Source organism: Azolla caroliniana, unplaced genomic scaffold (genome assembly GCF_043228905.1).
Source record: "Azolla caroliniana isolate FFs.n. ecotype wild unplaced genomic scaffold, voAzoCaro1.0.p SCAF_2, whole genome shotgun sequence".
In the NCBI taxonomy this organism is placed as follows: domain Eukaryota; kingdom Viridiplantae; phylum Streptophyta; class Polypodiopsida; order Salviniales; family Salviniaceae; genus Azolla; species Azolla caroliniana.
The window spans coordinates 23,125,321-23,196,525 of record NW_028230437.1 but is presented as its reverse complement, the minus strand read 5'-3'; the positions used below and the strand labels follow the sequence as shown (position 1 = coordinate 23,196,525).

The 71,205-nt window shown below is 42.5% G+C and overlaps 6 protein-coding genes and 2 long non-coding RNA genes across 13 annotated transcripts; 2 read left to right on the top strand and 6 right to left on the bottom strand.

Annotated features, from left to right (window-relative positions):
- Positions 1-31,118: 31,118 nt before the first annotated feature.
- On the bottom strand, positions 31,119-33,839 carry LOC147867672 (putative pentatricopeptide repeat-containing protein At3g05240). 2 transcript variants are annotated; one of them, XM_087315451.1, is made up of 2 exons: positions 31,856-33,839; positions 31,119-31,714 (listed from the first exon to the last, which is right to left on the bottom strand). In XM_087315451.1, the coding sequence occupies exons 1-2, from the start codon at positions 33,760-33,762 to the stop codon at positions 31,153-31,155; spliced, it is 2,469 nt and encodes an 822-aa protein (XP_087171577.1). In that variant the 5' UTR covers positions 33,763-33,839; the 3' UTR covers positions 31,119-31,152. The 2 variants fall into 2 exon arrangements, with proteins under 2 accessions (XP_087171577.1, XP_087171576.1); XM_087315450.1 differs by having other exon boundaries at positions 31,119-31,985; positions 32,079-33,839.
- A 6,769-nt stretch (positions 33,840-40,608) lies between these two features.
- On the bottom strand, positions 40,609-42,187 carry LOC147867671 (uncharacterized). Of its 3 annotated transcripts, XM_087339619.1 has the most exons (3): positions 41,677-42,187; positions 41,464-41,513; positions 40,609-41,092 (listed from the first exon to the last, which is right to left on the bottom strand). In XM_087339619.1, the coding sequence occupies exons 1-2, from the start codon at positions 42,061-42,063 to the stop codon at positions 41,484-41,486; spliced, it is 417 nt and encodes a 138-aa protein (XP_087195745.1). In that variant the 5' UTR covers positions 42,064-42,187; the 3' UTR covers positions 40,609-41,092; positions 41,464-41,483. The 3 variants fall into 3 exon arrangements, with proteins under 3 accessions (XP_087195745.1, XP_087195744.1, XP_087195746.1); XM_087339618.1 differs by having other exon boundaries at positions 40,609-41,513; XM_087339620.1 differs by lacking the exon at positions 41,464-41,513.
- Positions 42,188-45,663: 3,476 nt separating this feature from the next.
- LOC147867669 (uncharacterized) lies at positions 45,664-49,520 on the top strand. Of its 2 annotated transcripts, none has more exons than XR_015529367.1 (2): positions 45,664-47,702; positions 48,128-49,520. It is a non-coding gene; the product is annotated as an uncharacterized LOC147867669 (long non-coding RNA). The 2 variants fall into 2 exon arrangements; XR_015529368.1 differs by having other exon boundaries at positions 48,125-49,520.
- On the bottom strand, positions 47,625-47,938 carry LOC147867670 (uncharacterized). Its single transcript, XR_015529369.1, has 2 exons — positions 47,812-47,938; positions 47,625-47,730 (listed from the first exon to the last, which is right to left on the bottom strand). It is a non-coding gene; the product is annotated as an uncharacterized LOC147867670 (long non-coding RNA).
- Positions 49,521-51,011: 1,491 nt separating the features above from the next.
- LOC147867668 (large ribosomal subunit protein uL22-like) lies at positions 51,012-55,372 on the bottom strand. Of its 2 annotated transcripts, none has more exons than XM_087315448.1 (8): positions 55,273-55,372; positions 54,396-54,435; positions 54,230-54,270; positions 53,104-53,334; positions 52,524-52,626; positions 52,370-52,437; positions 51,724-51,793; positions 51,012-51,405 (listed from the first exon to the last, which is right to left on the bottom strand). In XM_087315448.1, the coding sequence occupies exons 1-7, from the start codon at positions 55,273-55,275 to the stop codon at positions 51,725-51,727; spliced, it is 555 nt and encodes a 184-aa protein (XP_087171574.1). In that variant the 5' UTR covers positions 55,276-55,372; the 3' UTR covers positions 51,012-51,405; position 51,724. The 2 variants fall into 2 exon arrangements, with proteins under 2 accessions (XP_087171574.1, XP_087171573.1); XM_087315447.1 differs by having other exon boundaries at positions 51,012-51,415; positions 55,273-55,371.
- Positions 55,373-57,451: 2,079 nt separating this feature from the next.
- On the top strand, positions 57,452-59,584 carry LOC147867667 (pentatricopeptide repeat-containing protein At1g74600, chloroplastic-like). Its single transcript, XM_087315734.1, has one exon. It carries the CDS (start codon positions 57,452-57,454, stop codon positions 59,582-59,584), a length of 2,133 nt encoding a protein of 710 aa, XP_087171860.1.
- Positions 59,585-60,117: 533 nt separating this feature from the next.
- LOC147867666 (pentatricopeptide repeat-containing protein At5g27110-like) lies at positions 60,118-62,515 on the bottom strand. The gene has a single exon (XM_087315446.1). The coding sequence runs from the start codon at positions 62,493-62,495 to the stop codon at positions 60,135-60,137; it is 2,361 nt and encodes a 786-aa protein (XP_087171572.1). The 5' UTR covers positions 62,496-62,515; the 3' UTR covers positions 60,118-60,134.
- A 969-nt stretch (positions 62,516-63,484) lies between these two features.
- LOC147867665 (G-type lectin S-receptor-like serine/threonine-protein kinase SD2-5) lies at positions 63,485-67,167 on the bottom strand. Its single transcript, XM_087315445.1, has one exon. The coding sequence runs from the start codon at positions 67,061-67,063 to the stop codon at positions 64,331-64,333; it is 2,733 nt and encodes a 910-aa protein (XP_087171571.1). The 5' UTR covers positions 67,064-67,167; the 3' UTR covers positions 63,485-64,330.
- Positions 67,168-71,205: the final 4,038 nt, after the last annotated feature.

Here is a 71,205-nt window from a genome sequence, read left to right as displayed (position 1 = left end):
CCTTGGCGGGGGACTCCACCCATTCCATGAAGTTCCGCTTCGAAAGCCGGAGCGCGTCGTCCAGCCCGTATTTTTCTAGGAGTCGGCCTCCGAACTCCTCCCAGGTACGGCTCTCCGCCCGAACCTCGAGCATCTCCACATGGATGCTCGGCATCGCCACTCAAGGAAACCCGGCAAGACGCCTCTCTTCCGGAATGTCCCGCATCAGCATTTCTACCCCGTAGGACGCTAAATACTTCGTGGCATCCTTTCCACTGAACCGGCCGATCGTACCGACGACCGCCTCAATGGCTCTGTCGAGGGCGCCGGTGCCCTCGCGTGCACTCAATATCCGATCCACGGCCGAAGCCATGGCCTCCGCAAGATCCGACCCTTTCATCTTCTGCTGTTCTACTGCCTCCTTCACGTCGGGTTCACCAAAGATGTCGAGGTTTTCCACGCATCTGCGAGGAATGAGGCGGGACCTCAGGGGTCCTGTACCGAAGAGCAAGAGAGAAAGGAAAATAGACACACTACGTGCGAGCGTAGATTCACAGGGACACGGCCGTTCGACACAAAGACGCGAGTGGGACAGCGACACAGAGAGACACGAATGTATGTATGTATTAACAAAGACAACAACAAGAACACGGAAGCAACAAAAACACGAAGTCGGTTACAACTGAACAGGCCGGCGAACAGATGCCGATGCCTGTTCGTAAACGCGCAGAAAGACAGGAGCAGGTTGGAGGTGCTGCCGGAAGCACTCGAGCATTCCTCAGAGCAGCGCGAGCCTCCCGAAACCTGCACAAAAGGAAGCTATGGAGTTTGCGAACCAGAGAGAGAGAGAGAGAGAAGCCTTCGCACGCAAACCGACAGCACTTCGTCCTCGACTCTCCGCGATCCCCTCCCCCTTCTTGTCTACCTCCTTTTTATAGGCAAGGAAGGAGCCGTTTCCCCTTTACTTCCTACCCACTAAATCTACCTGCCTAGGATCTTCTATGGACAACATTCGAGAAGAGCCGGTTCCTACGCTCCTGTGCACTGATTCTGCTTGTGGACGGTTTTCCTCACGACACCGTGTCCTCAGCCTCTTCGTAGGCCTGCTCTCTTCCTCCCTCCCGGAATGGTTATCCGGGAGTCTGCTCCGCCCGGTTCTCGTCCAGGTCCGTTCGTCCTTCCCCGGATTGCCGAGTCCCGTTCTCCTGTCGCCATCGATCTCCCTTATAGGACTCACGCCGGCACTCGGGCCTACAGCCGGATCAGTGTAAGGAATCCTATAGGACCGACTTTCATTCTCATTCAAAATCTCGACCTTCGCCCAGTCGGTCTTTCTCCCCATGTAAAAGAGGGCGGCTCGTCCCGCACCCCCTTCCGTACTGGCACCTTCATGCCGAATCCGGCCCCGATCGAACGGCCCACGACCGGATCACGCTCCACCCGTATCGGAATGCGGATCTCCACGTGCCGTGTCCGTCCTCGGCCTCCTCGCAGGCCTTTTCCCATCCGTCTTCGCTGGCATCGTGCCAGGACTCCTCGGTACCACCATCCATCTCCTCGGTCTTACACGGGCTTACGGGCCAAATTGTCGAGTTCTCCGGAATCGGGTCCGTGGGCTTTCGTCCGCTCCTTCCCTATATCGTCTCGCCGGTGATTCTTGGCCATTCGCCGCTGCCTTCCTCCGCTTGGGACTCACGTGGGCACTCGGGCCCGACTGCCATCGTCTCGGGAGCAAGTGTGGGAAGACACAAAGAATCGCCCGTCCGTTTTACGCCCTTGTTCGTAGCCACCGACTCTTCGTGGTCGGCGGTCATTTTCTTACCGATCGCGCAAGCCCCGTCTAGGCTTGCTTCTCCAATGACCCGGATCTCGGGCTGACATGGCCGAAACCGCTGGTCCCAACGTTCCGATTCCGCGATCGGTATCTCGGCCTCGTCCTTGGCCGTTCTATCTCTGCAAGTCGAGAGGGCGTTTCGTTCCGCACCCCCTTCCGTGGTACCGTGGTACCGATCTTCCGCCGTCGCGTGGGACAAGTCCGTCTCCTCGGTCTCAGCTTCTGGCCTCGATCCTCCCTCTTCCTCGAGCATCGCTTTGAGCGTTGCGTATGCCTCCGCAATCCTGGCCCCAACGTCGACCCTTGCCAACTCTCTTTGCCGTTCGGCCTCTTCCCGCTGTGATGGCACGCCGTCGCGTACCTTCCTCTTAGCCTTCTCGGCTCGCTCGTTGTCTAGCCTTTGGCACACCCTTCCGACCTTCGACCAGGCCTCCGTAAGCCCATTCGCTCCATCATTGTCTTCGAGCTCAATCCTGATGGCTTCCCGTTCCGCTCGGTCGATCGACCTGACGAACAAAAAGACTTTCTTCGCCCCCACCAAACCTTGTTCCCGCTATGGGAGCCGAGCAAGTCGTCGCTCGAACTCCCGGAACGCCTTCGTCGCACCCCGGTGGGTCTTTGCCGATGCTACCCACTGGTCGAAGTCGTGCCGTCCCCGGCTCTTCCGCCGTCCTCCGTATGCTTTCAGGAGCGCCTCTTCGAAGGCCTCCCACGAACTATGAGCCTCACTGAGCTCCTTTACTTCCGCATGCATCCGGACAGCCACGACCCGGCAGAAGAACTTCAGCCTCAACGACTCGTCTACGCCACGCTCCTCCATTTCTGTGTTGTAGACTTCCAAGTAAGATGGGACTTTGTCCCCGTTGAAACGGCCGACTCTTTCGACCACTCGCTCAACCGCTTGTTGCGCTGCTTCTCGCCTCATCACCACTCGTGCCGACTCCAACACCACTTCGGCCACCATCTCCACAAGGTCGTCATCTTCCGACTCCATCCTCCCTTGCCGCCTTTCACGTCGGGTTCACCAAAGATGTCGCGTTGTTACGCGCGTGCGTGGAGAAAGGCGGGACCACGGGGGTCTTGGACTAGAGAGCGATGGAGCGTAGGAAGTCGTGCTTCACTGTTTCCGGGGCATCCCAAAAACACACCGGAAGCAACTGAAGGGGGAGAGAGAGATTAACACCGACTCACGCACACACACACACACACACACAGCCACACACTCGTACACATAGCTCAATTCGACTTGCGCCTTATGTACAGAAAACGCAGGAGAGGGTAAGCACCCGACGCCAACAGCGACGCGAATATACACAGACAAACGTAAACGTATATGTATGTATATATATGAAGAATACATTCCCGACTTCGAGCCGGACCAAGATAGCTTACAACAGTCGTCTGCTGTCAAGCCGCCGTCGGGGAGCTCTCAGGCTCGTCGCGCCGAGCGGGGTCTTGCACAAGAGATGAGCTGCAGCAAACCCTAAGTGAACACGAAGGAGAAGAAGAAGAAGAAGCTAACTCTGAACCTAATGGTATACCCTCTAATGCAAAATGGGCAACCCTTTCACAAAGGGCGTTCCCTTCCTTTTATAGAACAAGGAAAGGGATGTGTTACAATGTGGGACAAATCCCGACTTACATGGGATTGTCTGTCCTGACTTAACTACTCTTCGGCGCCATAAAGGCGCCCTCGATATTCACACTAAATGTACATGGGTACGTACACACGCTGCACCCCGCCGATGTAGCCAATGTTTCCCGGTTTCCGCTTGTGGACGAAAATCTTCACGACAGCGCTGCGTATGTCAAAGCGGAACTTCATGGAATGGGTGGAGACCCCCGAAAAGGGGAGAAACGCGTCGATGCTCCTTCGGGAGTTTGATGAACGCTTCGCACGACTTTCGGTGCTGGACCGGACCGTGCTGGACACGAGTCGTGTCCTATTGTTCGTTAAATTGGTGGACGCAAGGGACCGGGAGGAAGTGGGCTTCCTGCTGGAGACCGATGACGGTGTCGGGGTAGTTGTGGTTCGTGCGGCGAAGTCGCGAGGACTAAGGTTAAGGGGAGTTGAAGAAACTTAACTTTTAATAAGCCTTGTATGGTGATGATAGAGTGGTGAAGGATAGTAATAAGAAGAGTTACAAGTAATGTGTGTGTGTGTGTGAGAGAGAGAGAGATGAGCATAGATAAAAGATAGAGACAATGTATGCTTCAAGAAAGAAGATTGAGACAATGTATGATTCAAGAATGAAGATTGAGACAAAGTATGATTCAAGGAACAAGAGTATATGATATAAACATGATGTATATTAAAAATATAATATTTTACCAACTTTACAATCCTCGATCGCAAACTGAACACATTCTCTATTGACCCTTGATTTGAACCCACGAACTCAACTTCGAAACGAGAGGTTCTCCACCCAATGAGCTAGTCTTCTTTAGTTGATTATATTATTTTCTCACTCTCTCTTTTTTATTCTCTTCTTGTTTTCCTTGCCCCTCTTTATATAAGTGTTGGCATGCATATGATAATGTATGGGAGCATGGCATGCATGCAATGCATGAGTTACATGTAATGCATGATCGCCATTTGGCGCACATGTATTGCACGTGATGCATGGTAGCCATCATGCTCACTTGAGCTCCCATGTATGAAAGTAGATATGGGATAAGTATAATGATGAAAATGTATTTTAAAATAACTAACCTAGCTTAGTGGTGTATACTTTGTGTTTGGTATACAAGGTTGAGAGTTCAAGTCTCTCAATTTTACTTAATACAATATATAGCTTCATTCTTATATCATGATGCAGATTTGTTAACTTTTACAAATAAATAGCCTAGCCTAGTGGTATGTACATTGTATTTCGTATGTAAGGATGTGGGTTCAAGTCTCTCAAATATTATTAAATACAACATTTAAGCTCATTTTTATATCGTGAAGCACATTCTTCACGACAACGGCCTAACAACCGACTGGGCCGTGGTAAAGAGAGCATGCGGCCGCTTTGACAAACGGCGTGAGTGGGTCGATAAAGGCCTGACGGGGGCGGGTTCTATTGCGACAAGGAAGGTCGAGGTACCCCCACCGGCGCGAAGGGAAGAGACCCGAGATGGGCTCGAGATGGGCTCGACTTCGACTGGCATGGTCAAAGGCTCGTCCGGAGGAGTGGCTTTGGAGGAACTCACTCTGATGGTGAGGGACCTCCAGATCGCGCAAGAACGGAGCGACGGCGGGGAACAAGTCTGTGACCGAAGGCCTCCGGTGCTTGTGGTGCAACGCAGTCGGCCACGCCCGAAAGGACTGCGGGGACTTCGCTGAAGCGATAAGAGCTAACGTGGTGTACGTATGGAACAGTCGGGTGCACGCTAGCGAGACCCGGAGGGCCTTGGATCTGAATGTCGAACGAGAGGGTATGAAACGGATGATGGAAGAAGCGACGGCTCGCCACGCGGAGACCGTCCACTACTCGGCGATGGCTGGAATCTAGGTCGGAAGCGATGAAGACCGGAAGACGAAGGAAGCTGGATTCTAGCCGTTGGTGCTGGAAGGCCTCGCCGGCGTACGGTAGAGGAAAGAGGAAACGGACCACGCGGAAAGACGGGTCCGGGAGGTAACCGGGTGGAGTGACTCGGTCGAAGAGAAGACGGGCTTCGTGGAAGCCGCGTGCCAGAACTACGAGGTTCTGGTGGAAGACAAGCGAGCGGGAAAGACCGGGGGGGGCAGACCCTCGCAACGGTATGAGACACCCGGTTCAGGTTCAAAACTGACTAGAACGATATCGGGTCAGCCAACCGACTGCACCCCACCAAGGTTCGTAGTCAACTCCGAACCGAGTTTTACCAACCGAAACCGAAGCAGATAGCATCAACATCCGGCTCATCAGAGATGAGTCTACGGAGGTTCGACGGTTCGAACTTCAACTTCTGGAAGGAACAAATGCAGGACTATCTCATAGTCAAGGGCAGATAGACCCGATTGAGAATGAAAATCCTCTAGAAGCATACAAGGCAAACGAGTGGGTAAAGCTGGACAGAATCGTCTGCGCCACGATTCGGATGCACTTATCGGAGTCAGTGTACTTCACAATGCAATCCTACACGACAACGTTTGAACTTTGGAAAACACTTTCGGAAACTTATGAAAAGAAGGTTAACGCAACGAAGATGTATCTGATTCGGCGCCTCTACAATCTGCGGATGAAAGAATCTGATTCGGTTCAGGCGCACCTCAACGAGTACAAAAGCATAAGCTCCCAAATCTCGTCTCAGGGGATGGCAATTGAGGATGAACTCAGAGCAATGATACTCATGAGTAGTCTCCCCTCTTCATGGGAAACTTTCGTTACAACCATGTGCAATGCTTCAACAGCTGCCGTTAAGTACTCCGAAGTCACGAGCACAATCCTGACTGAAGTAGCTCAGAGAAAGTCCTTCGCCAAAGACTCGGCAGATGATGCTTACGTAGTACAAGGTTCGACCGACCGATCGAACAACCGGGGAAGAAGTTCTTCCCGACCGCCTAACAATCAACGAAGCTGGAGCAAGTCCCGAGACAACCGAATCTGCAACTACTGTTAGAAACCGGGACACATCAAAGCCGACTGTCGGGCACTCAAAGCAAAAACCGACAAAGCTCAGAGAGCGGATCAGAAGAGTAGCCGGCATGAGGATGTCAACTACGTCGGCTCTTCAGCCGAAATTTTGACGACCAATCTGAACAGATTGTCCATAGAGAACCCAGTCGAATCAGAAGTTCTGCTCATGACTGAGGAATCAAGCACATGGCTTCTGGACTCAGGCGCATCGTATCATGTGACACCTCACCGATCTCAGTTTCAGCAATACTCGGACCAACACCGACACTCCGACTCAGTTCGAGTCGGAAACTTGCAGCATTGTCCTATAATTGGAATCGGCACCGTAGAGCTCAATCTTCCGAGAGGCTCTGCACTCGTACTACACAATGTCCGACACGTTCCTGAGCTCTCAAGACCCTTGATCTCAGTCAGACAACTTGACGAAGCCGGCATCCGTGCCGGATTCTCATCGGGATGGTGGACACTCCACAAAGGGAACCTCCTGCTTGCTCGAGGACCAAAGGTACATTCCTTGTATCCTTTATATGTCACACTCAAAGAGGGTGACTTGTTTATGGTTGATATCCCCGTGTCATCGTTATGGCACGAACGACTTGGACACCTCAGAAAGGCCGGCATAACGCACCTATCCAGAGCCAGTTACATCCCCAAGCTCTCCTTCTCGGATCACTAATTCTGCGAGCATTGCTGGTACAGCAAACAGGTAGCCGCATCACACCTGACATTAGCACCAAGAGAATCGAGCCCACTCGATTTGGTCCACTCGGACGTCTGTGGCCCGATGCCATATCAGTCTCTCAGTGGTGCTTCGTACTTCGTCAGTTTTATTGACGACTCAACTCGGAAGGTGTGGGCTTACCCTATGAGAACCAAAGATCGGATGTTCTCGATCTTCTCCGAATGGCTTGCAATTGTCGAAAATCAGACCGGTCGGAAACTGAAATGTCTCCGAACTGACAATGGAGGAGAATTCAAGTCTGAAGAATTCGTCAAATTCTGCCGGGAACGCGGCATTGGACGTGAATATACGACACCCTATAGTCCGGAGCAGAACGGAATTGTTGAACGCATGAAGCGGACGATTCAAGAACGCATAGTCTCCATGCTCCAACACTCCGGACTGTCGGATGGCTTCTAGGCGAAGGCTCTACTTACGGTAGTATGCATAATAAATATGTTGCCAAGTAGACCTCTAGGACTTCAAATACCTCAAGAAATATGGACCAGCAGTAAGCCGAATTATGACAAACTGAGGAGCTTCGGCTGCGAGGCGTATGCTCTCATACCGAAAGACAACCGCCAGAAACTCGAACCAAGGTCACGGAAATGTGTTTTTCTTGAATATGGACCCGACGGTGAGATCAGATACCGACTCTGGGACCCCGAGAACAGACAAATCGTCTGAAGTTCAGACGTCGTGTTCAACGAGTCGGCTATGCATAAAACGGCCGAAAGGCCTATTGAAGTCCGAAGGGTAATATTTTCCGAAGTGCCAACCATTCATGACGGCCCAGCCCACAACACGAGATTGGTCTCACGGGTAACCAACAACTCTCGCACCGAATCCACCGATTCGGCAGAGCCGAATGGCTCAACTCCCGACCATCCGACATTAACACCCGGTGCGACTAGTTCAGTCATACCTTATAGATCCGAGAGACTGTCGCAACCTCTAGAGAGGTACTCTCCCGGAATTTTCTTTACCGACGCCGTCGAACCGACGTCTTACTAAGAAGCATCGGCATCTGCCGATTCAACCACATGGCATCTCGCGATGGAGTCAGAAATGCACTCCATTCGGGCAAACAAGACCTGGGACTTGGTTGAATTACCAAAGAATCGACGTGCTCTTCCGTGTAAGTGGGTCTATCGACTAAAAGAGACGTCCGACTCAAACACCCCAAAGTACAAGGCCAGATTAGTTGCGAAGGGATTTCGACAAGAATTTGGCGTCGACTTCAACGAAATCTTTTCACCAGTGGTGAAAATGACGACCCTTCGTTTCATGCTCGGCGTCGTGGCCGCCGACAACTTGGAGCTGATTCAGCTAGATGTAAAAACGACATTCCTCCACGGTGACCTATAGGAGGAAATCTATATGGAGCAGCCGAAAGGCTTTGTGGCATCCGGCTAGGAACATCTAGTCTGCCGACTCAGGAAGAGTTTATACGGCCTGAAACAAGCACCCCGACAGTGTTACAAGAAGTTTGACGACTTCATCCAGTCGGTCGGCTTCTCCAAAAGCGATGAGGGCCACTCTCTCTTCACCAAAACAGCTCAAGATGGGTCTCCCGTCTTCCTGATCATCTACGTGGACGACAGGCTACTCTCCGGTCTGCATGCCTGAGAGCTCACCAAACTCGTTCGACAACTGTGGTTGAAGTTTGCCATGAAGGACCTCGGTCTGGCAAGACACATACTCAGTATGAAGATTAGTCAGCATTGCGATACACGACAACTTTTCTTGTCTCAAACTGACTACATCGGACGTGTCCTGGAACGCTTCAACATGCACTCAGCCAAGTCTGCTTCAACCCCGCTCCCCATCAACCTTCGGCTATCTCAGCGAGACTGCCCGACATCAAGTCTGGAGGGGGAAGATATGAAGTCGGTCTCGTATGCACCGGCAGTCGGCTCCCTCATGTACGCAATGGACGCGACACGACCTGATATTTCTCACGTCGTAGGAGTCGTCAGTAGATTCATGCACAACCCCGGCCGATCACATTGGAACGCAATCAAGCATGTGTTTAGATATCTAGTGGCACAAAAGACCACGACATTCTTTTTGGCCCGAAATCAACCTTAGGCGTAGTCGGTTACACCGACTCGGACTTCGCCGGCTATGTGGACAGTCGGAAATCAACAACCGGATATTGTTTCAAATTCGGCAATGGAGCAATCTCGTGGAAGTCGAAAATTCAGGAGTGCACAGCCACATCAACGACCTAAGCGGAACATGTAGCTGCGTCCGATGCGGCAAAAGAAGCTTTATGGCTCGGTCGGTTGGCGCACACATTTCGACAGGTCGACTCCGACTCGGCTCTAGTTGTCTACAACGACAGTCAGGGTGTTGTTGCCTTGTCAAAAAATCCGGTTCACCACAATGCCTCTAAGCATATCGACGTTCGATATCACTTCGTTCGGGACTACGTCATCTCAGGGAAAATCAGTCTCAAGAAGATATCCACAACTGATAATGTCGCAGGATGAATGACCAAGTGTCTTTCGGCGGATCGTTTCCGGTCCCTTCGGCACCAGATGGGCGTAACGAAAAATCGGTCCGGTTAAAGTCGGACACACAGCACATGATGGTTTTGGACAACCGACATCGGTTTTTTAAGGATCGGCTTTAGCTCTTCCAACCCAACCGGTTCGGTCCTCTGTCTTTAGATCTTGCCGACTCGAACAAAACCGATCTATCCGATAAACCTTGTATATACCTGTAATTTCAGATAACCCATGTATACACCCATTACGGGGGATTGTCGAATAGGAGTGTATAATGGCCGTATTCACACTGTCCCTTTGGACAACCCAAGTTTGGGCTATTTTTGTAAATAGCATAAAGGGCAGTTGCCCTAGGATAGTCACTATATAAAGTGACTTTGTAACCTTTAGTGGTGTTGGTTGTCATTTGTAACCGTTGCTATTAAGAAATAAAACGTTTCTTTGTGCCTCTCTCTCTCTCTCTCTCTCTCTCTCTTTGTATCTTGTTCATTCTCATACACAGGTCCTTCAACATCATAGATGTTGTTTGTTCTTCTGCATTGACGACCTTGTCCCCAACAATCAAGGCCTTCAAACTCACTGTGGAGAGAGTGAGTCAACTCGATTTCAATTGGATCTTCGTGATTGAACTTTCTTCGAACATGCGCCTGAGTAGATCTTCTTCTTTTGTCTCTTGTTAGGCCGATTCTGGGCCGATTGGGGTCGAAATCGGAGTCGACTCTGGTTCATACCAGGATGTCATCTCGTTGAAAACGATGTCTCAACTGTTGGGATTTCGGTCCCTCCGGATGGGATGTCCGGAGATGAATGACTGCAAGCCCGGAGACTGTTACGGAACCGGGTGATGAAGAGTACCCGGCATGAAGCCGGATGAAGAGTACCCGGCTACGGATCCGGATGATGAAGACCCCGGTTACGGAGCCGGATGCTGAAGACCCCGGTTACGGAGCCGGATGCTGAAGACCCCGGCTTCGGAGCCGGATGACGTATGTACCCGGAGAGAGATCCGGATGCGGGGACATATTTGTGAATATGTTTGCCAAGGGCCCTTGAGGCTATATTTGTAAATAGCCCGAAAGTCATATGTGTATAAATATGACTTAGGGCAAACAGTTTGTTGTTGCTACTCATTTTTCTGTTTTTCCACTCAAGAGGAGTGAAGAGAGAGTAGCCGTGAGAGAGATAGAGCGTGAGAGAAGGAAGAGGTCGACGCCTCTGTGTAATTCCGCCGCCTATGGCGAGGACAGCGAGCTCAAGGTCGTCGCCTTGCAGCTCGCCATTGTATATTTCTCTGTGCATAGTTTTGGTTCGGAGTCTTGTACTCCCGTGGTTTTTCCCGTACAGGGTTTTCCACGTTAAATCGCGTGTCCACTTACTTACTTTTGTATTTCCCATTTTCTGCAACAACGATTCGTGTGTTTCCTTGGTTGTGGCCGAGAAGTGAAGTTTGGAAAGTGTCGATTATTTCCATCAATTTGGTATCAGAGCGAGCTGCTGCAGAAAATGGAAGGCGGCGGCAGCGGGCAGCCGGGGATGATGGTGCTGAATGCGCAGAATTACGCCGACTGGAAGATCAAGATGGAGGATCTTCTGATTGTTCGGGACCTGTACGAACCGATTGACAGGTCGGAAATACCGAAGGGGGTACTTGAGTCGGAATGGAGGCTTCTGAACCGGAAAGCCGTTGCAACCATTCGGCAATATGTCGACGTGAGCGTTCTACAACATGTGGCGAACGACACCAACGCATATGAGATGTGGCGGAAGCTGTCGGGCCTCTACGAGAGGAAGAATGCGTTGAACCGGACCTCCCTGATGAGGAAGATAGTGAACCTCAAGTACCGGGACGGCGAGAGTATGGTGGAACACGTAAGCACGTTCATGGGATTCGTGAACCAGCTTGCGGCGATCAAGTTCCCGCTGGAGGATGCAATGCAAGCCATCATTCTGATGTGTACATTGCCGGAAAGTTGGGAGAACTTGGAGGTGACTCTCAGCACCTCCTGCACCGAAGATAATTTGTCCCTACAAATGGTAAAGACAAGTATCTTGAACGAAGAAGCGCGTCAGAGAGATAAAGAACCGGCCTCCGATCCGAAGATGTTGTAAATACCGAATCGGATCGGGGAAGACAACGGAACCGGAGTCCGCAAAGACGGGAGAAGTCGGGGACCCGGTCGCAGTCAAGAGGAAGGCCCACATGCTTCCACTGTGGGAAGCCGGGGCACTTCCGAAAGAATTGTCGGCATTACCGAAAAGACAACGGAGCCGACGACACCGATTCGAAGAAGTCTTCGGATCGGAACGGTGCTTACCGGGGAGCCACGGACCGGAATGGTTCGGATCGGCGAGGGCAGGACCGGAAAGGAACGACGGCACTCGCGGCAAGTGAAGAAGAGATAATGCTCATCACCGAAGAAGGTGAACTAAACATTGCCGGCGATGAGACGACCTGGGTGGTCGATTCCGGAGCATCGTTCCACCTGACCCCGGAGAGAAGATACTTCTCATCCTACACAGTCGGTGAGCATGGCTGTGTTCGGATGGGAAATGAAGGTACGTGCCGGATTGCCGGTGTCGTAGTGTATTTTGTACACTACGTGAAAAACGTTCACGCAACGATCCGGAGCCGAAAGGCACGACACCGGCATAGGAGACGTGTGGTTGACAACCCCGACCGGATGCAAAATGCTGCTGAAGGATGTCCGACACGTTCCGGAGGTTCGATTGAACCTGATTTCGGCCGGGAGGCTAGACGATGAAGGCTACACAGGTAGCATCCGGAACGGCGTAATGAAGTTCAGCAAGGGGAGCCTGATAGTGGCTCGGGCCCGGAAAGTCAACACATTGTACCTTATGAATGCCCGGTTGTGTCCGAAAGAGTTGAACGTGGCAGCCGACACTGCCGGTGAGCTGTGGCACAAGAGACTGTGCCACATGAGTGAGAAGGGGATGAAGAGGCTTGCAGAAGACAACCTTATTCCAGTAAAGCATGTGCACCTGGAGAAGTGCACCGATTGCCTGGCCGGTAAGCAGAACCGAACCTCCTTCCACTCAAGGCCACCGACGAGACGTAGCGCACCATTGGAGTTGGTGCACACTGATGTGTGTCAGGTAGAAACGAAGTCACATGGCGGAGCCCAGTACTTCGTAACATTCATAGATGACCACAGCCGGAAGCTGTGGACGGCACCGTTGAAGACAAAGGACCAAGTATTGTCCGTCTTCAAAGAACTCCACGCGAGAGTGGAAAGAGAATCCGGCAAGAAGCTGAAAGCACTACGAGCGGATAACGGAGGAGAATACCGAGGGCAATTTGAGGAGTATTGCCGTTCGATGGGAATCCGGCTCGAGTTTACTGTGCCGAAGACGCCGGAACTGAACGGGCTGGCCAAGAGGATGAACCGGACCATAATGGAGAGGGTCCGGAGTATGCTGGCACATGCGAAATTACCCAAGGGATTTTGGGCTGAGGCAATGTCGACGGCGACATATGTGATAAATAGATCACCCTCAGTACCCCTGGATGGAGACACGCCACAGAGAGTGTGGACCGGTAAGGAAGTGTCCTACCGGCATCTGAAGGTATTCGGGTGTCTCGCATATGTGCATGTGGCAAAGGACCGGAGAGGAAAGCTAGATCCAAAGACCCGGCCATGCATATTCCTCGGTTACGGCGATGACGAGTTCGGCTACCGAGTATGGGACCCGGTCGACAAGAAGATATTCCGGAGTCGTGATATCATCTTCATGGAGAACAAGACACTCGCCGACTGGGAGTCGGAGAAGAAGATGAAGAGCTCCAAGTCGACCGGTGAGGATAAACTCTACGAGGAGCAGTCCCGACCGGCAAGGGACCGATTAACACTCGAAGATCCGGCCGAAGACGGTGAAGAAACAGAACCGGCCGAAGAAGATGAAAATGATACCGGAACCGGCCCCGATCCCGAAATGGATTCGGATGAAGAAGAATCGGAAGAACCGGTTACCGAAGCTCCGGAACGGAGATATCCTCTAAGAGAGAGAAGGGCCCCCCGGAGATTTCCGGAACCAGAGCACGTGCTGCTAACCGACGAGGGGGAGCCGGAGAGCTTTGAAGAAGCTAAACTTGACACCCATAGCCGCAGGTGGTTAAGTGCCATGCAGGAGGAGATGGATTCCCTGCATGAGAACCACACATATGAACTTGTGGAGTTGCCGAAAGGAAAACGGGCACTCCGTAACAAGTGGGTGTTCAAGCTGAAACCGGGAGATGCCGGAAACCCCCCGAGATACAAAGCCAGGATCGTGGTGAAGGGGTTTCAGCAGAAGAAGGGCGTCGACTTCGACGAGATATTTGCCCCGGTAGTGAAGATGACCTCCATCCGGACGGTGCTGAGCATAGCGGCAAGCATGGACCTCGAGGTAGAACAGATGGACGTGAAGACGGCATTCCTTCACGGGGACCTCGAAGAAGAGATCTACATGCAGCAACCGGAAGGATTCGAGAAGAAAGGGAAGGAGCATCTGGTATGCCGGTTGAAGAAGAGCCTTTACGGTCTGAAGCAGGCTCCCCGGCAGTGGTACCGGAAGTTCGACTCCTTCATGACCGACGAAGGGTACCACAAAACGCAGTCCGATCACTGCGTGTTTGTGAAGAAGTTCGAAGGAGGAGACTTTCTAATACTCCTCCTGTACGTGGACGACATGTTGATCGTCGGACGAGACCAGGTCAAGATACGGATGCTGAAGAAGGCTCTTCACCGAACCTTCTCAATGAAAGACCTGGGTCCGGCGAGGCAAATACTAGGGATGCACATCATCCGGGACCGGAAGAAGAAGCAGTTGTGGCTGTCACAGGAGAAGTACGTGACAAAAGTGCTTCACCGGTTCAACATGTCGAAGCAAAACCGGTCGGGTCAACACTCCCGACAAACTGCAAGCTGTCCAGCAAGCAAAGCCCCAAGACAAAGGCTGAGAAGGAGGACATGATGAAAGTACCATATGCCTCTGCCGTCGGGAGCTTGATGTACGCAATGGTGTGTACCCGACCGGACATAGGATATGCAGTCGGAGTGGTGAGCCGGTACATGAGCAATCCCGGCAAAGAGCATTGGAACGCGGCCAAGTGGATACTCCGATACCTGAAGGGCACAGCAAACGTGTGCCTCCGATTCGGCTCCGGTAAACCCGAACTCGACAGCTTCACCGATTCGGATATGTCGGCTGATGCAGATACCAGCCGGTCCACATCAGGGTATGTGATGACGTATGCAGGGGGAGCTGTTTCCTGGCAGTCGAGGCTGCAGAAGACGGTTGCGTTGTCAACCACGGAGGCGGAGTACATGGCGGCTGTTGAAGCCGGCAAGGAAATAATATGGATGAAGGACTTCATTGGAGAGCTCGGTATCCGGCAGGAGGAGTACCGACTCTACTGCGACAGTCAGAGTGCAATCCACCTTGCGAAGAACGCGGCCTATCACTCCCGGACGAAGCACATCCAGCGAAGATATCACTGGATCCGGGAAAGGATAAAAGACAAGGAGTTCGTGCTGACGAAGATCCACACGGACGAGAACGGGTCGGATATGCTGACCAAGGTGCTCACACCCGACAAGCTGGAAGCATGCCGGAAGAGGATCGGGTTGGAGAAACATCCCATGCCGAAGTGAAGGGGGAGTTTGTTGGGATTTCGGTCCCTCCGGATGGGATGTCCGGAGATGAATGACTGCAAGCCCGGAGACTGTTACGGAACCGGGTGATGAAGAGTACCCGGCATGAAGCCGGATGAAGAGTACCCGGCTACGGATCCGGATGATGAAGACCCCGGTTACGGAGCCGGATGCTGAAGACCCCGGTTACGGAGCCGGATGTTGAAGACCCCGGCTTCGGAGCCGGATGACGTATGTACCCGGAGAGAGATCCGGATGCGGGGACATATTTGTGAATATGTTTGCCAAGGGCCCTTGAGGCTATATTTGTAAATAGCCCGAAAGTCATATGTGTATAAATATGACTTAGGGCAAACAGTTTGTTGTTGCTACTCATTTTTCTGTTTTTCCACTCAAGAGGAGTGAAGAGAGAGTAGCCGTGAGAGAGATAGAGCGTGAGAGAAGGAAGAGGTCGACGCCTCTGTGTAATTCCGCCGCCTGTGGCGAGGACAGCGAGCTCAAGGTCGTCGCCTTGCAGCTCGCCATTGTATATTTCTCTGTGCATAGTTTTGGTTCGGAGTCTTGTACTCCCGTGGTTTTTCCCGTACAGGGTTTTCCACGTTAAATCGCGTGTCCACTTACTTACTTTTGTATTTCCCATTTTCTGCAACAACGATTCGTGTGTTTCCTTGGTTGTGGCCGAGAAGTGAAGTTTGGAAAGTGTCGATTATTTCCATCATCAACTTACTCAAGCTTTTCGGGTAGAAGGATTGTAAAATTTGTACCCCTTTTGTTCTAGTGAGTACCCTACGAGGATACATTTCTCCGACTTCGGATCAAGCTTTTGTCACTTTTCATCGGGAATATGTACATACGCAATTGAGCCAAATATCCAAACATGTGATAGATACGGCTTCTTTTCGAAAAACTTCTCATGAGGGGCAACGCCATGTACCCACGAGGTTATAGAAATGTTCATGAGGTAGACAGCTATGTTAGCCACTTCTGCCTAGTACGATTTCGGCAGGTTCTTCTCGTTCATCATGGTCCTTGCCGCCTCTACTATGTGACGGTTCTTTCGTTCGTCTACTCCATTTTGTTGAGGTGTGTGTCGGCACGAGAATTCTCGTCATATTCCTTCCTTTCGAAGATATGCCATAAACTCGTCTGAGAAATATTCATTGCCTCCATCCGATTGAAGGCAACGTACCTGCCGACCCGTGGCTTTTTCGACTTCATTTTTAAACTTTTGGAAGTGGCCGAAACTTTGCTCTTTTGTCTCATTGGGTAGATCCATGCGTGCCTGGAGAAGTCGTCGATGAACGTGACATAGTATCGGCAACCATCAAATGTTGCCATCTGGGCTAGTCCCCACACATCTTAATGTACTACATCTAGGATCCCTTCGCTCACATTCCTCTCTTTCGGGAATGGATGTCGGCATTGTTTTCCAAACTGGCACACTTCGCATATGCTCGTAATCTCTCTATCCATAAAGTTTGGAAGTCTGATTATGACTCCTTTCGATTGCATGTTCTGGAGCTTTTGGAAATTGATGTGGCCAATTCTCTTGTGCCATAGTTTCAAGTTGGTTTTGACTTTGATGCCTTTCGTGAACATAGTCGATTTCACCTCTTCCAAGTCGAGGAGGAACATTCGGCCTTCTCGACGACTGTGAACTATGATTTGATCGTCTTTTTCGATAAAGAACCCTTCATTATTGAATCGTACTTGCATACCTTGTTTGACAATCTGGCCGACCGAGACCAAGTTTTTCGTGATAGTTAGGACATGCAAGACGTTTTTGAGATAGGTTTGTTTATCATCGTTCCCAAATGGGATGTTTCTGATATGCCGAATTGAGTGAGTTGTGTGTGTTATCTCCGGTTTTGACATAGTCGGGCCAATCAGGCTTTCGTAGTTCTCGGAACCAATCTTCATGGGACGTCATATGATTGGATTCACCTGAGTCGACAAACCATACGTTGTCTGAAGAAGGTGTGCTAGTTGAAGCTTGCGCCGACATCGAATGTGTTTTGTGCCTCATCATAAACATTCCACCTCGATCATTGTAGTCAGAATTTGAAGCGTAGTTAGTGAATTGTCGGCTAGTTGAAGCTGAGTCTCGTATCTTTTTTCGGTACTCCTCTTCATAGTGACCGAGTTTTCCATAGTACCTGTATATGATTGGGTTGTTACGATTTCTCAGTCTGGAACGATAGCTCCCCCTTCTACCGAACTCTCTGGCATTACTCCTATCGTCTTGCCACTGGTGAGAGTTGCATTCTCAAGTCGACTGACCCTATCGCCCTCGGCCGAATCGACCTCTATTTCCTCAGCTGAATCCTCTTCTATCATCCGATTGAGAGTAGAGCATCTGACCATATGATGCATTGCTCCTTTGTCGGGCATGGTTTTCTTCCACCAACAATATCGATTGAAGGTCTAAAAAGAAAGGTGGGTTCTCCCTTGCGAGAATGGTCGACCTCATCGTGCCGAATCGTGGTGCTAAGCCATCGAAGCATATTTGCAACATTTCGTCATCATTGATGATGACATTGATCGATCCGAGGGCATCACATAGCTCCTTGATCTTCAAGGTCTAGTCGGTGATTGACATATCCTTTTGTTGCATGTTGTTTAGCTCTTGTTGAAGTTGGAGCTTTCGTGCAGTAGTGTTGGCCGCAAAAATCTTCTTGAGGTTTCCCCAAGCTTCTTTTGGCGTTTTCGAATCTCGAATATAGCCAAGCATGTGGTCATGAACGCATGATGCAAGGTAGTACAACACACGGCTTGTGGCCTGCTCCCACGCTAGGTAGTCAGCGTGTGTCGGGTTGGGTTGCATTTCGTGAGCTCCCTTGATGTAGCTCCAGTAACCTTGTCTGACAAGGTACTGATGCATCTTGTACCCCCAAGATGTGAAGTTTGTTCTATCGAGCTTCTCGGTGGGAAGAGCGCTTCCCATCTGAGTGTTCATTGTCAAACTTCTTCTACTCTTGATGTGAGTTATATAGTGATCAGTCAATTCTCTCTGAATACGAGCCTAAGCACAACACACGTATCTTGTTGTTGGGCTTGGATCAAGCTACCACACGCTCTAATACCATGACAAGCTACCTATGCAGCGGAAGTAAGCTTTGTATGTGAATGAGTATGTGTGTGCACGTGAAGCAACAGAGAGAAAGAGAGAGAGCTCTAAACAAGAAGTCTATATATTACATCCAACGGATACACAGTTACAAAAGGTTGGTTTAAATACCAACTATTTTAGGGCAAGTGCTCTTGAACTACTAATTACAAATCTACCCTAGTAAGTTGTCCACGAAACCGCGGTTTTACCGGTTTAATGGCTTAACGGTTTGAAAAAATAATAATAATAATAATAATGGTTTGGTTTAACGGTTTGGTGGTTCGGTTTAGGTTTCAACATCTCTAAACGGTTTGGTTTGAACACTCTCAAACCGAACCGAACCATTGCCAATTGTTAGGGCCATTGATTATGTGTAAGAAGTTTAGAGCTTGAATCTTTGCTAGTGCTTATTGAAGAATGATTCATTTATTGAAATTTCGAAGCAAAAAAGAAATAAAACAATTTAATATAAAAAATAGGCACCTCTTTCTATATAAAAAGAGACGAGGAACCCATTTTTGGAGGATACCATTCTAGTCACTCATTTTGTAGTTTGGGGGGGACCATTAGGGTTTTACTACACCTTCTTCTTTTCTTAGTTTTATTTCCTTCTTTTCCTCAACATAATGAAGGTTTGAAAGTTATTTTTCCCTCATTTTTGTGAGTATTAGGATCCTTAGTGCTTTTCTTCTTGTACTCAACCATACCTTCGAAGAGAGGGGTTCGGCTAACTCACTTATCAGTCATTTGAAGGGAGGACGAAGTGGCCCGAGAACACTACTTCAACTCGAGGGTTGTTGCCATTGAACGTAGAGGTCTCGGTGGCCTACTTACCTCACCTTCACCAAAAGCTCGGTATATTTGAATCACTAGACACACTTGATTCACAATCCATAGAATTGTAATCGTTTGCCATCAAAATTTTCTAGTAGATCTATCTTGGGCTCTTACTCCTAAAGTTTGCCATCGTCAAGATATAAAATTGTTACAAGTTATTGGACTTGTTGTGATAGCTCATGTTTTTGTATCTTCTTGGCGATCATCTATTGAAATTTTCTACCATAAATTTCTTTGTTCAATAATGTGTACATAGCTTGTTTGAATAGAAGCTCGGTATATTTGAATCATTAGACAAATTTGATTCATAATCCCTAGAATTGTGATCGTGTACCATCATGGGCTCTTACTCTTGAAGTTTGCCATCGTCAAGTTATTGGACTTGTTGTGATAGCTCATATTTCTACATCTTCTTGGCGATCATCTATTGAAATGCTCTACCATAAATTTCTTTTTTCAATAGTATGTACATATGTTCTTACTTGTTGAGAGATTCTATAATTACACGAAAATCTCAATAATGTTTTCAAAATGAAGAAGAACATTTTAGTTCAAATGGTAAAAGTCAATCCAATAAATAATTTAAAATTGGAAATGGAAAATAGAAAAAGGAATTTTATTATGGGTAACAATCGGCAAATGTTTGGTTTGAATCGAACCGAACCACAAAACCATGGCTCAACGGTTTAAATGGTTTGGTTTGGTTTGGTTCAAGTTCAAGTTCAAGTTTTTTGTAATGGTTTGGTTTCGGTTCGGTTCGGTTCGGGGGTGAACGGTTTGGTTTGGTTTCGGTTTTAACGGTTTAATGGCTTCTTATTTTTATTTTTTACTTTTTATTTATATATTTTAAACAATCTTTTCATTTTTAAGCCTAATTCTCACATTTTAGGAAAAATCTTTAAATTTTCGAAAAATTTAAATTTGAAATAATGAAAAAACAAAATTTAAATTTGAAATTTGACCTAAGTTGAAAACCAAAACTGCGCTTTTAACGGTTCAATAGTTTAATGGTTTAGATTTTTACCTAACGGTTCGGTTTTGACACTTTCAAACCAAATTGAACTGTTGCCGATTGTTAATTATGGGCAAGCCCTACAAAATTATGTGCAAGACTTGCATTGAACCTCCTTTAAATGACAGATGGATACTTGGTATAGTTGTTTGGCCTAATCAAGAACCTCCTCCAAGTTAGGGTTACATAAATTGGGCAAACAAACGTACACAACAAATAATATGAAATTCTACAATGCAAGCCGCCCTCAAAATGAGCAATACGTTGTCGTGGTGTTACGCTGTCGAGGTATTCCTCGCGGATGCGTGGAATGAGGCGGGACCTCGGGGGTCGTGTATCGAAGAGCTAGAGAGGAAGGAGAAGAGACCCTCTACGTGCGAGCGTAGATCCACGAGGACACGGCCCTTCGACGCAAAGACGCAAGTGGGACAGCGACACAAAAAGACACGAATGTATGTATGTATTAACAAAGACAAACAACAAAAACACGAAGTCGGTTACAACCGAACAGGCCGGCGAACAGATGCCGATGCCTGTTCGTAAACGCACAGAAGGAGAAGAGTAGGTTGGAGGTGTTGCCGGAAGCACTCGGGCATTCCTCAGAGCAGCGCGAGCCTCCCGAAAACCTACACAGAAAGCAGCCACGGAGTTTGCGAGTCAGAGAGAGAGAGAAACCTTCGCCCACAAACCGACAGCACTTCGTCCTCGTCTCTCCGCGATCCCTTCCTCCTCCTCGTCTCCCTCCTTTTATAGGCCAGGAAGGAGCCGTTTCCCCCTTTACTTCTTACCTACCGAATCTACCTGCCTAGGATCTCCTATGTACAACGTAAGGCGCACGTGCATGAAGAGCCGGTTCCTACGCTCCGGTGCACCGATTCCGCTTGTGGACGGTTTTCTTCACAACATCCGCCCCCACCTAACCGCGCATCCACCGGCATGCGCCAAATTGAGTTGAGACGGAGAAAACCGGTCCAGCCTTTATTCCCCGCCCGTCGGTTCTTCTTCGGTTTTGGATCGTTCGTCGTCCCGGTCCAGGTTATCCGGATCCGGCTCGTCGTCGTGACGCTTCTTGAACGCTTCGACCCGCTTCCCAGCTACCGGTATCGCCATTCTCGTGCCGTCGAGTTCTGCCAGATGGTACGTCCCATTGTCGTTGGCGCTTTGTACCACGTAAGGCCCGAACCACCTTCTTGCGAACTTCCGTGTCACTCGGTGTTGGTTGTCGAGGCTGCTGTCGTAGACTAGCACCCAGTCGCCTTCCTCGATCTTCTTTGGTCGGAGCCGGTGCGTTCGGTCGAACCAGTCTTTCTTCCTCGTCCTTGCCACCCGAAGCTTTTCCGTAGCCTGCTCTACGTCCTCCGGTCTTCGTTCGAGCTGTCGTATGCGCGCTGCCAACAGTTCCTCCCGGCTCATCTCGTCTCTCCAAGCCATGGTTGCCCATGAGGAGATCGTACGTTCCATCGGCATGATCGGCTTCTGCCCAAACATGAGCTCTGCCGGCATGAATCCGGTTACCGAACTGTGTGTAGTTCGGTCCACCCACAACGCGTAAGGCAGCAGCCGCGGCCAGTTCCCGACTTGACCTCTGCATGCCCGAACTAACGCCTTGACGATCGGTCCGTGTCCGCGCTCCACCTTTCCATTCGCCTCCGGATTGTACGCAGTGGTAAGCGAGAGCTTGACTCCTAGTCGGTCGAACAGCTCCTCGGCCTCTTCGGCGTCCAACTCCCCGCGATCAGCCACGATCTTCCCGACGCACCCGTACCGGCATATCACGTCCTCAATCAGGAACCGACATACGGCCGCGGTTGTTTTGTTCTGAAGGGCTCGGCCTTCCACCTGGTTCGTCAGATCTTCCCGAGCCAGGACCAGATACCGCATCTGTCCTACTCCCATCGGCATCGTCACTAGATCTACCATCCATTTGAAGTGGATGGTCGGAGGGTACGTAGGGTGAAGCTCGTCCCGATGTCGGACTACGGAGTGCATCTGGCAGCTCTCGCAAGTTATCACGAACCGATGCACGTCCCGGTACAATCCCGGCCACCAGTACTTCCCCTTTATCTTCTCGAACGTGGCCCACGTTCCAAGGTGACCAGCCCAAGGGCTGTCGTGGTAGGCCGTCAGCAGCTCCTCCTGTTCTTCCTTCATCGCCACCACCCGGAGCGGGACGTCGTTCCTCTTCTTCGGGTGCTTCCATAAGTATCCGTCCCGGAGAAAGAATCGGTATGCTTTCTTCCGGATCCGGTTGGCCTCGTCCCTCGTCCATGACGCATCCGGCGTCATTGTCCTCAAAAACCCACCGATCTGTAGCCACTCGCCGTCGTACTTGCTCTCGTCGAAGTCGTTAAGTGCCGGAGTGCTCGTCCCATCGGTCATCACGTACGCCGCCTCGAAGAAGTCCACGCCGACTTCTTCATCCTCCGAAACCATGCCGCCCTCGTCATCAAATCTCGCCCTCGAAAGCATGTCGGCCATGGCGTTGTCCTTTCCGAAAATGTGCCGTATTTCCGGATCCAGGGACTTGATGTACGCTATCCACCTAAGCATCGCCAGGTCCGGTGTCGCGCATCCGGAAACCATGCCAAGAATTGGCAGGCAATCCGTCTTGATAATCACTTCTGTCCCGATCAGGTAGTCTTTGTCGGCCTTTACTGCCGAAACGATACCCCAGAGTTCGCGTTTAACCTGGGCGTACCCTCGCTGTCGCTCACTGAGGACCTTTGCGCCGAATCGGATCGGGAACCGAATGTTGTCCTCGTTTTCTTGGTTGACGACCCATCCGATCCCGGTCGGACTCGTATCCACCGTTATGTATACCGGGGTGCCCTTCTCATAGACAGCCTTCCAGAGCGTCTGTGCTGCCGCAAGAGCTTCCTTCAGCTTCCGGACCGATTCCGTGTGCTCGTCTCGCCACTCGAATTTTCGCCCCTTCTTCAGCAACCCGTATAGCGGCTCCGCAACGTGGGCGTAATGCGAGATCCATATGTGGTAGAATGTGCATGCCCCCAGGAACCTCCGAACTTCCGTAACCGAGCTACAGTCGGTCTTCATCGCGGAGATGGCTTCTACCTTTGCCGGAGACGGCTTCCGGCCATATGGTCCACATAGGTGTCCAACCACCAGAATTTCTGATTGCCCGAAGGCCGATTTCTCCCCCGAGAAGGTGAGCCTCGCATCCTCTAGCCTTTGTAGCACCTTCTCGCAGTCGTCGATGTGTGTTGTCACGAATCGCCGGCATCCGTCCGGCCCGACTGTCTCGTTCTTCTCTTCCACCGGGCACCCTTGATCGGGATGTCGTCTAGAAACGGCATGGTGATGTCCGGGATGCAATCCCTCAGTACCTTGTTCATTGCATTCACCATGTGGGCCACCGAGTTGGTCCCTCCTTGTCGCAGGGTACACATTCGCACTAGGCCGAGGGGAGTCCGCATCGTCGTAATGTCTCTGCTCTCCACGGCTAGCTGGAACTGGTCGTACCCCGAGTACAGATCACCGACCGAGTAAATCGACCTTCCAGCGAAGGCCTCCGCGAACTCGTCTATGGTCGGTCTGATTCCTGCGTTCCGAATGGTCACTCTGTTGACCGGTTGCAGGTCCTGAATGAAGCGCAATGTTTCGTTTTTCTTTGGTACGGTAAACCATCGGTTCGAGTATGGCGCGCTCGACGGTTCGAGAATACCCATATCGACTTTCTGCCTCAGTAGCTCCATCAACTCCGGGATGTGAGCTCTTGTAACCGGAATCGGCTTGAGATTCCACGGCACATGCGGTACCGTGAATATCACCATCGGCTCCACGATCGTCGGGTCTACGCACCCAATCTCTTCCGGCGAGAACACCAAGGCTTTCCCGTGCCTTCCGAGCATTCTCCGAAACCGGTCTTCCTCCGCCAGTAGTAGGAACCCGCCCCCACCGATCTTGAGCTCCCGGAGCGTCCCGTCGGTGAAGGTGTGTCCTATGCAGGCCGGATCTCGTAAACTGGGGTCCGACGCAACCCCTCTGATTCAGGACTCGCTGCCCTCCAGTAAGGGTGCCGCGACTGGCCTTACCTTCCGGTCCACAGTCTTGTACTTCGTGCTAACCCGGACTGTCCGATCCGACCCGAGCCCCTGACTGAAGTCCGCGATGACTCCGTACATCTCTTCGGAACATACCGGTATCGTCCGGTCTTCGTTAAGGTCTTCTCCGGCTACCTTCCTCAGCATCCCCAAGGTGTCGTCGAAGGAGACCGCCTCCACGGCCCCGCTGATTTCCTCGTCCGGGCCGAGAACTCCGCACGCTCGAAGTCGCTCCTCCGCCCTTGCCCTTTCTCGGCCAGCGATGCCGGCTATCATACACCCTCTGTTGTTGGAGAAGCAGAATTTTCTACCTATCGCACAAGGTTTCTTCAGTTTCGGTTCTATCGTACAGTTGTGGGGTCTTTCTCGCGTGTCCGGGCTGTCTCGGCCCCACGCCTTGGCAGCCCTCTCTAAATATCCTCCCGGTTCTCGCCACCGAGGGATTCGCGGTTTCACTCGTGGTTCGGCCGCACCGTCAGAAATTGGACCGAATGGCGCCCGTCCTAGCTTTTGACCCTTGCGTAGGCTGAACCGTTGTCCAGCACCTTGGTCTCCATTCGCGCCGCCTAATATGACCGGGTGCGAGGACGTCTCCTGTACGAAGAAGTGCTGGTCAATCTCGACGTCGCCAATCTTGACTCGCACGTTCGGGCAGGCCCCATGCAGTTCCTCAGTGGCGCGCGTCGCCACCCGTATCTTCCACCCATGCTTGGTGTTGATCGGCCACTTTCCCTTCTTATAGAAGTCCATGGACATCAGGTTTATTTCCGAACCGTGGTCCACCAATGCCACCACCGGTTCCTGGACATCCCCGATCTTCACCGGGGTCTCCGTGGTCGCTCGGGCCCAATGCGGCTTTGAATAGTGGCTCTCCGCCCACTCATCTTCCAGCACCATGTCGTCGATGTGCGTCGTCCGCACTTCCACCGGTCTTTCCGGTTCCGTCTCCGTCGACAGCCTCTTCCGTTTCACCAGGTCCACAATGGCGTCGTGGAACTCCTTCTTGGCGATCCCTAGCACCTCTCGCAATGACAGCTCCACTTTGCTGTCGAGGATCCGTTCTTCTAGGACCTTTCGTAGGTCCGTAGTCCTTTCTATTTCCGTCCCCAGTCGGTATCCGCCCTTCTTGGGTTATCTTGCGGGCTGGACCCACCGGCATCGTTCCGTCGTTGCCCGAATCGGGTCTCGTACCGTTGTTAGGGCCCGGCCGCTCCGGCTTTCCCCACCCGTTTGTCTTCAACCAGAGCCTCGTAGTTCCGGCAGGCGGCTTCTACAAAGCCCTTCTTCTCCTCGACCGGATCGCTCCACCCGGTTATTTCCCGGACCCGTCTCTCAGCGCGGTCCGTTTCATCTTTCCTTAGCCGTGCGCCGGCAAGACCTTCCAACATTGCCGACCAGAATCCGTCTTTGCCCTCCTTTCGGGCCTCGCTGCCCCCGACCCGAATGCCGGCCGACACCGAGTAGTGGATGACCTCCACGTGTCGGGCCGCTGCCTCTTCCATCAGTCTCTTCATTCCTCCTCGCCCGTCGTTTCGGTTCAGGGCCCTCCTGGTGTCGCCGGCGTGCACCCGGCCTTCCCACAGGTACACCACCCGGTTCCTCAACGCCTCTGCGAAATCGCCGCAGTCCTTCCGAATGTGGCCGACCTCGTCGCACCACATGCACTTGTTCCCCGCTGCCGGTCGTCGGTCACAAGCAGGTTCGTCGCCTTCCCTTCGAGTCTGGGCGATCTGGAGATCCTTTATTGCCCGCGTCAACTCCTCCAGTGCTGCCCCTCCGAACGAGCCACTGACCATGCCGGTCGAAGCCGGACCGGTTTCGAGCCATTCCCGGGTTTCTTCCCTTCGCACTTGCGGTGCCGGTTCAAGCCTCCTTGCTGTGACAGAGCCCGCACCGGCCGCCCCGTTGTTAGCCCATTCTCGCCGTTTGTCGAAACGGCCACAGACTCTCTTAACCGCAGCCCAGTCGGTTGTCAGCCCGTCTTCGGTTTCCAGCAAGGAGCCGACTTGATCCCTGTCCCGCTCGTCCACCGACTTGACGAACAGTAGGACCCGGCTCGTATCCAGAACGGTTCGGTCAAGCGCCGAAAGGCGCGCAAAGCGTTCTTCGAACTCCCGGAGGAGTGCCAACGCGTTTCTTCCCTTGGCAGGGGACTCCACCCATTCCATGAAGTTCCGCTTCGAAAGCCGGAGCGCGTCGTCCAGCCCGTATTTTTCTAGGAGTCGGCCTCCGAACTCCTCCCAGGTACGGCTCTCCGCCCGCACCTCGAGCACCTCCGCATGGATGCTCGGCATCGCCACTCGAGGAAACCCGGCAAGACGCCTCTCTTCCGGAGTGTCCCGCATCAGCATTTCTGCCCCGTAGGACGCCAAATACTTTGTGGCATCCTTTCCGCTGAACCGGCCGATCGTACCGACGACCGCCTCAATGGCTCTGTCGAGGGCGCCGGCGCCCTCGCGTGCACTCAATATCCGATCCACGGCCGAAGCCATGGCTCTGCAAGATCCGACCCTTTCATCTTCTGCTCTTCTGCCGCCTCCTTCACGTCGGGTTCACCAAGATGTCGAGGTATTCCTCGCGGATGCGTGGAATGAGGCGGGACCTCGGGGGTCCTGTACCGAAGAGCTAGAGAGGAAGGAGAAGAGACCCTCTACTTGCGAGCGTAGATCCACAGGGACACGGCCCTTCGACGCAAAGACGCAAGTGGGACAGCGACACAGAAAGACACGAATGTATGTATGTATTAACAAAGACAAACAACAAAAACACGAAGTCGGTTACAACCGAACAGGCCGGCGAACATATGCCGATGCCTGTTCGTAAACGCACAGAAGGAGAAGAGTAGGTTGGAGGTGTTGCCGGAAGCACTCGGGCATTCCTTAGAGCAGCGCGAGCCTCCCGAAAACCTGCACAGAAAGCAGCCACGGAGTTTGCGAGCCAGAGAGAGAGAGAAGCCTTCGCCCACAAACCGACAGCACTTTGTCCTCGTCTCTCCGCGATCCCTTCCTCCTCCTCTTCTCCCTCCTTTTATAGGCCAGGAAGGAGCCGTTTCCCCCTTTACTTCTTACCTACCGAATCTACCTGCCTAGGATCTCCTATGTACAACGTAAGGCGCACGTGCATGAAGAGCCGGTTCCTACGCTCCGGTGCACCGATTCCGCTTGGGGACGGTTTTCTTCACGACAACGCTCTCGCGTATGAAATAAGGCAGGACTGCGGGGGCCCTGAAGCGAGAAGCATGAGAGATAAGAGGGAGAGAGATTCGCAGAAACACAAAGAGACAGAAACGAAAGAATCAATTCCAATAACAGTATAGATTACAGAGCTTGCAATGTTACAATCGGGAAGCCGATGACAAACTCAACACAAACGAACACACACACTAAAATTTGCAGTGGGGCCTCTACCGGAAGCACACGGGCTTTCACGCAGCAGAGGCAACCAACTTAACCCAAATCCCTACAGAAGCAACAACGATGGTGGAGGAGAGAGCTCGGTTCCCAGTCCGACAGCACTTTGTCCTCTCAAAAATGTTCGCCATCCCCCCCCCTCAGCCCTTTTCCTCTCCTTTTATAGCACAAGGAGAGAGAGTTGTTACAGACTATTACATCACTTGTATTCTTTGTCCTAGCGGACAGAGATCCTCTTCGATTCCCTACCTAATGAATTCGTGCTACCTAGGATAATTACATCGCCGACCTATACTTAACTATGTGAATACATCAAAACATGTGCCCGTGTGTAAGGGCCGGTTTACGCACACTATCCACCGATTCCTCCTAGGGACGGTTTTCTCCACGACAACGTGATATTCAAGAGAGAGAATCAATAAGAGAACAAGAGAGCGGGAAACAAGGTTCAGGATAAAGGGTTTGATCACATCCAATGCTATTATTGATCTCATTTATGTCAACTAGGGGAAAGAGCCCTTTTTATACAATTAGACAAGCACAAGATGTCTATGCATGCTTCCTAACAAGCGCACACTTGTCAAGATTCTACAAACTCTTATTATCCCTTTCTAGCCCTTAAATTAACCCTTTCAATATCTATATTTTCCACTATTAATGGAATAATATCATATTCTTTAGTTGCAACAACCCCTGAGGCTAAGGTATTTTCAATCTCAAGTATTTATCATAGGCCAAGTGTATATAAGAAACATAGTTATATTGTAATTTGTCGAGAACTACCCTTTATTATGTAAGAACAATCAATGGGTAATGGGATTGTAATGTAAAAGGTTCCCTTCAAGTTTTTCAACTTGTATAAAAGGGCAATAGGTCTAATGTGAAATGGGCCTTTGGGCGTCGTAACTTTGGGGCTACCTTTTTGTCCTCACTCTCTCACCATTACAGCCACCAAGGGCCACTTTACATCGTATAGCTTTTCCACCTAATTAATCAAGATATGCACCTTTCTTATTTAGTTATTTATTTAATTGTGACATCTTGTATGTTTAATATAGTGGTTATCTATTTAAATGAGACTAACAAATTTCTTAATTACTGTACAATGATTAATTCTGTCTTAATTTATATTAACTTAAGAAGCCTTTGAGGCTTTCCGTGGTTCCATGGTAAGTGCTTTTATACGTTGATGCATGACATGGTCTTTGCTATTGGGGAGTGAAGTCTCCCAACCCCTCAGTTAGCCCATCAAGAGGAAGGTGACCCCTCAAGACTCGATAATGTTGGAAGTGCAATACTCCAAGGTATGAGTCATGTTGATCCTTGCGAGAAAACTTTCATCCACATATATGCAAAATTCCTTGCTTCTTGGTGAATGTGACAAATAGTCCTTCAACATTTTGGCAGTCGGTAGTTGCTTGACTTACTGATCTTGGTACTTACATTAAAGATCAAGCACATGTGGTAACACCTACTTGTATCCTTTTGGTGAGGCAAAACCAAAGTAAATCTATCCACCCAATTAGGGCCTTGCAATAGCCCAATGATCACTTAGGTACATCAAGGGCAAAATGTTGGATGAGTTAGAGGATGTGGCACACCTAAGTGAAAGCTTGAGTAATACATGAGAATTACAAAAGTGTAAGTACTTTCAAACATATCATATCTAATGCTAAGGTTCAAGGGTAGTACAAAGCACGAAATTTGGCAAATCAAATTATACACATCTCAACCTATCGTGTCCGCACATACACGTAAACAAACACATACACATACTAACATTTAACTTTTACTCACGTGCATAGGAATATACCTACTTTCATGCATATGCACATGTGTAAATTCATATGCACCCATACTCTCTCTCTCTCTCTCTCTCTCTCTCTCTCTCTCTCTCACACACACACAAACACAAACACACGCGCGCGTACATAATCAAATATGTATATACAAATTGTTCATATTTATAAAGAATATATGAGCATATACAATCTTCAAAGGTCTCTTTCGCAAGAGAGGAAATTGACATCCATGAGCACTCTATCCTTGACAACTTTGAATTCCCATCCTCTCTGGTTCAAGTCCCCGAGGATCCCCATCGCATTTCACACGCACACATGTATTTTCACAACACCATATAAACTGTCCATGGTATAAAATTGATTAGTCACATTAGACATCCTCCGTAATTTGATATATTAAATTTAGTGCTTGAGTTACCTTACTTGAATCTCTTAAATAAATAAATATAAATAAAATGGAGCATTGGCAGCAATCTTACAACATCAAGATAGCTCGATGAATTCTTAGGCATAATGCAATGTTGCGTTTATCTAAAAGAAAATCCTATTTTCACTTTGTGATCACCATGTTTATTATAAACATATTTTAATTTCACAACTTGCTAATCAACTACAATTCCATTGTAAATGTCACCATGACATGGTGCATCTTCAACCCTTTCTTGATTTTTCATTTCATTTATATTAGTTGTGACTTTAATCCAAATGCCTCCATATTATAGATGAAAATGTGGATTTAGATTAGCATTGACACACTTTGTTGATACTCTCATTAGCTTGTATACGATATGTACATTATTTACAAATAATGAGATAAAGTGAAAATAAAACAAGAACAAAACACCAATTTAAAGAAATTATCTAGGTTTTTACAGTCCTTGATTAGAGCTAAATTGTATAGGGCCAAAAATATTGTTGATTTCACCCTTCACTATCTATTCAAAAGATTTTGACCCTCATTTTGAATACGTGAAAGAATAGTGTACACGTCCACCTTCCACTTTGGCATGAAGTGTTTCGAGATTTTTGGATGCCTTGACTGTCATTGGCTAAGTAGCTTATCATTGTTGAACTTCTTGACCTTCTCATCTTTAGTCCTTGAAAACCCTTGAATAGCAAGCATTAGGGTTTTTAATTCATGATGAATATACAAATAACAATATGGGAGATCAAAGGAAAAAATGCCAACAAGCATAAGTGCCAGAAGTAGAATATTTGCAAACAATGATATTCACCATCATCTTTGCAAAGGAATGACAATCAATCACATACTCAAATGCTCTAGTTTCCGACAAAAAGGCTACAAGATTTTTCTTCAAGCATGGAAGTGCCATAGCACCAACTGATGTATAAATACTTCAAAGAAACTCTTCACTTGCGATCCCAGCACCACAATTACCAGTTAGAACCCATATACCTAATTAACATTTCTATGTACAAAAATTGGAAAGACGTTGATGACATAGAAAATAGGTATGACCAACTTGCCTTGATCATGATCTCATTGATGAGATTGAATTAAATTTTGTCATGATTAACCTATACCATATACAAGAGGGACGATATGAATGCAATAGACATGCAAAAAATGGAAAAAGTTGCAAATGGAAGATCAATCATCATATTACACACATATTTGAGAAGATAACATAAGATGCAGCATCATGCATGTCCACTTCAAACAAATGATTTGCCAGATGATTTCCACAACCCACACCAGGTAACCTCTTATAACCATCTAACAATATAGTCCACGAAATTGCTGTCGGTTGAAATGGTATATTTGCAATCAGATTTTTTGCTCTTTCAAGCTGGCTAGCCTTCCCAAGTAGTTCAATAATGCAGTTGAAATGATCTGGAACAGGAATTATGCCATGAAGAATCTCCATGTTAAGAAAGTGAGCTATACCATCTTCAATTATACCACTATGACCACATGCACACAGGATGCTTGTATATGTAACCTTATCTGGTATTAAGCCCTCATCGTGCATCCTATGAAAGAGAAGAATGGCATCACTACCATGCCCATGTTGTGCAAATATAGTAATCATGCAAGTAAATGTGAGCAAATTTCGGTCATATAGGTCATCGAAAACCTTCTTTGCATTTTCTATACTGCCACATCTCCCATACATGTTGATCAAGGCAGTACCAACAGCAACATCACATTGTACAGCACTTACAATTGCATGAACATGCAACAATTTTCCTTTTGTTAATAAGGTATGGCTAGCACAAAGGTCAAGAAATATGAGAAAGACAATCTTATCAGCTATCACTCCTTCTAAGTGCATTTGAAGAAAAAGCTGAAATGCATACATTATCTGCCCATTCTCGACAGTAGCTATAATGATTGCATTCCAAGCTACCAAGTCCTGACAAGGTATTACATCAAACAAGTTATTGGCATCTCTCAAGTTGTAGCACTTCCCATATAGATTAATCAAACCTGGTCTCATAACGCCACTAAAGGAAATACGAGCAAGTATTATTTTTTCAAATGAGGAAGCTGTTGATTTAGGAAGCTCAGAAAGGATGCTACTGAATGTTTCTTTATCTGGAATTAACCCTTCTTGCTGAATTTGCTCGAAGGACTGAAATGCATGTTTCCATTGTCCATTGGACACTTGAACAGAAAAGATTGCATTCCAAATCACCATTGTTTTCTCATGAAATAAATCAAAGATATAATATGCATCATAAAGTAACCCAAACTTGCTGTACACAATAATTAGAGCTGTATGGACTATGTCAGATTCTATAATGTTCATTACAATATAGGAGTGGATTTGTTTTCCCAATTCTTCGGCTCCTTGATTTCCACATACATACAAGACATTTATAATAGCAAGTTCATGTGGAGTCTTTCCTCTTTCATGCATTTGCAGAAAAAGATGTAAAGCTTCATGAATATGCCCATGCCGTGCATATGCGGCAATCATAGAATTCCATGAATATCCATTGGGTTCTCGTATCATATTGAATATGCTTCTTGAGCACTCTAGGTTTCCGCAATTACTGTACATGTTAAGAAGACAAGTTGCCACAATAACATCTGATTCAAGTGACGTTCCAGCGATAGAAGCATGTATAAGCTTGCCTTCTAAAAGGTTCCCACCACAAGAAAATGCATTGAGTATACTCACATAAGTCACATTATCTCCCAATACTCCTTCTTGATGCATTTGCTTGTATAAATGATGAGATTTTCTCTCGTCTCCATGGTGAGCACATGCTGATATTAAAGCTGTCCATGACACAATATTCTGCTCTTCTATTTGATTGAATATATCCTGAGCCTCCTCAAGGCTACCACATTTACCATACATGTCAACTAGGGCTGTGTAGAAAATGATATCTTTCTTTATTTCTTTACACGATATAAACCTAGCATGTAGTTTTCGACCTTCATATAAGAATGAGGGTTTTGCACATCCATGAAGAACACTAATAAAAGTGACTTTATCAGGAAGGAAACATTCTTCTTGCATTTTTACATACAACTTCATTAACATATCTACATCTTTCCCACTGGCATTTGCATATGAAGCAATAATAGCATTCCAACATATCACATTTCGTTCTGATATCATCTCAAATACCATCAAGGCATCATTAACCATACCACATTTACCATAAATATTAATAAGCGTAGTTGCAACAATAACATGAGATTCAACACCAATTCTAACAATGTTAGCATGTATATGCATTGCATCTTTTATGTCTATATGGTCAGGACATGCCGACAGTATACTAACAAATATGTATGTATCTGGGACCATACCTTCTTTATGCATTTGATAAAACAAATCAAGAGCAAACTGAACCTGCCCATTTTGTATATATGATCGGATAATAACATTTCGTGCGAATTTATTGAAAATATGCATCGAATCAAAGAGCTTTCGAGCTTCCATAAGAGCACCACATTCAAGGTACATATGAAGAAGGTTATTTTTAAGAATCTCATTTTGTTCAATATTATAATCACATACCATGATGTGATGATGTATGAGGAGGCCATTGGAAAGATCTCTTGATGATGCAAATCTCTTCAACAGATCTGAGTATAAAGAATATTTTGAAATAGAAGAAGCGCATACAGGTATAGGGAGCAAAGTAGAATACCTTGACGTGAAAGACTGAATATTGAGTACAACAAATCCATGGTGAAAACAGAGGATTTCCTTGATGGGTTTTCTTTGGGAAGGAATCCCAAGCATCTCAAGATTCCATACTCAGGTTCATGAAGCTTGGATATTTACAGGAATACCCCTAGGGATTTGGATATTTTCAAGAATACCCCTCTAAGTTATCTAATAAAACTTAATTAAAGGTCTCCACCCCATGGCTTCATGACTTTGTTTTAACGAGATAATGTTAAGTTTCAATCAAGTTATTCTTGTAAGTCTAGTTTAATAGACTTGAGAGGCGACATTTGTCATGATGTGTTCAACTTGAAATATTATAGAAGGTTGAAGGATTGGGCATGGGTATCGTAAGAAGGACTTAGAATGAGTTGTATTTAAATACAACAAAAAGGCTTAGCTCAATTGGTAAGAGCTCATGCTATGAGTCGGACTAGACGAAAGAATGGAATGATGGACATTATGATCAGTTGTTCACTAGCATCATGCACTGGAGAAAAAGTAGTGCATCCAAGTGGGGAAAACGGGAGGTGCATGGTAAATAATAGTAAAAAGCACCCATTATTTTTATTTGCGAGAGAGCCCTCTCAAACCCTATAAAATGGTGAGGCGAGCTTTTGTTTGTTGGGGGGGGGGAGGATTTGATAACGAGGCTGAAGTGTTGCTAGAATTTGTAGCGAGCTTGGAGTTGCGGATCAAGAGGGCATGCAGAGGCCAACAATGACAAAGGCAACGTGGTCATTTGTTGGGACGTCGCACTGAAAGTTGAGGATCTCCCCCGAAGCTCTACTCGCGATCATTTACCTCATTTATTTCTATCTATTTACCTTTCTTCTTTCTTTTCCTACTATACCACTCCATGTAACGGAGCCAAGAGTTTAGTACTCGTTATATGTGCTCATCCTCATAAATTTATTGTTTCTTATCATCTTCTAAATTTATATTCAAATATCTCTTGCAAATCCCTATTTAAGATTTTCCTAATCATTTAACGAGGAATGCATCAAATTTTACGGCCCCAAATTCCAAATCCATCAAAATCGACGTATAACGAATCACCTAACCATCTCACCCAAATACTCATTTCATCTCACAACGGATTTTTCAAATCTCGATTCCAGCCTCTGAACGAAAAGTTGTGCGTAACTTTTCCAACTATAGAAGCTGACCGAGGCTGCCATCTTGTCGTATGTCAAATTGCGCTTGAAAGGAAAATTAAAATCATAAATTACGAATATTTCCCCTCCCCCCACGAGGATAATAATAATAACTTATCAAAATAAAATTAATAATAAGAAATAAATAAATAAAAATAGTAAGTTTAAATATTAATAATTGTATTAGTTAACGAATGTTTGTCTCATCACCCACAATGGTTGCGTTACCGCCAAGTCACCACCATTGACTACAATTATGCATCGTTAATCAACGTGGTCATTTGTTGCCATCGGCCACCGCTAATCGTGCAAGTGACATTGGTTGATGTCGCCCAACAACAATAACCGTGCAAGTTGCCGAAAAAAGTTCTTTGTTTTCGTTGCCTTCTAATGCATTATGCTCTTCCTATTGGTGATTGGTTGAGGCAAAATCAGCAATATGCTTGTGGAATGCATTGTGGTGCACCTATGGAATCTATTTTACATGTGTTTTGGTTATGTCCCCGGATCAAGCAATTTTGGAGTAAGTTGTTTTTATTGCTAAGACAACATTATTCTCGATCTATTTTCTCTTGGATGCAGTATTATGGGGTGTCCTTTATGGAGATGTGATGAGGTATGAAAGTACGCATGTTTCTCATGTCTTTCACTTTTCCCATGGACGGTTCAGAATTGAAAATCTAGTTATTTGGCATACTATTACGTCGTTGACTCTTTGGATAATATGGAAAGCGAGATGTGATGTTGTTTATAACAATGCTCACATACATCTCCGCACCATGCTTATTGAATTCTGGATGTTATTTGTTCACACAATACGTGGTCAATATGATGATCTGCAGGGTTCAACTGATGGTCTATGGCAACGTCAAGTGGCCTTTAAGAAACGACGGCAAGGGCTTCACTTATTTTTGGATACAACTTCTAGTCTGAGGTGGAATTATACAATACCTTCTTTTCTATTGCATAGCTCGTAGTTATTGTTTCACATATGGCATCATTTGTTTGGTCAGATGCTTATACTAGCCTTTGTATCACAATAGAAGGGAGATTAGATTATATGTCTCCTTTTGTTTTCTCTATGTACAATTCTCAAGAAATACTAAGGTGCAACTTTCTTTTAAAAAACAAATAACATTAAATATATATATATATAATAACAATATTGTTAATTATAATATTCATAAAAATTAAAATAATAAATAAATTAAAACTAAACAAAATAATGAGATTATTATTTTATTAAAATAAAATAATAACAATAATACCCCTCTCTCTCCCATTGACAAATGCATATATCCCATGGTGCACCTATGTACACTAAATTAGACATACATATAAATACACACACATGCATATTCACATACAGGGACCTTGTACGATCTCACAAAAAATTTAAGAAAGTAAAATTGAACTTCTAAAAGAGAAAGCCAATGTAGATAATCGGCATCCTTAAACAGTGAACTTAAAAAGACTTGAATCAACCCATCCTCTCGTGTTCAAGTCAACAATGGTATCTCTCAAATTTCACATGTACGCAGATAACTTCATGACAATAATAGCATTTGGCGGCGCCATCCAGTAAAATAGTATCATTAGAGAGATTGGAGTCAATTCGATAATTGAACTTGGTTGGGCATGTGGGTTTAAACAAAGGGCAAATCATACTACTTAATTATTTTGTAATTGTCACATGCCTTCTCAACTTTGAGAAGTACATAATGACTTCATAAGTATTGTTCTTGACTTTTTTAGGTTTAGTGATAAAAATACCAATTAATTATATCGTAATTGGCGTAGTACCCCTTAGGATTGAGAACTTTGTGATTGCGTTATAAGAGTACTTCAAGTTTTTTTGTAGATTTAGCTCAAATAAACCCCAGACATAACATTCCGCAATGTCATAATGTGCAAATTTAACTATATCATTATTGCCAAATATATGTCCTAGGTTTTGAGTTTTGATAAAGTTGAGTGACAATCAATTGATACTTGTCTAGCTATATTTACAACAGCACATTATATTTATAGTTTCTCATGCTTGATTTTAGCAAATTCATATGAATGACCTATGAAAGAGACTGGTCCTCAAACATGTGAACACTTTATTGGAACCCCACGACTTAAACTAATTATTATTATCCAGCATGCTTGAGAGCCAAAAAACGTGGCCTACAAAGAGATACTTTCACACCTAGCTATTATTAACTTGGGGAGCATCCTCTCACTAAATGATGCTTCCATGAACTCTCCCTTTAATATTCTCAAGTGCCATAAGAATACTTTGTACACATCAAGAACCTACATAATGGCGATAATTGTTCAATGGATTCAAGAAAACAAGGAAACTTCGCTCAAAGCAAATGGTAATTGATCAAAGTGACACTACTCCCTTTTCGCGAAAATGCCATCTATTTTTGTATCCATCAAAATGTTTGACGAACCAATGTTAGAAGGTTGTCTTCATGGAAAAAATCTCATTATCACAAATTACGAAGTTTGGATTTCACTTTCTCACCAATTGAATATACCCCCATGCTACAAATAATCAAGATCAGATGGTCTAATTATTGAATGCTTGAGGCAATTCTAAAACTAATTAAATGTCCTAATGTTACTTATTATCAACAATGTTTGTTAGCCTTGAAGATATTTACCTTAAATTGCATAGCATACAAGTTAGGATGTCCTTATTATGTAAATCATTAATCAAAAGGCCTTTGATGTTGCCCAATGATATTAATTGCAACAATTGTTTGCATATTAGACTTGAACATAAGTTTACAAAACTTGATATGTCTTCTCTGTAAAGACAACAAAACTTCCCACGTTTTGGATACAAAAAATCTTATCCTGGGAAATTTGTTAGCTACAGTTCCCTCCTTAGGTGCCGACATGCACACAATCACTTATCAGCCTTTAGTGCTTTACATGGAAGAATTAACGAAGCATTGCCTCTTCCGAAGTGTAAAGTTGCCATCGAGGAAGACCTTCTTTGGTCATGAATAGAGTGATGGCTCTTTTTTCACACCCAACAAATATTATTCATGAATTTCAAATTGTGAGGTGGCCCTCAAACTTTTTACTTTAATATGAGCTAATAGAATTTGTCAACATCTTGAATATCCCATTGTGTGGAAAGGGAGGCATTCTTGGGTACTCAAAAATATTAAAGGTAAGTTGTAGGATTTGATATTATCGGATTGGGTTGTGCACATATTCATGCGAGTGCTTGTTTTTCTTAATGTTGTTTGTTGGACCAAGAAAGCATAGGGAGAGCTTCATTTGATGACCTTGATTTACTTCGGTAAACAAAAGATTATCATAAGCCCTTTGTTTTTTGTAGCTTGAAATGTTTGGGAAGTCACACTTGCACAAACTAAATAGTTTCCACATCCAACCTCATTTAAGGGATGTGATGCCTTTTCAATATTTTATTTGACTTGTTTATTTCCTTAGTTATGAATTAGTTTCCATATCGAGTCTCATCTAAGGAACACAATGCCTTTGCAATATTTTATTTCCTTAGTTATGAAATAGTTTATTTCAATACTCTCTCTAAGGGAATCATGAAATCTCCATATCCTTTTCTTCAACATTTGTAACGTTGAGTAATTGTCTTTTCTTGCAACAAAGAATATGTTTGTGGCTTGGAACTAGCTTTGTGAGGAAGCCCATGCATATCGTGATTGATGGGGTGAGTTTCAATCTTATTTTCTTTTCATCAATTAGGTCTACAAGGAAATGATGCTTGAAAGAAATATGTTTGATGTTGTAGTTCATATTTGGATTACATGCAAGATTTATACACGATTGGTTGTCACAATTTAGTCCCGAGGTCGACACTTCAAATAGGTTTTGTTTCTTCAAGTATTGTACTTTTTTTCCAAAAATAAAACTCCTTCCATTAGTTACAAAGTTTTACAACTGAGAATGTTATATACAAATCCAAGTACGAACGCAATAGTTTCATCTTATGTGGAGGCCCACTAGCTCAAGAAAGGTAGAGGACGACCATTGTTGGATAAGGGCTAATCGTTGTCTTTCAGCTCCATTGATTCCGCCCGTGATGCCATAATATTGGCTCTTTAGCATGGCTACAACTTCACTCCATATCTATTTAACGCCTAACGCATGGTTTGATTAGAGAAGACCTGCCTACAACATTGTTTCCAAATAATCCAAAGTGTTATTGGGTTGACCAATTCCAACTCGACTTGAGATTTGGCATTGATGGGAGTTGAGTGGATATTGTCTGTGGTGGAAAACAATATCTCTTGTACCCTTATCGTCAAGTATTGTGATCCAAGTTTGGACTTACATTCACTTCTTATATATTATCATGTATGACACAATTGCTACTTATTTTGGAGAGTCTCATACCACCTTGCCTTGTGTTAAATATCCACCATACATTTCACCTCCTGTGCTATGAAAATGACGGAACCCCTTGGATACGTAAGACAATAAAGAGGGTGCTCAAGTTAAACATTGTAACAAGGTATAAAAATATATAAACCTTTATACCCTCTCATGTTTGAAAAGAACATCATTGTATTGATTCAAAGAACTTTTTGATCCCAAAGCTCAAGCCTGAGCCTCTCCCTATCTCTCTCTAATCACTTTCCTAATTTCAAGCCTAATCCTAATCATTGTATCTAACGAAGTTACTTGTGCAAACAAAAGGAAGCTAATTCATTCCATAAGAAACCTTATCAAATGTGGTAAAGTCTCTCTTGTGTTTAGTATTATCATTAATTGTGTGATATAGCAACTCAAGAGTTTGTCTAGTAGTTAGTTTTATGATAAGTCATTAGTCGTATGATAGTTGATGAACAAAATGGTAGATGATGATATGTTCGTGTGCATTGACATTGAGATGGTTCCGAAGAAGAACACCCAAGTAAGAAATAGTTCCAGTAATGACATTGAAATATGTTACATCTTTGGCATCATTGTTCTAAGGGAATAGAAGCACTACTCAAAACTCTCTATGAGCTTTTCATAAGCTTCCACGTCCATGTATAAGCTAAGGAGAAGAGGAAGAACCACTTACCCACTCAAGCAATCTTTTCTATTCTTTTGGTTATTTTTCTTTCTCTTGTTTTACTTAGTTTAATTAGCATAATCCCTTGTTAGCTATTTCATTTTTGCTTGGTAGTGTTTTCTATTTTTTCGTCTCCTTGATTGCTCAATATAAGCTTTTTTGCTTTATAATCATTATCAAAATGTGTGTCATTAAAGAGCATCAACTATACTTTTTCATAGAAGCTCTTTTAAGGTTGGGAAAAACCACCATAGTCACCCCCTAAACACTCCCATTGTGTATAAAAGTGAATTATTCCCATCATGGTGAGCAAATTTAAACTAATCCCATCATGGTGACTCCATGTGAAGTTTCCCATTCTTGTAAATGCTAAACTACTCCCACCACGGTGAGAAGTCTATTGCTTTTGTCATGGAGACCCCTCTCATAGTGGTGAGAAGCAAATCGTTCCCATCATGTGGAGTTATCTTATAAAGATATTAAATGAGCACTACACTACTCCCATTGTGCTAGGAACTCATTTGTTCCTAACGTGGTGAGCCACTGTGGTAGAGAAAAAATATATAGTAAAATACAATCTATGTATATGCGCACACACACATACAAATAAAAAGGATGATATTGTGTAGAACTTGACGATGATGTGACCTTGATGTTACCCTTCTTAGTACATTAGTGTGAATCTAAATAGATTTGGATTAGGCATTCTTTTTTTTCTTTTTTTATTTTTTCAACATAAACTACACCATAGTTTCCATTACCAATGCAATAAGCAAATACAAACCTATAATGGTACATTTTAGTGGCGGGTAAGATATCCCCCCTTATGTCAAAATTGAAACAAACCTCTACCTATGGAGGGAACAACCATCGCGGGGGTACATATTGCCATTCCATTTTGTCATTTCTCTCCACAAAAACTAGCAAATCCTTCCATTTGCCTTTAAAGGATTGTTGTTTCAGAAAAATCATATCTTCATTACCCGTGAAGGAGTCATATTGACCTTTTAGAGTTGAGATAAGCATCAACCAAATTTCCTTCACACAATGAACAGGATTTTGCTTTATTTGCTGAAACACATTTTGGCATCGACCTATCCAAATATTCCATAGAACCACTGATGATATCGTAGCCCATATTGTGGCATCCACATTCAACCGATTTGGGCTTGAATATGGTATGTCCTTAACTTGCCTTCCCCTAGTTTGAAGGGTAAACAATATCTTTTCCCTTTCATAATTATGTTTATCCACATTTACGTCCATCCAAAAGACATTTCCCCATGTAATCACATTACGTCCATATGCAACATCAATGAGACGCAACATATGTTTCCAAACAGAGCATGTAGCCATACAGTTCCATAAGGCATGTTGCATTGATTCCAAGTGAAGCCCACAAAAAGAGCAAGTTTTGGTTTCCTCTTCCCTATGCATCCATTCCAAGACTGGAAGTGCATAGTGTACACACAACCATCTAAATGTAATGATTTTGCGAGGAATCTATAAAGCCCACAACCATTTCCAAAATGCCAATACAGAATGCATAGGCAAACTATTATTTAACCATACCTTAGCTGCAACCGGCATAACTAGAGTCCTCCTTCGTTGGAATTCCCTACCTAATTTTACCGAGTAGTGAAAGAAAGAAACCATCTTACCATTAGCATCTCTCCACCACTATTCCGTTGGATCCCACTCTAACTACAATAAGGGTTTATTATCACAAACCCAAATATCCCATAATGGGTTTACTTTTTTAGGATGGGGATCAATAATACATACCTTCCCTAGTTTTGCAACCACCCTAATAGGTTTCCACTCCACTAAATTGAGAAGGTCATCTTCCATAGAGACCCATTGCAATTTTCCATATGAAACTATTATAAATGCCCGGAAGGATTCATTAGATGTATAAGCTCTTACTCCAATCAAGACATTAAAAGAAGAGAATGCCACGTACCACACATGGTTTGAATTAAAAGAAGAGGGTAAAATCCTATTACAAACATAACTTATCTCTTGGAACATTAAAGTACCACCTCTTATTGATTTCAAAACATGTTCCTTAACATCCCTAGAGGATTGGTTAAAGTTTAACCAAGTACCAACATTAGGCGCAAATGCCTCATCAACTGCTGCCCAATTTAATCTTGTCCTTCTTCCTAACATGTTACCATAATCATCCTTAATCAAGGGGTTCCAACAAATTGGTTGCCTTTTCCACTCGTCCTCCCATATAGGATGTTTATGCACAATATTAGGCAACAAACATTTCCAAGCTCTTAATAAAGACTTAAAAATTTTATCTAATGCAAAAATAGAAGTCAAAGGCATATCCTTGTGCACAAACCACCACCTCACATTTCGCTTCCAATGTCCACCTCTACATGGAACCAATGCCTTCATACGTTCATGAAGTAACAATTTCCATGGTTCATTCCTTGGCATCATACTTCTCACAACAAATTTCCCAAGTAATGCTCTACATTGAAACATTGGGTCTATCAACCCTAATCCTCCCTCATGAGGAGAAGATATTATTACCTTCCATGCAACTTTAGATCGTGTATTTGCATCAGATGCACCACATAAGAAATTGCGGACAAGCCTTTGATAGATTTGGATTAGGCATTTTGTTTAATGGATTGTCATAATATTGGAAGTTAAGGATTCATTCCAAGCATTCTTATGTTGCAGCATCTCCTTGATACTTTAAGGATTCTAGCATCTAGAAAAGTGCGTTTCAACATGCAAGTTGTAATCTATGTCGTAAGATGTAATAGACTGGGTAATTATAATTACTTGATAACCCAATGCATACAACCGATTGTTTTTTAGCTAATCTCAAAGAAGTTTTCTCCTTGTGATGAAGTCTTCAACATTCTCATCATCTTCCATTCTTTTAGAAGATAGCCAATGCTAGAGCATTTGGATTATGATTTCATTCTTAGTTTCATATTGATCTTGATGAATTTTCTACGGATTCCTCTCCTTCATAGTATGTTGAACAAATGTATGAATTGATTTCTCCTACAACCATTATAACATTGTGCCTTGTCCATGATTTGCAAACGCATAGTGGATATGGTTTCATTAGTGAAGTGCTTTGGATTTATGGTTGTCTATGGTTCTTTGTGTGGCCTTCACAAGATGTTCAACAATACATAAAAATCCAACATGGTGATTATTATCAAATTCCACCATGCATAGTTCAAACCATCTAGTTGTTCATCAAAGATTGTTGGTAGCTAGTCAATACACCTCACACAATCAGAATCCCCAATGTGTTTCTAGTTGTTGATATTGTGCGCTTTACCCACAAACTTGTATAAACTTTATTGTTCTTAAGTTATATTCTTCCCCAAAGCTTTGTAAAAAACCATGTATAGAATCTCAAAGCTCTAACACTATTTTATAATATTCTACGGAAATGCGAGAGTATTACACAAGTAGATGTTTGAGAATAACACAATGAAGTAAAGAGCAAAACAAAGATATATGATGTAAAATGCTTAAGCGTAACTACAAAAAAGGTTTAATACAACAATGTTGTGTCTTATGTGCTCCTAAGTGAGCAAATACAAATAAAACTCAAAGGATGTGGTTAATGGCTTAACCTTAGAGTGCCTTCTAAGGTTCTTGCTTATACAATAGTAGTGAGCCTAAATGGTTACCTCACCAATGCACCTCTTCCTATTGGACATATGTGTAGGATTGTTTTCAGTTGCTCACTCTCAATCATCCATTGATGAAGTTCCCCCTTTACCATCGTATTCACATGGATTCTAGTGTTTTTACTTTTTTATACTATGAGTTGCTTTCTAATAAATACACAAGTGTGTGTGTGTGTGTGTGTGTGTGTGTGTGCGCGCGCGCAAACTTTTTATGTGTGAATATCTGTGTATAGATGATGATATTAGGAGGGCCAAGAACAAGACTCATGGGACCAAAACCAACTTGCAATGCAAATTCCCTACTATTATAAGTTTGGTACAACAAAACGACCAAATCAACACATATACAAATGAAGTGCTCTTGGAATAGTGTGGTGGAAGCATTCTAATAAGGATGCTGACATGGATCCATTTTCAATATGGTGTCTTAAATGCTCATAAGTATAGCACTCCCCTAATAGAACTTGCAAATATAAGGATACCGACATAGAGCCCTATTGTGTAGCTTGACAAGAAGGAAATGTGATTTCAATTTTCCATTACCATCTAAGATATAGTCTAAAACATGAAATTTATAACCATTGTTATCCCTATCATTTTCAAGCTAACCTACATGTTTCATATGGATCTTGTCCTTACGTCTCACGTTGCATCGATATAGATCAACAACTAGACCATGTCGATATCCTCATTTATTAGCCCTTGATCACTAGATCTTATAGAATCATGCATATCCTTACATCCTTGGGAACATTTTCCTTCTGCTTCCCCCGTGACTATGTTAATGAGCATAATGGAAAGCCCGTCTAAAAGGATATGTTGTTATAGGATTTAGTATGCCTTACTATATGGAAAAAAGACTTCCACACAATCAAAACATTTGACAATTGAATGACCTAAGGGTTATGGACATAGTCATTTCATGGGAGTGATAATCACAGCCATAATTTCTTTCGGAAAAGTATGATGGAAAAGTAAAAGTGTTGATGCTTGCGTTGATTTTAGTGTATAAAAGGAATAGTGGCATTGTGAATTGGAATGCATAATATTTTATCATATTATTCATTGTGTGTTCAATGGACTACGAGGAAATGTAATAAGTGGTATTTATGTACAAACTTAACACTTTTTAATCACAAGGGACAATCGGCTCCAAGCACGAGACCATGAGTTGTAAAAGAAAGATGCAGATCTTACATGGAAAGAATACAAACATGACATTCAATGTTAAATGAGGAAAACCAAATCATATCAAAGCCAAAGAATTGAAATGTAAAAATTTTAACATATATTATAGATCCAAACAACTTGGTATGGTTATGTACAAAAAAATGATCACAATACCTTTTTATCAAGAGTATCGATTTTTACAATTGACGATGGAAAATATGAACCAACCCCACCCCCATTTGTCTCTCTCGACATCTATATCATTGTACGTGAGAACTAGTATACCTTATCCTCACTTGGGGATGGTTTGAGTTTTGCAACATGAAGAGTAATGCTAATATGAAATTGGTAAGTTTGGGTATGTGATTGATATCCAACATGAGTTGTCATTATACTATCATTATTTAAGTTTCAAATGGTAGCATAATAGTAGCTTTGCGCTTGGTAAGAGGTCGTTATCTTGCAAACACTCTAATTAATTTATTCGTAGTTATCATCACATGCAAGGTTTGGCATTCAAAGTTGTTAGAATAATGATTGGATTTAGGCACAAAAAATCAACGAACAATAAGTTCTGATATTAACAAATCTAAGATTTACTTGTTTTAGGTATGATTCATTCAAATTTGTATCACCTGTCATGTGCATCGACATGTGAGATGTTTTTGTCGTATATGGGATGGAGTCTACAATGTCGAAGAGTTATTGGGATGCATGTGCACATCATAGAAGAAAACTACTTTTTAAGAGTAAAATTTCAATGTGTGCTTGTGTGCGTCTTTTGTCTAGATATGAATTTGTGGTCCACTATGATAGCTACAAATGGAGGTCCACTCGTGTGAATGTGAGATCAAGAGAAAAAAGAGAGAAGAGAGAAGAATAAATTTAGGTGGTGTTGTAAGGAACAACACTATGTATAAAGAAAAAAGGCCAATGTCTACGTCTAAAGATTAATATAATATGTGCACGATAACTGAGATGGTGCACTAGGATTTTGTGCAAAATGTTTTTTGAGTGATGACTAGGTGTGCATGGTGGAATATCATATGTGTGAGGATTCGCATGGCACAAGTTTGGCACAAGCTCGATAATGCAAACAGAGTGTCTGGTCCTTGAGGGGCATGAGACTGTGTGGTCTACGAGTGACACAAATCAACCAAAGATTTGACATACACAAAAGGTGGAGTACGACCAGATGGGGGATCGAGTTCCGCAAGTTCTTATAAGAGGGCCTGGCAAGGATCAAAAGAAGAGTGGTGTCTTCTCGTCATATATACGAAGTAACAAAGGTAGGTGTGTAAACGTCGGCGTAGAAAATGATAATTGTGGGGTTCCCTTCTTGTGGTCTAGGAATGAAAGGTGTGTCACACATACACTTTCATATAATAGTGTGTGATTTCAACATTATTAACCTTCACTATGTTCATGTGTATATCATGTTGTTACCAACATTATTAACCTTCTCTATGTTCATGTGTATATTATTACGTATGTTGCACTACCAAAACAGAGTAAAGATTAGAGAAACAGAGCAATATTATTCTAAGTGTTTTTGACTCTTTAAGGATTTCTGTGTGTTTTCTTCTTTTTGCACATAACTTCTGATATGGCTACTGATTATCTATATCATTAGCAATATAATAAATAAATATGGATGAGTTTTTTTTTATTTGCAACATCATCAAGTCTCTCAGCTTAAAGCTCTCCATTTCTATTTTCTCCTTAAGCTTCAAAGCTTTTGATTGGATTCATTCACAATCATAAATAAGAATCAAGATTATGGATTATGATGATTGGATGAGATGATGGATGATGGATGAATGGATGAGATGATGGATGATGGATGATGGATGATGGATGATGGATGATGGATGATGGATGATGGATGATGGATGATGAATGATAGATGAGATGATGGATGATGGTGCATGATGAATGATAGATGAGATGATGGATGATGGTGCATGATGGATGAGGATGGAATATTGAATCATTCATGTAAGAATCTTGTAACATCTATTGTGAGAGCTTTGGGATGAGAATCTTGATGATGCTGCAAGGGAAGGACTTCCTTATATTAATATACATATTACATACATAATCACAAATACATATATATATATACACATAATCCATCAAATCCTCAATTCTATTAGAAACCATACACCACACACATACATGTATAATGTATATAACTCATCAAAGTCTTAAGTTATTGCTTGTGATCAATTCAAATTATCTTCGGATCTCTTTTCTTTTTTGAAGGTAACTAGTAATAACCCAAAGTTCCTTTCTTTTCATTTCTTTTTGGTACCCCATGCACCAACTGGTTCCAAACCTCTTGCTAACTTTACTAGATGTTACTGCAAAATGTTGTCGGATGTAATGTGGGTGCGAAACGTCATTCATTTCGCTTTCCCAGATGTCACCGCAACATGTTTGTTGAATTGCATTACCTTGTGAAATAATGTAGTACGGTTTGTCGATCATGACCTTTCTACTCAAATTTCGTCCGTAAGGTCCCTTCTTTTTTGTATTAGGCTTGTACAATCATGGCAAGCCCAGGTGTTACTAGATTCTTGTGTTGTGGAATGTAGGGATTGAAACAATGTGCTTTCTTATCTACACCCGACAACCTCACCAAGTAAGCTACAATTATACTCTCTCTCTCTCTCTCTCTCTCTCTCTCTCTCTCTTACTTCACGTATGTATATGAATTATATATTATATATATGTTTCCACTCATCTATGTATGTTTGTTTCAATGCATGCATGTATTTATGTTTTGTTGATTGGCCATATACGTCTTAGCTCTTCATCATAGGTTGGTTGTTATCGTTGCCCTTGTTAAGTTTAGGTTTGTGTGGACAATATGATGTCTGGCAAGGCAATGAATTAAGTGCATAATGGTCAAGCAATCAGTTTACAAGATGGCAACTTTACATTCTAGATATTTTAAATAAGGTATAGAGCAACATATATATCAATAACTCTTCTTTGTCAAAAAAAAAATTGAGGCGACTTCACATTCTAGATATTTTTAATAAGGTAGTGGAACATAGTTATCACCAACTCTTCTTTGAATGTTGTTTATCTCGACATAAATACAATGACATGGTGGCCATTTTGTTGTAATTAGGTCTATGGGCTATCACCTCATATAGATGTTCCCTACAAAATTGTGAATGTGTGGATTTTGTGCATTTGTATGCCCACTGGGTATATCCAAACTCACATGAATGTTAATATTATTTTTCGCTTTACATTGTGTGTGTGTGTGTGTGTGTGTGTGTGTTTCTATCAATTGTGTATGTGCCTTAGCTACCCTTATATTCTATTGAGATAATTATCTTTCTAACTTAATCTCAGCGTATAATTGGATCTAGAAGACCCCAAAGGGATTCTACAATCTTGACCAACTACTTACTCCATGAGCTTCCGACACAAGGTATATATTATTCTCTTTATCCATGTCTTTTCTTCTCTTTTTGTATTATCTCTACATATATTTCTATCAATACATTGGTATAAGTTTGTTGTAGTTTGTTGTCTTTGAACATATGTTTCCTACACGAGAAAACATGTCACGTGGTATTAATGTATGTTTTCTATTCACAGAACATGACACATGTAACAACATAAAATGGCAGGAGTCGAGCCATATTCTAAAATCGAACACCCTCTTTAGGAGAAGAAATAGTTGAACAAGGAGTATAGTATTGTTACATTAGAGTGTTAAACCAATGCAATTGACTCAAACTTTGTCATTTCACGAGAACATTGCGATGTATTTGTACTATAGTATTTATCATGGCAATTTTATCATGTGTCCTCTCATCTAATAATGGTTTGTCTTGTAACTCGTGTCAATGGGTCAGTCACCATAAAGTGGTGGAAAAGAATAGCTCAAAAGGACTCAGAGTGTACACTTAATTCCCAGTATGCATTGAGCTATCAAGTACCTATACCTAAATGACAAGAAAACCGCAAAGGCTACATGTGTACCATTCAAATGTGCGCGCTACAGCCTACTGGCCTGGGGGCCTGGGGGACATGGTAAAGTGAATACTTTGGTTCAAACAAATTGGCATCAATCATTTTGATGATTTTTGTATTTTTTTATTTCCACATACTCAATTAGCAAGTTAATTAAGTTTCATCAAACTTAATTTCTTTGTTTGTACTAATATGTGCAATGATTAAACACACATATGTAAGTCGTTTTGTTAGACTTTTTACCCAAGTAAACTATCTTTCTAAATCAATGATAGTATCATGAGTGGTTTTATCATTGTTTATGTTTTTTCTCTATTTTCACATATGCCTTTATAGTAGTGTTTCTTGTTCATATTGTTTCTAGTTCACAATTTTTGCTCCATGTTGATACAATTTTTGTCCTACTCAATGTATCATGGTAATTCCACCATAAACTGAAACAAGTTGGTTAACCGCTTTAAATGTCTTGGAATAGGTTGTGGAACACATGAACAATCCTACAAATATTATGCCATTCATTTGTACTATCTAGATCACTCATAGCTATTCTTATCCGCAATCAACATGGACTAGATTCATGCATGTACTTATATCCTCTACAATCGAATGTGGTAAACACAACCAATTTTACAAATGTTTTGTCATTAATTTAGATTGTTTGAATCTCTAACCTTTCTAGTTATTTGACTCTCAATAATAAGACACAAATTATTGATACTATGAAACTGAAGTATGATATGTACTATTACAAAAAGACCACAATATAGTGATGGTTTTCTTGCAAGATACTAGAGAACTTTATCATTGTCTGTACTGTGCAAGAATATCATGAAAATTAGATAAAATTAAATTGGAAACCCGATGGATATGGTCTAGAGATAGAACCTAACACTAATAGTATAGTTTGTGTTATATACTTTTGATAGATTGTTAGCCTTTGTGTTGCCATCATCATGAGTTTCGATATCTATTAAAATGCTCTACTCATAATTGTGAAAACATGAACGATATTCCGAATGTCTTGTTACTCGTTTAGGTTGTCTAAATCACTTACCCTTTTAGCTATTTCATTCTCAATAATACGACACAAATTATTGATACTATGAAATTGACATGTCCTATTATTAAAAGAGCCCAATATATTTATGTTATATTGCCAGATACTACGTAACTTTATCATTGTCTCTGCATTATATTGATGTACCATAAAAATTAGATAAAGTTTACCATGAAATGTTATTGAGATGTGTCCATTTGCTCATGAACATCCAACTAGATACCCAATAGACATGCTTTGGAGATAGAACTTAGTGCTAATTAATTGGACTTATGTTATATATTACATTAATAGTACCAATGTTGTGTACGGGACAAAATCACATGAGAAAGTTCCATATGCAAGTATTATAACCCTCTTTACAAAGCCGTAAACTATTTAACATGGATATTAAGAAGAAACTTGATAAATTAATTCCCCTTGAAACATGTGGTTCATCATTCAAACCCTAAAATTTCATGTGATGTGACATGATTTTCAGGAAGAAACTTGATAAACAACTCTCGCCATTCAACCCCTAAAATTTCATGTGATGTGACATGATTTTCATGACTCTTAAGTGCCATGAGTTTAGTGGGATTTGACAAGAACCCCACACCCATCACCAAGGCAAACCCCAAGCATTTTTTGAGACGACACCTAAAAGAACATTATGATTTTAAAACCACATGAAGAAAGTAGCGGTAGATAGGATAGGAAAAGAAGCCCATATTTCATTTACACAGAATCAGCTAAATTTCTCTATTAACAAAAACACAAAGAAGCGATCCTTCAACCATGAATTAGATTTTTAAATGGAAACCATCTGTGGGCAACATGAATGATTTGGAGATTGGTGTAATGTCACATATAACATTGACATAGAATTGCCTATACTAAATGAATGGATTTAGGTACCAGAAAGGTAAATGGGAGGTAGAATAAGTGGTGGATCAAACTCATGAAGAGCCAGTTGGGAACACTCCCCTTGCCTCCTTTTGTATTAGATATGCAACGAATTCATGGCCATCAACAATTAACCCCAAAACAAAACCAGATTGAAAGGGAAGGAATTGCAAAAATATCTCGGTAATAAAATCTGCTCGAAATTTTACTGTTCAATATCTGGAAATCTCATGTGTTGCATTCAAAAAGAAGACATGAGAAGAAAGGCAATTAGAAGGTATGAGTCAAATTGTGGCTACCGTTGAATTTTAATACTTAATTCAAACAATACCCTAAATATAATTAGTAATGCTTTGCTGTTGAGGCATTCAAAATCCCGAAATTATTAACATGTTTTGAAGTCAAGCCACGTGATATTTGATACAAGCAAGCTCAAGGGAAGCTTTTATATAGAAAAACCAATGCTAATGTAAAAAAGCACATGCAAAATTAAGCGTAAAAGTCTTGTGGATCTACAGGACAATCAATAATAATACTTTTCGTAAACCAAACCTACGACAAAATCTTCAATGAGCCCCACAACTCGTAACTTAAAAATTGAAGTTTCACGGGATTCAATCTCTCAACCCAACCAAAAACAATGACCTCGGCCTCTAGACCAAAGGCCAGTAGCAAGTAAAGCACCATCCATCCATGCTTTTGAACCTAAAGCTTCATTCCCCAGACAGCCTGCTAATCACTAACCACACACAATACAATGAGTCCATGTGTCTTCCATTAGTTAACATAATCAAGTGATTGAAAATTTACATCTAAGCAAGAAGCGTCACTCTATCCGTTAATCTCTAAATTTAGTTAATCCATCTCTACCTGTCAGTTAATTACCTAATTAATCTAATGTGTTACATTAGTTCATCTAGAAATTTTACATAAACAGGAAAACAAGGTTTACAAAAATAATTACAATTAATCTCATTACATAAATTAGAAATTCCTAATTATTCTCTCCCATAATGTAGATTCATCTGAAATAATCTCTCTACCTACCTTAGGATGAGGATCCACTGCGAAGGCGTGCTGGACCTTTCTGGGGCCGCTTTGCCACGGGCGTATCCTCCTGTATAGAACATTAGACAATTAGTATTATTGATAACAGTGAGAGCTAAAATATGCCAATGCACAATATGAAGTGTAAAAATATACTATCTAGGCTTGTTAACTGGAAACTAAGATTCTTAAGAAACTATTTAGCACAAGTAAGGTAATTTGGCCTTTTTTAACTAAACAATGGAGAAGATTTGTAACATGGTATTTATTGATATTTTTCCGGAACTTATCAACATATAAAATAGGATGCCATTTTCCCACATTATTTTTTCCATTTTAACTGAGGCTCTATAAGAAAAACAGAATTTAAAACTAGAAACGATTTCACCAACAGTATTAATCCATAGTATTCAAGACTTCAACAACACAACAATAGGAAGACAGCATTTTACAAATACAATCGTATAGCCCAAAAACAATGTTATACTGTGTGGTTGCCTCAAACAAGCATAGGTATGATTGCTAAATGAAACATGCTGGTATATACATGAATAACAATGTGCCAAAATTAAATACAAAAAAACACTGTAAGTAGTGGCCTTTGTTGTTCCAAGGCAAACAAAGTTGTAGCACTTGAACCTCTCACCTCCTTTTTGACAGGAACTTCTTTTTCAGAAAGAATCAATTCAATGTGGCAGGGTGAAGACATATATGCTGGCAAAAAAATCAGTTAAAAAACTTGAGAATATCTGCATCTAAAAAAGAGAATATCTAGAACTTTAGTAATGGAGAACACATACGATTGATGCGTCCATGAGCACGATATGTGCGTCTGCGTTGCTTTTGAGCCTTGTTTACTTGAATGTGAGACACATAAAGTGTATCCACATCCAAGCCCTTTGTCTGAAGTTAAAAATGAACAACTATCACCATCATGATAATTATAGATCACGCACTCCAGATTGCTTCCTACTAGTAATTTCCATTGCATAAATTATGATCTACCAAATGTGTCCGAAGGTAAAGAAAAAAGTAGCAAATTTACTACTGATCTAGGAGACATTATAAATAAAATCACCTCTAATCTACTGAACAGAGATCATGAATTACCAACCGCTATCATCTAGCACCTACTTAAGAAAAATCTAAAAATTACCTCAGAATTGGTGAAACACTAATTCTACCCAATATATTTAAGAAAAAACTAACAATTTCCCTACATATATAAGGAGAATCTAATAATTACCTCCACATAGATCATGGATTGCTAATGATTTACTAATTAATTCATACAAAACTATATAATTTACTATGGGTAGAACTATTAATTGAATAATATCTGTTTTACAAAAATTAATAAGTAAATAAAAATAGAATTACCTCAGCATTACTTTCGGCATTCTTCAGGAGGCCAAGAAGGAATTGAGCAGATTTTACAGGCCATCTACCTTGCCCATTAGAATGACGAGACTTTGCTTGAGCAGTCCTTCCTACACCTCCACAAAACCGACGAAAAGGGATGGCTTGCTTATGGGCAAGAACATCTTCCAGATACCTCTTTGCCTTAGCTAGATCAAGCTTTTTGATGGCTTGGGCAGCTTCTCTCGTATTCTGCACAAGGTCCACAAAGAGTATAAGCAAATCACCAATGCGGAACTAACAATGTGAAACGCAGAGCCTCCTATACATTGATCTAAAGTTTTGAGAATATGAAACTAAGGCTTTCAAACACAATGCCTGCTATAAATTGATCTAATGCTTGAGAATTTAAATCAAGGGGAGCTTACAACCTACTTGTTCATGAAATTACCAATAATACCCCTCTCCCTGATATTTTCCATGTTTCCAATATACCCCTCGTTTCTCCATATTCTCAAAAAATAACTTCAGAAATCATTTCAACATAAAAATAGAGCGGAAGAGAGAAAGTTTTTACAAACGTGTAAGATGTGCTTCTTAGTACACTGGCCAAATTCAATGTATTCTATGCCATTATCTCAAAGAGAAAACTCGACTAAAAGATCCAGGGTCTCTCTATATCAGCTGTAAAATTCACTGGCGCTTACACCGAAAAGTAAATTCCTTTTATTAAAAATAAAGAAGTTTTTCTGAAAAGCCGATGATGCAGAGATGTTTCGGTGAACAACCAACAACTGTAGAGCATCTGGAGAAATCACAACCAGGAGTATTTCTGAGGTTTTCCACAAAAATACTATACGTAAATATGATGGTGTAAGTGTAAAGCTTAAACCTAATAAGTATTAGAGGATGTGCTTATAACCTAAGCAGGTTCTCTTTGTATTATAGATCGTCCCACAAAACAAAACACCACATAACCTTCCTTTTATGAGAGCATTAAGGTTTAAAATGCATTAAAGGTTATGTGACATGTGTTGTTACAATGGGCAATATTACAGTGTAAAAGCATCGGTCTTACAAATAGATTTACATCTATGCTTAAACAAATAGATAGGATCGATTATCACTAATAAAAGTACAAACAAACCTTAAAATGGACACGAAGATCTGAGCCTCTGGCCTTGCATGCTGCAAAACCAGCAAAAGCAAAATGCTATTTTAAGAAAACAATTACACCAAAAAAAGAGCAAAATATCCTGAATGCGTACAAATCCTAAACACTAAGAGAGCAGAAAGTCTGATAAGATATTTACCTTTCGTGATATTATCAGGTTCTCTGGAGTAGAATTTCACCTGTATGAAAGCCAAGAGCACGACATAAGTTGTTTAAATTGAAGAAATTGATGTTCACGACGAAACAAAGATGTGTGTGTGTGTGTGTGTGTGAGAGAGAGAGAGAGATCTGTCATGAAACATAATAATGGTTTGTTGGGATTTAACAAAAATCATAAAATAATCAATCATTCAGGAATGTTGAAACCCACAATGAAGCGACACAACAATTTGTCAGACTGCTTCTTGTTTGTATTGACAATATTTACTCGTAATCAATAATGCACATTGAGGAATAAGCTAGACATGTATTCGAATCAACAAGCATTTCAGTAGAGTTCTAAACAGAAATGAAATAAATAAAACAAAAACAAAAACAAAATGTTTGAATCAAAATGAAATGGAATAAATAAATAAATATGAGCTATGGATCGAACAAAGAATTCAGAAGAGGTTCCTTAACTAAATGAGAAATCGGAATTCACGAGATTTCGAAGCAATTGAAAGGATCAAATTCGAAAATTTACACGCATTCAACAAAATGCCAAACCATAGTTGACAGAAATCGACGCAGATCAATCTAAAGGAGGTACGAAATCATTGAAACAAAGGAAGAGAACACATCGAAGGATAGGAAGAAGCATAAGATGTTTGTAAGGTTAAAACGATATCATGATCAAACAAAGGTTTTTTTTGGGTTTTTTTTTACAGGAATCCGAAAAGTAAGGATGCGTTTTTGGCAAGTCGGATGAAGCAAAAGCAAAGATCGACAAGAAGGAAGCATGAAGACGGAGAAAGAAAAGAACAAAGACAAGAAAGAAGAAGAAGAAGAAGAAGAAGAAGAAGAAGCTTGCTTACCATGGCTGCGCAGCGAGCAGCGAGGAAATTCCTGACCGCAGAGAAGAAGCTGAAGAAAAGGAGGGAGCTCACAAAACCCTAATGTGAGAGCTCAGTTGAGTTGAGTGGCCATTTCTCCTTTTGGGCGCCCAGGTGTGAACACACACATGTCCACCCAGTGTCAATTGTATGTCTTGTCCTGTCTCTTTGTCTGAGAGAGACCCCAGAGACACAAACAAGTGTATCTCTTTTTGTCTGAGACAGCCCATAGACAACTCTAACACTCTCACTAGACACTGACATATGGTACTGGGTACGCGCGGAATTGGGATGAAAATGTTCCCTCGGGGAGTCGGTACCTGTCTATTTTTTTGTTTTTTGTTTTTTTTTCGGGTTTTGGGTGGTCTGGTAGCCCGGCGGTTTTCCCCCAAACTCAGCCCGAGCAACTGTTTTATTCAAGGCTCCCGCATTTTTGTCCCCCTGAGTTGAGTGGCCATTTCTCCTTTTGGGCGCCCAGGTGTGAACACACACATGTTCACCCAGTGCCAAGTGTATGTCTTGTCCTGTCTCTTTGTCTAAGAGAGACCCCAGAGACACAAACAAGTGTATCTCTTTTTGTCTGAGACAGCCCATAGACAACTCTGACACTCTCACTAGACACTGACATATGGTACTGGGTACGCGCGGAATTGGGATGAAAATGTTCCCTCGGGGAGTCGATACTTGTCTTTTTTTTTTCTTTTTTCTTTTTTTGGGTTTTGGGCGGTCTGGTAGCCCGGTGGGATTCCCCCAAACTCAGCCCGAGCAACTGTTTAATTCACGGCTCCCGCATTTTTGTCCCCCCCCCCCCCTCGTGTGTTGCCACCATGTAGCTCCAGTCCCTCCCCTGCTCCATCATGTTGTGGTTCTCGTGACCATTTGTAGATGTCGCATGCCCCCCCCCCCCCCAAGATTATGATATTTGATCCCTGATTCCCTTTTATGTCCCATTCGCACGATGCAAACGATAAGACGTCATGTCTTTTCACCTTGGTCGCACACACACACACACACACACACACCCTCATAAAGAGCATTGTCCTCGATTGGCATCCTACCGATCTTTGAGAGCATCCTTATGTGATGGGTCATTGTTTCAATTCTTGGTTTTCATCATGGAACACATCCTCCACGCATACACACACACATACCCTGACAAAAAGCATTGTCTTCGATTGGCACCCTGTCAATCTTTGAGAGCATCCTTATGTGATGGGTCGTTGTTCCAATTTTGGGTTTTCATCCTCCACACTTTCTCAAAGTCATCCTTACCCATAATTTGCCTTCTATAGAAGATCAATTGCACATATTGAAAGCCACGAAACTCTTGGGTCCAACATTCTTTGCATGCTCCCCATCGTTATGATGCTAGCTAGGAGGTTTATTGAGTCAACCCTTTAAGTAACGCACTAATATATCATGGACAGTTTGGTTCTAACTACCATTGTGTTGGTTTTACCTTTGCTCACAAGCAAACTATTTGTAATCATCAACAACGGTCAAATAAGAGCTAAGAGCCAAAGTGAAACATATTTGCACAATTTTAGTTTGGAGTTGGTGATTCATCCTTGACAATCAGAGATAGATTGTATTAGAACATTGCAACTGAAAGTGTAGTTACTAGTTGAGGCAAAAGTGTGTAGGATTTAGCTAAGGTTGAGAAAGTGAGGATCGAAAACTCCAACATGATCGACCATGGACCATAGTGATAGATTTTTGTTCCTTACACTATGGGAAAAGTGTGATTAACAATTTCAATCAATCCTCAAACAATGTAACTCTGCAATATACTGTTGTACGAGAACATGTTTAGAGGTGCCCCATTCTCCGGAACAACTTTAACGAGAGAGATATCTAGGTTTCGGCGGTAATTTATCATTGACATTGGTCTTACCGAAAACCTAGGGATTGATTGATCAACCATCACCTAATAGAGACACCTTTGTTATTGTGTTCATAAAAATTGTAATTTGTAAGAGATGTTTGTGTAGGGTTCTTTCTTGATGTGAATAATGAATGAACCCTTTGATCACTAATCTCTGTTCTGAGAGATACAGATAGAGATAGATAGATAGATAGATAGTGCCTGTGTAGTATATGTGATGTGGGCGATGGCATGCCTCATCACAGATCTTCCATCTCCATTCAATCGTTGTATACCATGCATCAGCATGGGTTCCTTCCTTCCAGAGACACCATATATGATGTTTTGCAGATTTGTACACTTAAAAAGGACCTGCTTTCGTGTAAACAAGTCCATTTGCTCATGTGTTGTTATGGGTTTGATGCCTTCTCAGCTCTCGGAGACCATGCCATTCGATTGTTCTCATGGAATGGTTCATTATTTGAAGCTTCAATAACATTTTGTAAGGTCATCGACCCTTCTATGTACACATGGAATGCCATCATGTCTTCGTATATTAAATATGGAGAATACGCCACGACTATTCATTTGTATGATGTAATGCAAGAAGAAGGCGATGTTCAGCCCAACAAATATATATTTTCATGCATTTTTAAGGCATTTGGTAGCCTCAAAATGAAGAGAAAAGGGCAAATGTTGCATAGCAAGATGGTTAAAATTGGTCATGATTTGGACGAATATATAAGAAGCGCTATGATTGACATGTATACAAATTGTGGATGTTTGAATGAAGCAAATGATGTATTGAATGCTCTAAGAACCCAAGATGTGGTATCTTGGAATGCATTAATTGTGGGTTATATCCAGCATGGCCACGACATTCTTGCTCTTAAACTCTATGAAGAAATGAATAATGCTAACATTAAACCCACCAAAGTTACACTCTCATCTATACTCAAAGCATGTAGCAGTATTGCAGCTATACAGGAGGGCATGTGTATACATGATTTCATCATTAAATCGGAGCTCGAAATGGATGTGATTGTTGGTGGAAGTATAGTTAACATGTATGCTAAATGTGGTACATTAATTGAAGCAATGTCATTATTTGATAGCTATTCTTGCATAAGAACAAGAGTGAATTGGAATGCTTTACTTGTTGGGTGTGTCCAACATGAACATAATGACCTCGCTTTTGAACTATATGAGAAAATGCAAGAAGAGGGCATTTCACCCGATAATATTTCGTTCGGATGCATGCTAGGTGCTTGTTCTCATTATGGACAGTTAGCATGGGGTAGAATCATACATGATGCGATTGTCCGAAATGGATTTCACTCCCACATGACCATTGGAAGTACACTTATTGAACTATATGTAAACTATGGTGCATTAACTGAAGCTCATAAAGTATTCGATGACCTACCTGATCCCAGCCTATGTTCATGGTGTGTGCTTATTAGAGGATATACATTACATGGGCACAATGAAGTGGCACTTGGGTTGTTTAAAGAAATGCATGTTATGGGTCTTGAAGCGGATAAACAAATGTTCTTATGCACCATTCAAGCTTGTGGAAACAAGAAATCTATAGAACAAGGGAGATTGTTGCATTGCCATATTGTTCAAAGCGGTTTAGACCTAGATATTGATGTTGGAACCACGCTTATTTCAATGTATGCAAATTGTGGGGATTTTTCCACTTCTCATATTGTGCTTCAAAGATTACCAAAACATGATTTAATATCATGGAGTGCATTGATATGTGCATATGTTGGGCAAGGTCATTTTGTATATGCCTTACAAGCTTATGAGGAATTCTCACAAAGTGATATAAACATAATGCTTGATGAAGTCACATGTTCTCACATGGTGAAAGCATGTACTGAAGTCGGGGCAATATACCAATGCAATCAAATTCTAATGCAAATCTTCAAAAGTGGATTTGATAAAAGTGTTATGAACATTTCTCTTCTTGAAATGTATATTCAACATGGGAGGCTGGAAGAGGCATACAAAACCTTGATAATTGACAATAGATCAAATCTCCTTGCATCATGGAATACAATGATTGCCGGATGTGTTCAACATGGCAATAGCATTTTAGCAAGAAGATGTTTCGAAGAGATGCAAAGCCGAGGAATCCAGCCTGATGAGAGAACTTTTACAAGTGTCTTATCTGCATGCTGCCATGGTGGTAATATAGAATATGGGCTTATGGTTTTCAAAGCTATGCAAAATGAGTATGGTATTACACCTTGTATAGAGCACGTTAATTGTATTGTTGATCTTCTAGCTAGGGGAGGTTGGCTTGATGAGGCCAAAGCTTTGATAAGAAGAATGCCACATTTACCAGATATAACAGGGTGGAGATCATTGCTTACATCAAGCTCAAAATTTGGCCACCAAATGTTGGGTAATGATTGCTGAAAGGAAATTTTGCATTCATTTCATTACAAATTTGGAACTTTTACTAAACTAACCAAGTTTCTCCTCGGCACCATTGCTTGGAGATATTACACTATTGTGTCTTGTATATACTAACTATTCCTTATGAGATTCCTGAATTTTCTACTAAGTAGATGCCTTGTTTTTTTAACCTTTTTGATTTATTGACCTGCGTTGAAAGAAATACCACAATACAAAAGTGAATTCATGTATTTTGGGAAGTAAATTGTAAATGAAATTGATGTAACAAACAAGGATGGATCATGGAAACATCCCATATAAGATTTGTTTCATAAAATGTTCACGTATTAGTTGGGAGGGAGAATCAGTTGTATTATAATATAGCTAACTTTGTGGACAAACTTATCAAAATACTAGTATTATAATAAACTCGTATGGCTGTTGGATGGAATCGATAATATTTTTTTGTTTGCATATTTTTTGTTTATATATATATATATATATATATATATCCATCTTTTTCCATATGAAAATCATTTTGTAATACTTGTTGATGTAAGAATACCTTACCTTATATCTTGCACAAAAAATCTTGATTAGCTAAGGCATATATATTAGACATAATAACATAGTGTGATGAATTGACCGAATCTATTTCAAGCAGCTGGATTGCCACCCGATGTCCCCGTTCAATATCCATCTGTTGTCTACAAGCACCAACCAAGTGTAACAGTGATAGCCACGGAGTCTGAAATGGCATGATATTGACTAAGTGTTCAGCTTCGTCAAGCAATCCTGCCCTCCCAAGTATATCCACTAAACAGATATAGTGATCCTCAAATGGCACCACTTCATACTCATTATACATAGAAACAAACCATTGGTATGCCACTTTAACCAATCCATCATGGTTACATGCGGTTAGAATATTTATGAATGTAACATGGTTTGGTTTTAGTCCTCTATCATGCATTATAAACAACAAATGAAATACGCTATCAGCATGTCCATGCTTGGCAAGCACTGCCATGAATGTGGTCATCAAAACCACATTTTTCTCCGAAAAGCTTTCGTACATTTTCCATGCATTTCCCAAGAGACCACATTTTCCATACATATTGATGAGTGTGCTAACTAAACTTGAATTGAGCTCTATACCTGTGTCAACAATAAATGCATGAATCCACTGACCCTCATCTAAGGCTACAGATTCACCACAAGCATCGAGAATGCCAATAAAAGTGAGTGAATTTGGCTTTACTTTTCTCTCTTGCATTTGTTTAAGTACCACTATTGCATCGTGAATATGCCCATTTTGAGCATATATAGAAATGATGGCATTCCACGTGATAATATTCCTTTGCTGAATCTTTGCAAACATGCTGTAAGCAGAGTTCACATCTCCACATTTTCCATACATAATCATGATGGCAGTTTGAAGAACAACATCTTGCTCTATTTTATTCTTCATTATGAACGCATGGATCCTCTTACCTTCATCTAAATCCATGTTTTTGGCACAAGAATCAAGAATGCTAACACATGTTGAGGTGTTGGGTTTCAGTTTGATTCGCATTTGATTAAAAATTTGGATTGCCTGAAAATGGTCAGAATTAGCACACCCTGAAATCATTGCATTCCATGCAATAACATCTTTTTTGGGCATCCTAACAAACACTTCTCTTGCATCTCGTACATTGTTACATTTGCTATAAAAGCTTATTAGAGCCGTGGCTACAATTTGATCTGAGTCATAACTATTTTCAACAAGGTAAGTGTGAATTAGTGCACCGTTCACATAAGTACATGCTTCAAGAATACAGATGAAAGTGGCTCGGTTTGGCTTGATACCACATTGATGCATTTCATAGAAAAGCCTAAAAGCTTCATTGATACTTTGGTTGTATATATGAGCAGAAATTATTACGCTCCAGGATACATCATTTTTCTTGTTTGTATCATTAAAGACTCTGCTAGCCTCTTCCAAGCTACCACATTTTCCATACATATCAACCAAAGCATTACACACCATAACTTCGAGAGAAAAACCACTCTCCACACTGACATGATGGACAATTTTCCCCTCAGAGAGACCCTGACACCCACCACAAGCATCAACAAGACAAAGAAACGTTACTTTATTGGGCATCAAATGATATGCACCTTGCATTAAGCTAAACATATGAAGGGCATCTATCATCTTCTGATGTCGTGCATACAAACCGATCATGGCTGTGCATAACACAGTGTCCTTGATATTAATATGTTCAAAAGCCATCAAAGAATATAGCAAATTACCACTTTTTCCATACATATTGATTAACATAGTTCCCACCATAGTATCACATTCAAACCCCATGTTTCTCAAATGAATATGCACTCTTAGAACTTCGAAATGGCACTCACTATCATGAGTGAAACATGACAGAATTTTGACAAAAGTGGACTTATTTGGTAAAGTTCCTTCATGTAGCATTTGTTGGAAAAGATGAAGCTTTCCATGGTTTCTTCTTCCTTTTCCATGTGATGCATTGCTGAGTATTGAATTCCAAATAGAAACATCTTTTTCTTGCAGACAAGTAAACAAAATCAAACTTTCTTCCATGGCCTCACATGTGGCGTACATTCTCACCAAAAGCTGTTCAATGTTTGGGTTTCTTTCCAATCCACAAGTGACGATATCGTGATGAACATTTCTTCCCTCAAGAAGAGACTTTTGATTGATGCAAACTGTTAATATAGAAGAGAAACAGAACTTATGATCTTGAATAGGATGGATTGAAGCCACAGTTTGCGAGAAATGCTTACAAAAAGCTCCTTCTTTCTTTAAGCATTTTCCATTGCTGGTAGTGATTATGAAAAAGCCAAAGCCGAGTCCTAATTTCAGGGATAAGATGGGTGGAGGAAACAGGGGTTTCCATAGAGCAAGCATGCTCCATTGCCCTTCCTCTGTTTTCAAAGAAAGAAGAAAGAAAATATGTTGCTTATAAGTTTATTTCTATTTCCTCAAATGCCCTTGATCAAGACCAGCCCCCACCTTGACCCCAGGTTTCATGACTGAAATCTTGTGTAATTAGTCTACTTCCGTAACGCCATCGGGGGAGATGGGGAAATGGCGACAAACTTTATTTTCATATGCTCGGAAGCTTTCCCCATCCCAAGATATGCCATTTGTTATTGTTTTGAAAACTTACTGAAGTACGACTGCTAGCAAACATGCACATTTTCGATCACCCCCTATAGTAAGTATTAGTAATCTCCAATCAACCACTAATAACCCCACGGAAATACTCATAAACTCAAGCCTTAATCAAGGGTTGCATAATACAAGATATTTGAGATTGAGAACTTGACCAATATGTGGACCATGTTTAGATAGAATAAGATTCAAACCTTGGGTTTGTCAAGCATATACACATATGAATGGCGATACTATAGTTGGTTAGAGAATGTGAAAACGAAACCCATTGTGGTCAAAAGTTCTACAATGATGAAATCATATTTATTCTTGTATAACAAGCATTGTCGTGTCCCAAATGGCAATCCTTCCACTCATCTCTCAAATTCCTATTTACAAATTAACTCTCTATAATTGCCATGCCATATTTATTCTAGCATGACATAATAGCTTGGAAAGTAAACCACGTAAACTTCCCGATCATGTCTCAATTTCCTAATTCCAATCAAACCCTCTACATTTGGCATGCCAAACCATACCAAAAGTAAGTGAAAAAATAAATTTAAGCATGGAAATTCAATCCTAAAATTCTTTAAACTTTGTCTTAACAATTATTGTTCCAAAATTGATCAGGGTATACTTGATTACATATTGTATCCATAATTCTGCACTTGATGTTATGAACACAAAAATGGTCACTTTACAAGAACAACTTCAGAAACACTAAAAAAAAATGCTAGCACTTGATTGCCAACACTATAATACGTCATATTAATCAAAAGGTTTCACGCAAGGCGTGATATTCATCAAAAGAATTCATGCAAGGTGTATATACAAGGAAATAGCTGATACACATGATGAACGTCAAGACTAGATTACATTACAAAACTCAAGATGACTTCCATTGCATGAGCCCCACAACTAGTGATGAAACAGAAAATTTGTAGCCACCAATCCTTTATTCATACCTACCTACTCCTATTTAAACTAGGTACAAGGATGTTAAAGATGAGGAGGTCGGAATGTTTTAGGGTGAATGATCGCAAAAGGAATGCATACACACAGCATCTTTTTAACGACATCCTCATCAAAGTAAGAGACTTGATGCATTACTGATGTTTCCATCCAATCTGGACTACACCAAGGGATGCATTTATACCAGGTCTATGTCGATATCCCAATGCCTAAACAACCATAGCAAGTTATCACATGAAGTCGACATCCAACAGAAGCACATGACCTCGTAAGTGTGGAATATACCCTGGAATCATCGAAGAAACATTGTCCAACGCGATCCAGATCAGATCTTCTCCGTCAGAAAGATAGATCCTAAATCATAGCAAGATATCACTTGAAGTCGACATCCAACAGAAGTACATGACCTCCTAAGTGTGGAATATACCCTGGAATCAACGAAGAAACATTGTCCGATGCGATCCAGAACGGATCTTCTCCGTCAGAATGAAAAATCCTAAACCCTCTCTAAGAGAGGTGCTGTTTGATTCTCAAAGAGCAACACGACCTACTTGAAGCTATAAAAAAATGGTTGCAAGCTCTTCTAATGCACATAAGAGACAGGCGAGAGAGACTCAATTCACAGAAGAGGAAGGCTTATACAAGGTGGAGAAGATCCGGGAAGCCCGCGCAAAGAAGGGCAAGGAGACTTCACTTTGACTGGTGATGTAAAACCTATGATCTGTCTTGGCGGAATTCAGTCTCGTACTACTCGTGGCATCAGCCCCACCGACAGCAGAGAAACTTGATGTCAAGAAAGTGTCATCGTCCACAGATTCCCCCGGAGGGGTCCGGATGTCAACGTCTCCTTCCAGCATTTTCACCACTCGAGACATCGAAGGCCTAATGTTGGGATCTTCTTGAACACACCAAAGTGCCGTCAGGAAAGCTCGATGCACCCTCTCTTTAATATTATTCTTATTGTTATCCTCTTTTAAATCTTTGTTGTCGATGGAGTTGCCGTCATTGCGAACGTGATCGAGATCCGTCATTATTGCTTCATCGAGGAGCTTCCTCTCGATCGATTCACTTCCTTGTAGGCTTAGATTCCTCAGCGCCCACCCAGGCACATACCTACTAGTTGATGAATTGCTTGGTGCTTCGTAGTTCCTTCGTCCGGACAAGATTTCAAGCAGAAGAACTCCGTAGCTATAAACGTCGGCTTTCTCTGTGATGCTCACAACTCCTCGTAGCCATTCGGGCGCCATGTATCCCCGCGTCCCTCTCACAATTGTTTCGGATGAATCTCGTTTCTTCCTGTTCATCATCTTTGCGAGGCCGAAATCCGAGAGCTTTGCCTCGCCCTCATCTGACACTAACACATTCTCGGGCTTGATATCACAGTGGATGATGCACTCGGGGCTCCCCTCATGCAAATAAGTTAAAGCTTTTGCTACTCCAATGGCGATCGTGAGCCTCTCTTTCAAAGTAAGCGTGCTTGTTTTCTCCTTCACCATTCCATTATCACTGTTTGTACTTGTCGGAAATAGAAGACCATCAAGTGAGCCTCGGGCCATGTGCTCATAAACAAGAAGCCGATGGATCTTGTCTAAACAAAAACCTTTCAGGCAGACGAGATTGACATGGCGAACAGTCCCAATAGTTGCTATCTCAGCATGGAATTCCTTCTTTCCTTGCATGACCCCTTCAAGTTGCTTCACTGCAATTCTACTACCATCTTCTAGTGTTCCTTCATAAACTGAACCGAAAGATCCATGGCCAATTCGTTGTGTAAAGTTCTTCGTAGCAGTCTTGAGTTCACCATAAGAATACCTCGGGGGAAGGCCTGGTAAGGCTCCAAGTAGAAATTCTTCTTCTTCAGCATGAGCTACTCTAACCCGACACCTTACAAACCACCACAATAACACGAGGAACAAGATTAAACCAACAGGAATACATATCCCTAGCACGATCGCCAACGGGAAGCTTGGTTTGCCTTGCACTCTCACATAGAGGTCATACGCGTACTTCTGTGTGTAGTTCCCATCGATCGAGGCTGTGAAAGTTCGCAGCTGTTCTGTTATGAGGCAAGCTCCATTGGATTCTCCATAGAAGAACCCCAGGCAACCACAATTCCCTACACAGATGCTCTTGCATGAATGTTGAGAAATGCCCATAGCTGTGAAAGCCGTTAAATTTGAAACCAAGCTAGAGCCGAGAGAAAAGTAGGACGCCGCGGGCACCTTCACGAATTCAGACCCATATTTGCTTTCACATACGAGGCCTCTGGGCGGCACGCAGCCATTGAGGGTGGCCAAAAGGCCAAAGGTGGGTGGACATCCACAGCCTTGGCCAGGCATGCACATACCATAGAATCCACAGTCATCTGGCAATTCACAGGCACCAGTTATAACTTGCATTTGAATAGTCCAAGCTGAGGTTTCATTGTTGAACCCATAAAGCCTCATGTTCCCATCCGAATCAAGGTTAAACCTTTGCAAGACTTGAGAAGCCGAGGCATCACTCATGTTCCCAATGGTAGCCATGATCTCGCCATGTCCATCAAACAAAGCAATACTTCGGTTAACTATAGCTGCATAAGCAAGGTTAGTTGGATTACTATTACTACTACTACTATTGTTATTATTGACTGTAGGGGAAAGCTCCCAATATGGCTCTTGTTCTACATACTTTACATAGCTCACTAGTCTCTCACTTTCCATAGCTAGCATAGTCATGCCTGTTGATGGGTACCCATTCCTAGCCATTGTAAGGAGGTTCGAACCCACTGCAAGTCGTTGGGATGGCACAAGAACCTCTGTCGGGTGGTCGAAGGACTGCCAGACGATGCCCCCGGATTGATTCAGCAATACAAGGTTACCATTGTCCCTCAATTCCATGGATTGAACACCTAGACCAGAAGTGTTGGTACTCCAAATGATGAGTTGGTCACCGATAATGCCATGGGCATCATCAACGCTGATCGTGAGATCCCCTGTTTCTGTGAAGGAAAGGGAGGTTGAGGAAGCCCCGAGATTGTCATAGAGTCCAGGGTTGTTGTCCCTGTATGTGTACCAAATTAGGGTTGAAGATGAAGCAGTGTAAACGATTCCTAGGCTGTGAGGGTTGGATTGCCCAGGTAGGCTGCCGAATTTCAGTTGGAAGGTCCCATTGGGAGATGAGAGGATTTGAACCAGTGAGGTCTGCTCCGCATAATCACCGCCTTCAATTGTGTATGTGTTGTTGAGAGAGACAGAGGATGGGGAGGCACCATCGCTGCTGGTGGATTGGGAGGTTGAGAGGACAAAAAAGGAAGGAGAGCCCAGAAACAGCATGAATGGAAGGGTCTTCCATAGCAAGGAAAGCATTTCTGAGCTATCAATCGCCCTTTTCCCTTGTCTGTGTGTGTGTGTCTGCAGAGATGGACGTTTCAGGGGTGAAGACGAAGAAGAAGAAGAAGAAGAAAAGTGAAGAAAAAGAAGAAGAAAATTGAAGAAGAAGAAGAAGAAAAGTGAAGAAAAAGAAGAAGAAAATTGAAGAAGAAGAAGAAGAAAAGTGAAGAAAAAGAAGAAGAAAATTGAAGAAGAAGAAGAACCCAACTTGGACTTGGTGGATACTGAATTTTCTACGAATCTGCACCGGTTCGGTTTCGGCTTAACCGGTTTGTTGTTGTCCCAGCCAAACCGGGTAAACCTTAACCGGTTTGGGATTTTCCAAACTTGTTCCTAAACAGGTTAAGGCAAACCGATTTAGGAACTGGTAAAACTAAGCCGAGAAGTCTTAACCGGTTTGGAAATTGGTTTTGCCTATATTGGTTCAGTTCAGCTTGAGCCATCAAAAACCGATTTCAAACTGGTTAAGGAACCTCAAGCCTAAATCGTTTGAAAACGGTTTAACGAAGCTGGTTAAGGAAGCTCAAGCCTAAATTGAACCACCAAACCGTTTAAAAACGGTTTAACGGTTCGTTTTAGGCTTGAACTGAGGCATTACCAATCCCTAGTGGATAGAACAAGCAAAAGGTCATCAAGCATGAAGCGGACAATTAAAATAAGTACCTTCAAAATGTAAGGACTTGAGGTTACAAAAAACTTTCAAATGGGGTTGAAGCATGTACCAATAATGTCTTGGTTCCAATAGATCCTCACCAAATTAAGAGTGAGAAAGTATTTACCAAATTCTACCCTTTACATCAAAACAAAGCTCGTAGTCAATGAATCTTATGTCTCTGTGATGATGACTTAGGTCAGATCAAGATGAAGTTGTCTTTTGAGTTTGAAAATTGAGATAATGGATTTGGGTTTATTGCATTTTTGGTTACTAAAAGGATAGATAGATGTTTCTCTCTCAAACCAAATATGGCCATTAAATTCTCAGAGCATTTTGGATGCATGCTCGTAAATTCACTTGTATGTTAATGAAGCTAATCTAAAAGTAACGAATATTGGGAATGAAAAGGTAGAAACAAATGGTAAATATCAAATTCGGCTTTAGAGCCTCCTGTATTTGTGCAACACAATATCAAAACTCTCTTAGGGAATGGGAAAGTTAGCATATCAAGATCCATTTTGGATGAGATGGTCAGGCTATTAAAAAGAAAAGACAACTCTTCTTGGGGCCCCTATTGGCATCTCCAGATTTGGTCACGTCAATGTCCATCACCATGTCCAAGTTCGGGAATATTAGCCTGCAATGTTGGACCATGTCCTTTAGAGGAAATTTGTGTGGATCTCTACGATGAAGGCCTTTAGGATATTTAACAGATTAAGAAGCCATTGGGGGGCATCAAGTAGGCAAATACTAGCAAATGGGGAAATAATAGTGAGAGTACGGAGGAGTTCATGAAACTTGATAATGCGATAATTTACAAATGGGAATTTGGGTAGCCATATGTTGTAGACACTTACCGCATAAAAGAATAACCAAAATGGATATTGAATTAGGAGATGTGGATAAAGGGCTTGGGGGATGATTGTATGAGCACATCCCAACTACCCTCTGTAGTGTGGTCAATGAAGAGAATGGTGCATTTAATGCGATGGCCTTGGGTTATTTGTTTACCAACATTCCATAACAAAGGGAAACTTAGAGAGAGAGAGAGAGTTTGGGTTATTTATTCACTCGATGATTTAGTTGTAATATAGCCATCTACTCACTTTATCTTTCGTATAGTAGTTGCCAATGGTCATTAAATTCATCGAAATTCAATTATTATTGACCCAAAGTGTAAATACTACATGTTATTGCTTACGAAAGACAACATTAGGCTTGCCAGTTATTGCCTCATATTGTCCTGTCAGAGTATATAGAAGCATCGACCATATCTCCTTAACTAACTCAACTGCATATGTTGTCTTCCACAATACCCAATTTACTAAAGAAGATATTGTAGACCAAACCTTGTATTGTATGAAATAACAGATTGTTGTAACATAAGAGATATCCAATACCCGCTTTCTATTAGAGAGAAGAAGAAAATCAACACACTCATTTCATAATTATGTATTTCTTCAACAAGCCTTCCCATCTCACAAAATCCCACATGTACATATGTGGACTAAGGGAGAGGTCTTCACCTCTTTTGGAGAGAGAATAAAGTGGAGATATGTTCCACCAATGTCGCTTTTTCCACCCCTCATTATGGAAAGGATCCTGATTTTAGATGTGTAAATGCAATTTCTAAGGTCCTTGCATGAGGGCTTTTGCTATTCGACATGTTGGTTGATGTGGGTATGGTGGTTACCTTTTCATGTATGATTTCTTTGTAGCCTTTGGGCATCTTTCCATTAATACCAAGGTGAATCTTCAAAAAAAAATGGCATGTTGTTTTCCTTCCTTTCAAGGTGGCATGAGTTTAAATATCCAAATATTAGGTTTCTACTTTGGAATGTTTCATCCTTCCAAATCTAGAGGTTTTTTTTTTCACTGTCCCTAAGATGAGGGATGGGGTGGAGTTGCATGGGCTCTAATCAAACCTTTTAACCTATGTTGTGGAGACACTAACAATGGTGTGGATCAATGGCGCAAATAACATCCTACAATCTTAATAGAATATATAGAATGTAGTTGGATGATGATGACTTAATGGAAGCTATGTGTCCTATGCTTAGGCCAATGTGCAGGTTTTATTGTAATAAATTGGAACTAAAATGTGAAAACACATGTAGTTGGATGGAGTTTAATAAAGAGTCCTAAGGTATCATAGAAATTTGGGTTGGTGATTGCAATGATTGAACCTAGTGAGAAAAGGATTGGGCAAACGTTTGAAAATGGATGAGAATGCTAGCCAAAAGGTTGAGCGAGCGATGCATGTTTGAAATTTGGAATCAAGCATGTGCACTCGTAATTCAATATTAAGATGAGACTTTCAATCCCTTGAGGATAGAATGCCACAAAAAAGGATTGTTTATGATTTGAGTTTGCCTAATAATCTACCAAGGACGAGAATGCTAGCCAAAAGGTTGAGCGAGCGATACATGTTTGAAAATTGGAATCAAGCACGTGCACTCGTAATTCAATATTAAGATGAGACTTTCAATCCCTTGAGGATAGAATGCCACAAAAAAGGATTGTTTATGATTTGAGTTTGCCTAATAATCTACCAAGGAAGCTTCGTTAACAAAAAAAGGCATCACATTAAATACATACCATGTATGCATAAGAGATTAATATTAGGTTGTTTTCATGTCTTGAATGTTTCTTTTGTGGAGCCAAAAATACTTTGACATTGAGTGGATAAATGGTGCACATGTTGAAAGGTATAAACAATGTAATATTGCCAGATAATCTTTAGGAATAAGAACAATGATTTCATACACTTCAATTGTAGTTTTCAAGGTTACATTGTGCTTCTTTTGTTAACCCACTACTAGTTTTCAATATTATATTTTGCTTCTTTTGTTAACCTGACTACCTCTCTAGGCAGTATGACCCCTAATTTGAGCTCTTGCATAAAGTTATAACCTTATTTTATTTGGGGTTGAATCCATAAATAAAGTTGTAATGTTTGAACATATGTAAATAATGCAACAAAAATTTCTCTTATAACCTTATTTTATTTGGTGGGGGATAAGGACAGGATATGGCATGTAACTGAAATACAATAGATGGGGAGTTGTTTGCCACTACCATTGCCTTTCATGCACATTGATAACCAAAAGATTTTAGTGCCATACATACTACCTTTTGTGCACACACACAGTCACAGATTTGCTCATACACGTGTATACAAACAAAAACACCGACATAAGCATATCTAAACACACAAACATTCATACAAACACGAACAAACATTCATAGCTTTGCTACATAAACATAAATACAAATACATATACTCAAATATGATTTCAGATGCACATGCAATTACAAAATGTACATTGACAAGTACATACTTTTATGTAAATCCACACATATGTGACATGAGAATAAGTGCCCTCTATACATCAAGAGGGGAAAATGGTAAGAATCACACTCACGTACCAACTTACATGCTTAGCTCTCATAAACACTATGA

What these genes read in the sequence shown, in the direction of transcription:
- LOC147867672 (XM_087315450.1), bottom strand. Translation starts at nt 33,762, where the DNA reads ATGCTTGGGATTCCTTCCCAAAGAAAACCCATCAAGGAAATCCTCTGT. An exon ending in TCCAGATAAAGAAACATTCA is followed by an intron (nt 31,986 to 32,078) that starts GTAGCATCCTTT and finishes TTATGAGACCAG; the next exon opens with GTTTGATTAATCTATATGGG.
- LOC147867671 (XM_087339618.1), bottom strand. Translation starts at nt 42,063, where the DNA reads ATGTTAGGAAGAAGGACAAGATTAAATTGGGCAGCAGTTGATGAGGCA. An exon ending in TGGTTGCAAAACTAGGGAAG is followed by an intron (nt 41,514 to 41,676) that starts GTATGTATTATT and finishes CGGTAAAATTAG; the next exon opens with GTAGGGAATTCCAACGAAGG.
- LOC147867668 (XM_087315448.1), bottom strand. An exon ending in ACCTGATAATATCACGAAAG is followed by an intron (nt 54,271 to 54,395) that starts GTAAATATCTTA and finishes CTGGTTTTGCAG; the next exon opens with CATGCAAGGCCAGAGGCTCA. An exon ending in ATGCCGAAAGTAATGCTGAG is followed by an intron (nt 52,627 to 53,103) that starts GTAATTCTATTT and finishes TTTTAACTTCAG; the next exon opens with ACAAAGGGCTTGGATGTGGA.
- LOC147867667 (XM_087315734.1), top strand. Translation starts at nt 57,452, where the DNA reads ATGCATCAGCATGGGTTCCTTCCTTCCAGAGACACCATATATGATGTT.
- LOC147867666 (XM_087315446.1), bottom strand. Translation starts at nt 62,495, where the DNA reads ATGCTTGCTCTATGGAAACCCCTGTTTCCTCCACCCATCTTATCCCTG.
- LOC147867665 (XM_087315445.1), bottom strand. Translation starts at nt 67,063, where the DNA reads ATGCTTTCCTTGCTATGGAAGACCCTTCCATTCATGCTGTTTCTGGGC.